The following is a 71,128-nucleotide window of genomic DNA, read 5'->3' on the forward strand; positions in this document are numbered from 1 at the left end:
ACTGTTATGCCACTGAGAGCGCTTCTTACACTGCCCCCTCCCCTAGCTCTGGATATTTCTGCTTTTCTTTTTTCTTTCCTTCTTTTTGATATTTCTGGTTTTCTTGAGTGTGATCGCATATGGGGTTAGAGGGAGAAGTTGTGGACCCAGGAACCCTTGATGCTTCACCTGTGGGCCAGTCTAAGTGAAAGGGAAACCAAGGCAGTGTCAGGGGCCAGAGGGACATGTGCATGGCTATTTTGGTGGACACTGTCAGCTGCCCTCTACAGTGTCTGGGCTGAGTCTTGCTCCTTTGAGGAAGGCAGTGAAAATGGAGACCCGTGTCGTCACAGATGTTCCTCTGTGAAAATAGCATCTGCGTGATGTGTCATGATTTGGGTTTCCTGTGGGAGGACCTGTTCCTCTCTCCTATGCTGTGAAAAGCAGGCCTCATTGTACAGGAAGAAAACAAGTAACAGAAAGAGTCATGGATGTCCCATAAGCCCCTGGGCTGGGGCTGGTCCTGGTCAGTACATGATGTAGCTGTGGTCAAGGGTTTTTTTTTTGTGTGCGTGTGTGTGCATGTGTGTGCGTGTGTGTGTGTGTGTGTGTTTCATGTTCCAACTCTACTACTTACTTTGAAGTCTTGGATTTCTTGTTTGTTTTAAAAAATTAATAAAAGTCACTAACAAGAGTTCTGGTGAGGATGAATTTAGTGTTCCATGTTAAATGGCGCCTCGCTTCTTGCTCCAGTGGTATGTTCAGTAAATCTTTATTGAATGAATAAAGAGACTATGTAACGAGCAGACCATTGTAGGCACACTGGTGTATCCAAAGCCTTTCTCACATATTACCGTGTTGGAACCTCACACTGACACCATGGACTCCTGGTGTCTACACTTCGGTGGACACTTGGTGTCTGTCCCCTTTCACAGATGAGACCGAGGGACAAGGAGCATGGGCTCTTGCCTGTGGCCCATAGCTGGGCAGGGTGGAGGCAGCATTTGTGACTTTGTCCTCAGTTTGCCCCAGGAGACAGCTGTGAACTCCTGTGAAACAACTCTTCCCCCAACCCAGAGCAGAAAACAGTGTTTAATCATGCTCATTCAGAGGGTCAGGAGCCCGGGCAGGGCAGGAGGGCAGCCTCCACTGGGAAGACTCCAAGCTGGGGGCAGGAGGAGCTGCTACCCATAGGGCTTCTCCCACTGCAGGCCGGGTTGTGTGTCTGTTCCTCCTCAAGGAGGAAGGCTGGTGGAAGCCCAGCACTGTGGGGTGGGCTGAGTGACGGAGACCCCAGACAGGAGCCGCAGCCTCAGAGTCGGGCCTGTGGTCCAGGATCCAGCAGCTTCTGAGGCTGGAAGTTGGGATGGGAACTGATCCTTGGGCCCTTTGTACAAACAATGACCTCCCTTCTAGTCTCAGCGGGCTCTCTGGGCCTGAAGAGATATTTTAACCAGTGGGCTGTGGATGGGTGTTTTGACCTTGCTCCCAGAATCTCCATTGCAAAAGACCTTTCCCACCATTGAAGGTATATAGGAGGGGGTCAGGTGAGTTGCTGTGGTCTCTATTGAATTAAAAGGACCAGAACACAGTGAAAAGGCTCTAGGCACCTAGAGCACTAAGTTAATACAGGGCACCATCGGTACCACCACTATTGTTTTTATTGTTAGGACGCACATTTCCAAGTCAGAAGGGTCCCACAGCATGGGTGGATTTGTCTTAAAACGACCTGGGATGTCCCCTGTCGTCGGGGGCTGGTGTCTGCAGGCGGGTCCTGGTGGCTCTCCTGGAATGTTGGACTGTCTTTTAAGTCAGCTTTCTGTTCTGGGCTTGGAATGGCTTGGGGCCTGGCTCTGGAGTCTTGACACTGTGTGCTGTGGTGAAGGCCACACTGAAGTCACTGTTCAGTTGAGGTGGGAGGCAGCCTCTCCCTGGTCCCCAGGACAACAATATGCCCCCAAGTTCAAGGGAGTGGGCAATGACCAGGCTGGCAGTTCCTGATTGAGTGACACCCTCTAGTGGCTGTGTGTGGGAATAACAGGCAGCCCAAGCTGAAGGGTCTGGTGGAGATGGGAAGAGAGTAGGACCAATCAGAAGACCTGGTCCAGGCCAGTAGGAATGGGGTAGGAGGAGCAAAGTGTCACTCTCTGCCACTAGAACATCACTGAGGGGCCACACAGCCTCACTGGCCATCTCCATGTGTCCATCCAGCTGTAGAGCAGTTTTCCAGCTCTGCTTGCAAGAGGCGTCCAGGTGATGCAGCTGATGGCAAGGAGCTTCCCTTACCAGGAAGGTGGGAGAGATGGACCACAAAAGCATAGTCAATAGGAGGAGGGTACATGCAGCTCCAGGTTATAGTGGAGGCTCCAGGGGAAATCTATAAACTATTTAAAAATATCCAGAGCCTTCAGTTAGCAAGTGTCAGGTCCTCCACCTCAGAGGGGAAGAACATAGGGAGATAATTGCAGGCCTGAGACCTTCCAGTCTCGTCCTGCATGGAATTTATGAGCCTCTATGGAATTTAGAGCCTCCACCGTCCAAGGGCTTGAATCTTAGCAGAAAACTCCAGACAGAACATGTCTGTATTCTCCATCTGTCCACAGACTCAGACCTTTGAGCTGTGTGGTCAGAGCTGGAGCCATGACCACCAATCCAGATCCTGGGCTTCTAGGCACCCTTCCCCTAGACTCATCCTAAATACCTTCTCCTGTCTCACTTGTTTCTCAGCTTGTTCATGATGTATAGGTCTGGTGTAGCAGCCTGAAGTCTGAAGCTTTGAAAAAAACAAAACCCTTAAAGCCCAGGACGTGGCTGGACGGTCAGATGTGGACAATGAACTGAGCCCAGCCTTGCCTCCTCTTCATTCATCAAAAGGAGTAATGGAAACCCAGAAAGGGCACGTGGCTTGGCCCAGACTCACAGCTGACAGCTCACAGGCTGGGCTTACACCAGGTTACCAGGAGCCCAGGCTACTCCCAGGAGTCAGTGAGCCTGTGCTCTTTCCAGTGGCTCCTGGGTTCCAAGAGGCCACAAGTACAACTGGAGGCTCAGGCTCTATCTAGTCCAGGAGCTTGAGGGGGTCTGGGACACAGCATCTTTTGCATCTGGCTGAAGCTCAGACAAGTGCTACCACACACACTCTCTCTCTGTGTATAGTAGCCAGAGGATAACCTCAGGTGTTGTTGCTCAGGTGCCAATACCTTTTTTTTTTCTTTCTTTTTTTAGACAAACTTCCTTAATGGCCTGGAGCTTGCCTCTTGGGCCAGGCTGACTGGCCAACAAGCCCAGGGTTGTTGCATTTGTGCGTCTCTGTCTTCCCAGTGCTGTGACACAGGGGCATGTCACCATGCCTGGCTTTTTCCATGTGGGTGCTGGGGATCAAATTCAGGTCCTACGCTTGCAAGGCAAGCATTTTAATGATGGTGTGCATGAGAGACCCCTTCTTACAAGGAACTGGGAAGCACTCTGGTGGAAATTCTGTCCCAGTCAGGCCCCATGAACCATGGCCCCTGTCAGCCGGATCACTCCAGGGGAAGCTGCCCCAGGAAGTTTACATTCTGCTACTATGAAACTCTGGGCACAGTGGTTCCTAACACCCTCTGATGCCCAAGAAATCCTCACGAGTTTCTTTCTTTTTATCTTTATCTTTAAAAAGTAGCCAGGAGTCTCAACACAAGAAAACAGTCCAGGGGAAGCTGGGCCCCTGGCCAGGCAAGCAGGGGATCCGGCTGTTCTTAGCGGGAGACCAGGGAGACCACTGCTACAGGTCAGGAGCAGTGCTGTGGATCCCCACCTGCTAAGTGTAGGGTGAATGTGAAGGTCATTGCCTGACAGGATGAGGTTACATCACATGGAGCTTCTCTCTTGCCTGTATCCTTTCCCAGTTACCCTTGGGCCCTAATGCAAAGACTTCTCCCAGCAACAATGGCAGTTTCTAGGCCAATGCCAAGGGTAAGGACAGACTTGCCAATTGGTTTGTGTACCTGACAGCTTTTCCCAGTGTCCTTCCTGTCTGGAGTTGGGGGTATCATAGAGTGTCCATGCAGGAGGTGGATAAGTGGGAGGCCAGCTGAACTGCTGACCCATCAATTTTCTCTACTGCTTCCCCAGACACCCTCAAGCTTCTTCACAGATGTGCTGTGCTGACTGAAGGCAGAGAATGCCTGCCCATTACTCCCTTAGACGTCAGTTTCTCTATGGGTATGATGGGCAGTGGGTAGCAGGGGGTGAATGGAGTGGGTGGGACCATCTCTAAGCTCCCCTTGACTTCAATAGCCTTTGGGACCATTGAGTAACAGGACTAACAGTCGCACCTGATCCTGTGCATAGGTCCCCGAAGGCTTTGGGAGGGTGGTCAGCTGGGGAAAAGTCATGGCACTCCAAAAGGGAGATGGATCAGGGATGGGGAGTGGGGTTGGGACTCAGGCTGTGTTGCAGGCACTTGTAAGGGGATTTGCTGGTGGGCTTGGGGCCACTTCTAGCTAAAGAGCCCCTAGTGGATCCTATACCACCATTCTGGACAAGGGGTGCAGGCTGGGCCTTGGGAGGTCCTGGAACCATTCCCGGTGGCCTCCTGGCAGAGGCACTGGCTGAGTGCTGCAGAATCGACCTTGAAGGAGTGGTCCTGGTGAGGGGTTCACAACGCAGATTGCAGGGCCTTTCTGGATAGAAGCAGGGCTCCCAGGGCCTGCCAAGTTGTACCTCAACCTATTCCTCCTAAATTGTAACTCTGCAAAGGTGGAGTCAGGACAGGGTCATAGAAAGATCTAGAAAAAAAAAGTTTGCTTTGAAGTCTAGAGAACCACATGGAGGACAGAGGCGCAGTTTCTCTCTCTCTCTCTCTCTCTCTCTCTCTCTCTCTCTCTGTCTCTCTCTCTCTCTCTCTCTCTCATGTCTGTTGGTGTATGGGGGTTGGACAGTGAAGAACAGAAAGTAAAACAGGAAAAAATGAAGAAAAAGGGACACGGAGAGAAGGAAAGGTCCAAAGAAGAAGAAACAAGGAAGTGAACTGAGGGGGGAGAGGAAAACAGAAAAGGATAAAATATAATGTCCAGACAGGAAGGGTAGCAAATGGAAAGAGTGAAGGGTGTGGGGAAAGAGCAGGGCAGGGGAGAAGGGAGGAGGCCGTAGTGGAAGCGCAGCAAGCCAAAGGCGTGAGCCAGAACTGGAGATGGTCATTGTGAGCCAGGCTGAGGTGGTCTGTGCTCCAACTTCCTGTCCTTGCGCTGGCGCCGATCCTTCCGGCTCTTCCGCCTGGGATTTCTCTCTGGAAGAGAACACAGGTTCCGGGGAGGTCCTGAGAGATGAAGGAACCCCAAGTAGCCCCAGCAGGTCCCATAGCTGGACTGCTGGACTCAAAGTCAGCCTGTTGTAAATTTGGGGCTGCAGGTGAAACTGTTGCAGACAGAATCCTCCTTGGTGATTCCTAGGGGGTCAGGAGGACTCTGACTCGAGGAGGGAGTGCCGGAAGTAAAGGTGGAGCTGGGCAACAGCCTGTAAAGATGGAAGGACCAGCACCTGTCAGGACTTAGGACGGCCTCATGGGGTCCCCATGTCCTCCTAACCATGTACTACCTAACTGTTAATAAGGTTTCTCTGCCGCCCAAGTCCCTGGCTACTCAGCCAGGCTCAGCCCTTACGAGCATCCCCGAAAGCCCAAGTCCCTTAAGTTTAGCTGCTGCTTGGCATGAGCCGGATGACCCGGAGAGTACGGAGAGCAAAAGCTACCATTTCTATCCCACTTGACAGGCAGGCGAAGCGGTTGGCCACAGCGGCTCCTGCAGTGCAGAGGGCTGGCTGCACATCCCGAACCCAGGTCTCATCTTGACCCTGGTGTGTCCCACCAACCCTGGAGGGACAGGCACATGCCCAGTGTGAACGGTGGCCAAAGACTGGCCAGCGGATTAACCTGCTCAGTGGCCTGGAGCTCCTGGAACCAGTTCTGACTTCCATTCAGAGAAGCTCATCTGGGCTGAGGCCGTCTGGTGACCAGTGGCCAGATGGCAGACGGTGTGGACAGAGTCCCAGCATGCTGTCTCTAGGAGACCTCAGTGTCCCCAGCAGGGTCCTCAGCTGGCTTCCCTCAGCAGCCCTGCTTGGCTCACTGTCATTAGCCCTGCCTGTGCCTCCCTGTAGTGGTCCTCGCTGCTGCTGCTTTGTGGGGACCTGCCTGCTCCCTGGGGCACTCCTCTTCCCAGCTGCTAGCTGCTATCATTGATTGACAGGAGGAAAGACTGAGGTGTGTCTGGAAGCCAGGCCAATCCTAAATTTTGAGTTTATAAGGTGAGGAGTCACCTGGGCCGTTTTCATACGCTCTTTCAAGGCAGTCTCCTGGGGAGTTGTGTGCTCTTGGAACTGATGACATCATCCAGCACTGCTTTCCAAGGACACAGAGCAGATAGGGGGAGACGTCAGAACCCTGTCACAGACAGGGCAAGAACTGTCTCTCCATGGCTAACTGTGCTCTCACAAGGAGCCAGGACGTCAGCATCTCCCTTTGCAGGGCAGATTCAGAATCACCCGTAGATCAGGCCGTCCACTTTTGGGGCTCCCCACCAAATCTAAATTCTTGGAGGCACCGTGCAGGCCACAAGGGAGGATGGAATCTGGGGACGTAGGAGAGCACTCCCTGAGAGGTCCTTGTCAGCTCTGAGGGCGGGGACTGGGAGAGATGAGTGATCTGTGTCCCCCACCTTCCCCTGTGCCAGCCCATCCACACCACCATGATCCTGCTCACCCAAGCAATCTCCCACCCACCCATACACCCTCCAACTCATCGAGTCATGGACTCACAGAACTACCTACCTTTCCATCGACCTGCCCACTCATCCCTGCACCCTCCAACCCACGTACCCACCAACCACTCACCCCTCTACTTACCCACCCACTCAACCTCTCACCTACCCGCCTGTCTGCCCACTCACTTACACAACCACCTACCCAGCCACTCACCCACCCACCCGTCCATCCTCCCTCCACCCACACGTGTACCCCTCCCACAAAGTTAACATCTGGGTCCTGTTCCAGAGCCAGAGATGGCGTGGCCCTCCTCGGAGACCACAGACTCCCCGCACACAAGTGCAGAAGGCACAGGGCTTTTCCCCTGGGATGTCAGTGCCATGATGTGATGTAACATGCCTGAAGATGGCTCTGTGAGGGGGAGCTCAGAGAAGCTCTCCGTGGAAGAGGAGCCTGAGCCAAGGCACATACGAGGAAGCTCTGCAGGCTTGTGGGAACTCATACTACGCACATGCCACTCCCAGAAGTCACCTCAGTGCCTGTACCACAGCTCCTGGTACCACCATCTGTGAAAGCACTTTCCTTGAGTCGTGGATGTCTAGTCTCATCTTCTAGGTCCCCCCACTCTTTGTCCCAACTGCCCATTGTATGTGTGGGTGGTGGTGGTTGTGGTGGGAAAACCCTAGATCAAATTCTGCCTCCTCTATGTCCCGGCTGTGTGTCTGTGTGCTCCGGCCCCAGGTCTTTCACTGTTGACTACAGTTTAGATTCTTCTTTGCCTACTGGTTAACATTTGGCTACCAAGATCACCTGATGGCTCTGTGACCCCGGGGCATGCCTCTCAAGCTCTGTGGGCCTCCATCTCCTGAAATGGGGTAATAACCACACCCACATCCTGGCCACTGGACGGATCAAAGGAGCCAGCAACTCTAGAAAACTCAGCACACCATGCTCATGCCAGTGCCATCTCCCTCACACTTCATGACCCATGCACTTTTCTCTCTTTTGCAGCTCTTCGTGGTCCCCATTGGAAATCTGTGGCCTGACGTGATCCAGTGGAGGGGTCTCTGTGGCATTAGTGGGGTGGTAGAGGCATAGCTGCCCACTCTACTGTTGTGTAGCGGACAGCATCGATTCCTCAGAGCTGAGATCTTTTTGCATCTGTGTGCCTAGGGTTGTACAGTGTTTCACTCCAATCTCTATGGCAACCGTGGCTCTCTGCATTCCTGGGATCTGTCTCTAACTGAGTCTGTATGTTGGGAAAGCAGCTCTCTTTTGTGTTGTAGATACCACACCCATACTCCCCATGCACTCCACTAGAAACAGCAGACCGTTCTGAAATCCTTACGGCATAGGGGTCTGGGTACCGCAGACCAGCCTTCCTACTATGTCTGGAACCCTTCCCTGGAAATACCCCGCAGGGTGATGCCTAACTCCCAGGAAGGGCTGGCAGGCAGAGGCCCTTGCAGACGCAACCTGTAGGGCTCTGTCCCTAGACGCTAGAAACCACCCCTGGCTCTTTCCCAGCATGGCCCCGTAGGCCTGGTGCTCACCTCCTGGGCAGGGCCTCTTTATAGGACACCTCCTGGACTCAGATAGCACTCGGCAACTCGCCAGCTCCTCCTGCGTGGCTGGGCCAGCCTCCCGCAGCCGAGTCTCCAGGCCCCAGCCCGAGCCACAGGTCTTCCCATTGTGTATGCAGGGACTCCAGCTGCCCCACGGGCTCGGCTCACACTCCTCTGCGGGTGAAGGGAGAGGCAGACAGGTGAGCCAGCTGGCAGTGTGTGCCCCTTGGATTCAAGGACCAGGGGCTTGAGGATACCATCTCCACCTGCAAGGGACTCAGTCCGTTGCTAGCAGCAGAGAACACACATAGAGACTGCTATCCACAGGGGCCTGAGAAGGGGCCAGTGAAGGCTGAGCCAGAAGCCACTGATGAGGAAGGCTTCCCAGAGGAGGTGACAGAGCTGAGTTGGGCCTCCCTGGCCAGCAGCATTTGAGAGCCATGTGGCTGGAATTCAGAAGGGTGTAGGAACTAGGGGCAGACATGAAGTAGCTGGCTGTTAAAAGGTCCTCAGGAGCAGAGTTCTAGCTTTGAATTTGACCATATGCCTTTGACCAACTATAGAAGGCCAAAGCCACCTAGTGCTGTTGTGAGGGAAAACAAGGACATGGACAGGAAGTCCTCAGAAAAGGGAATTTTAGACACATTCCTTTCATCTCGGAGTGGGAGGCAGCACCAAGCTCAGGGGACAGTGAATGTCCTGTCTTAGGTGCTGAGGCCTGGAGCAGGAACAGGTGTGTCTCCAAATCTCAGGAAGCTATGCTGCCACCACACAGTGGATCCACCAGGTAAGTCAAGACTGAGTACCTTCTGTGAGACCCAGGGCTGCAGGTACAGAAGGGCAGCTGCATATAAGAGACAGCCACCTGCCCCAAGAATGCAACACGTTGAGGTATTACACAGGAAGGCAGGGTGCTTTGTACGACTCTGGAGGGCACAGAAGCTAAAGTGTGAAGACAAAGACCTCAGCCATCTCCTGGGATCCCCGTCTCTCACATTCCTGGGGTCACAGTGAGTGCCCACTGTGCCTGGCTTTTACGTGGGTGCGGGGATCCAAACTTGCACAGCAAGCCCTTTTCTCATACAGTCACTTGCCTGGCCCCATGTAGTTACTTTGTGAAAGTCTTCAGAAAAGCCCTGGGACACACTTGGAGTGACTTTCTTGAGATGGCTGCAGGTAACACTGTTTCTTGTTGCTTTGTTGGTGAGAACACCCTTGGTAACAAAAGCAATGCCAGAGTTGGTGGCACAGTATCCATGATCCTGATGGTTACCCTGGTACTAGAGCCCTGAAGATTCTCTGTGTACCAACAGGCCGCTAAGGGTGCCCATTAACAGCTTTCAGGTCTCCTGCCCTTTCCCCAAGGCCGGGACAGGTGGCCAGGGCATCACTTACCCTGGCACTCCTGGGTACTCTGGTGGATCAATGTGCCTGGTGGACAGGTGGGCAGGCACTTCCCTTTGTAGAGGTGAAACCGCCGTTTGCACCGGATACAGAAGTCCTGGCTGAAACAGCTCTCGCAGGTGGCCCCACATTCTGTAACAGAGCCAGGGACACCACACGTAAGCTGCCTGTGATGGGGCCTCACGGGTCTTCCTGAGGTGGGAAGATCTCTGTGCAGCCCCAAGCGCTAGATCACTGGATCAGAATATGGCATCTTGTCAGCAGCCCAGACTTGGCCACTGTTGTTGAGTACCGGAAGCAATACACTGAAAGTCGCATAGTAAATCTGGGTTGGGAGTGAGGTTCCTTCACCCTTTACCCCTAAGACTCAGAGATTAGTGATTTTTCCTAGGTCACAGTGAACACAGAGAACAGGTCAGGGCTACCTTTCATACTGGAGCTAGATGCAGGTGAGGCGAATAACGTGCTGGAGGCCGTACGGAACCCAGACAGAGGTGAAGGCTCCATGTCTTGTTTGTGCTGAGACCTGCTGGTGTTCCCTTACAGCTGACAGTATCAGGGAGGAGAGAGGCGACCTGGCTGAGGGCTGCAGGGCCGGCTGGAACCAGCAAGCTTGGGGTTGGGCATGGTCCTGCTTTCCCCCGGGGCATGTTCTGGGAAATGGTGGGATACTGGGCAGCCCGACCCAAACTTGCCTACAATGTGGGAGGAGACACGTACTCTTGCACCTGTTGGCCTCCTGGCCACGAATCCCAAAGAAGCCGAGGGGACAGTCGTGTACACACTTGCCGTACTGACGGATACCTTCCCGGCGGATGAACAGGAAGAGCCTCTGCTGGCAGGTGGAACAGCCGTTCTCTTCCGAGCATATGACACAGCCGGTGCAGTTGCCTCCCAGACCAATGCCTGCTGCAGCCAGACCAGGTGGGAGAGAGAGAGCCAAGTCACATATGTGAGCTACTTGAGTGGACTCATCAGGCTATTTATTAGCTGGATGCAGTAGAAGGCCACGTTTCCAAGCACTCTTGACTACTAGATATCATGTGATCAAAATTTGGCCAATGGAACATAAAAGTAGGCATTTAGAGTCTGCTGATATGAGAGAAATTAATGTCTGCTTTTCTCGGCTACTGTTACACAGCTTTTCATAAGAGCACATTTGCTCTTCAATAAAGCAGTATTTGTGTGTGTGTATGTGTGTGCGCATGTGCATACGCTCATGTCTTTGGGCGAGACCATCACCTTCCTTCTCGGTTTCTGAATCCCAGTCCCCACTGTCACCATCACAAAAGCTCCTGCCACTGTCAGGTTCAGACAGTCAAGGGGAGGAAGTAGGAAGCAGGCTGCAAGACTGGGGAGAAGGTGAGCAAGCCTCTGGAGTGGGGTCAGATGCTCTCTGCCAAGGCTCGCAGGCAGATCTTTGCCAAATCAGGTGGGGCTAGCCTTCATGCCCCAGCCCTGCCACCAGGCTTTTCTTGTATCTCTCTGAGTGGAGAAGGGGGCCTGGAAGACTGGAGCAGAAAGGGGCAGCAGACTTCATGGCAGGCATGAGGAGCTTGCAGCCAGGGATCCCACGGAAGAGCCAGGTCCTAGGGTCTGGTTGTATCTTGCAGAGGCATGTGCCAGGAGAGAGGGAAGAACTGTGTAGACCACTGGGGACAGGATGCTGGAAGAGTCGGAATCACTAAGCAGAATTCACTTTTGCAGGGTCACCAAGAAAGGGCATGGAAGCTGCCCAGAGGACATTAAATTGCTCTGTTTTTTAAAAATATTTTTAATTTTTATTAATTACAGTTCATTCACATTGTATTTCCCCTGTAGCTCCCTCCTCCCCTCCCAACCCCACCCTCCTTCCCCCTTCTCCACCCGTGTGCCTCCCCAAATCCACTGATAGGAGAGGTCTTCCTCCCCTTCCTTCTGATCCTACTCTATCAGCTCTCATCAGGAGTGGCAGCATTGTCTTCCTCTGTGGCCTAGTAAGGCTGCTCTCCTCTCATGGGGAGGTGATCAAAGAACAGGCCAATCGGTTCATGTCAGAGATAGTCCCTGTTCCCGTTACTATGGAATCCACTTGGACACTGAACTGCCATGGGCTACATCTGTGCAGGGGTTCTAGGTTATCTCTATGAATGGTCCTTGGTTGGATTATCAGTCTCAGAAAAGACCCTTGTGCCCATATTTTTTTTTTTTTTTTGTTCTGTTGCTCTCCTTGTGGAGCTCCTGTCCCCTCCATGTCTTACTATCTCTCCCTTATGCTGGAGAGGATGTGGAGAAAGGGGAACCCTACTCCACTGCTGGTGGAAATGTAAACTTGTACAACCATTTTAGAAACCAATCTGGCACTTTCTTCGACAATTAGGAATAGTGCTTCTTCAAGATCCAACTATAGCACTCCTAGGTGGATATCCAAAAGATGCCCAGGTATACGACAAAGACATTTGCTTAGCCATGTTCATAGCACCTTTATTCGTAATAGCCAGAAGCTGTAAACAGCACAGATGCCCCTCAGTTGAGGAATGGATACAGAAATTGTGGTACTTTTACACAATGGAATACTACTCAGCAATAAAAAACAAGGAAATCATTAAATTTGCAGGCAGATAATTGGAACTGGAAAAGATCATCCTAAGTGAGGTATCCCAGAAGCAGAAAGACACACAAGATATATATTCACTTATAAGTGGAGATTAGGTATATAATATAGGATAAACATACTAAAACCTGTACATCTAAAGAAACTAATCAAGAAGGAGGACTCTGGCTAATATGCTCAATCCCCATTCAGAAAGGCAAAGAGGATGGACATCAGAAGAGAGAGAAAACAGGGAACAGGACAGGAGCCTACCACAGAGGGCCTCTGAAAGGCTCTACCCTGCAGGGTATCAGAGCAGATGCTGAGACTTATAGCCAAACTTTGGGTGGAGTGCAGGGAATCTTATGAAAAAATATTTATATGCCTCATCAAGCTGGGCAGTGAATGAGCTGGTTACTCACCCTAGCCCACCTGGATACAGGGCTCCAGGAGGAGGACATTCTTGGTTCTCCAGCTCCCAGCCCTTCTGCTCCCATTAGAGTGTATCTTCCCCACGGAGGCACATCTGGTGAGGTTCAAGGACCTCCTAGAGTAGAGACCAGGGGCCACCTTTCCTCCTGTCAGCAGACAGCAGTCCTCTCAAAACCTGGATGGCATCCCATGCCTGGCACACAGTGAGGGACCGTGGGAACGCCTGTGGTCTCTGCCCCTCTCTCCTAGCTCCCTAACCAGAAACCTGAGGGCCTTCCACCTTGCCACCCATTTCTGTGGCTGACGCCCAGGAGCTGACTGATGTGGGTGGCCCTCATAGGGTCACACCGTAGCAGATGTGCACCTTGTGACACAGCCCCGTGTCACAGGCGCAGGCAAGGGGGCCAGGGCCCTCGATGCTCTTGCTTAGGAAGAGAATATGCAGTGGGACAGGAGAGTAAAAACTTGGCACCTCCGAAAGTGTGAAGCCATGAGAGAGCCCCAGGCAAGAGAGAGAGAGAGAGAGAGAGAGAGAGCGCCAGAGCCACTCACCCAGCAAAACCTGCTCAATTTGAACGACGCCAAGAACAGACAGGAATGAGAGGAGAGGAAACTCCTCCTGCTAGGTGTGTAAATCCTGGATGATGTTAGCATCCAGTCAATTTGAAGATGTGCCTTCTCACCCCCAGCATCTGAGCCTCACTCCAGAACGGCTGTGTGATTGGTTATGATGTTGACGCAGGACAGACAAACAAAACAAAACAAAACAAAACAAAACCAAAAAACAGGGAAGGGAAAAGGGACCCCCTCTGTGGTCTGGCTGAGGACTCATCCGTGGAGGAGCATTAGTCTCAGTGTAATCAACAGCATCCACTTGAGGCCTTCTCTTCTTCCAAATGGAAACGTGAAATTTTCTAGAGCCTCCTTGTGAAGCTCCAGTGGCTCATGGTTTTGCTTTATCAGATTATAATTCTACCCAAGAGACACTCCAGAATCTTAGTGATCAAAAAAAGGGCTAAACATAGGGACGAGTTGGGTACCTTACGAGCAGGGACTAGGGAGATGGTTTAATGGACAAAAGCATTTGCTGTCAAGGCACGGGAACCTAATTCAAATCCTCAGCACCCACAGAAAAACCATGGCTGGCCATTCAGCTCCAGCATTGAGGGGTAGAGACAGGCAGATCCCAGGAGCTGTCCAGCCAACCTAGCCAACAGTGAGCTCCAGGTGCAATGAGAGGTCCTGCCTTGAAAAGACAAAATGGAAGGTAATCGAAAGGTAATAGAGGAAGATACTCTGATGTTCTCTTCTGCCCTCTGAATGGATGTGCATTACACACACACACACACACACGGGCCACAGAGGGACAGAGTGGCAAAGCAGTGGATTTTCAGTAGCTCTCAAAGTCCTTTCTTTATATTGTCACCATCAGGACACTTCAGTGTGACTCTTTTTTGAGAAACCCTACTCCTCCAATGCTCTTGGGTATGTCATATTGTTTCCCCGAGTGACCTTGAATTTTTAATAAACTCCACTTCATCCCAGATTACCCTGAAACACTTTTCTGCGTTGAAGCCAGGGGTCCCTTTTTATCTGAGTTGAGACTAAGGGAACTTCTTAGCCACCAGTGGTGATTGTTCCTCTATCCCACAATAGCTGACAGGAACAACTCTAGGGGAGGCGAGCTTTACCTGAGCCCAAAGTTTCAAAGCAGTTCCGTCCATGATGGCAGAGAAAGAATGGTGGAGCAGAGCAGCTCGTGGCTGTGAGAGCATGTGGTAAAGGTGTTGGCATCCCAGTGGCCCAGGAAGCACGGAGGGAGACAGGAAGTTGGGCTAAGGACAATCTTCAGAGACTACCTTTAGTAGTCTCCACTAGTCCTCCCAGGCAGGCCCCTCTTTCTAACAAACAGGTCTGCAGCTCTCAGGACAGTTTCTCCAGCTATGGAACAGCTTTCAAAGTACCAAGCTATGAGAGACATTTCAGATTCAAATCATTACAGGAGGTCTAGGACAGGGCCTGAGAATCTCCTTCTCTATCTGCTGGCAGGTGACCTGTCAGCAGACCTCTCTTGGGAAACCACAAGGCCAAGAAAGTGTTGCATATCTGTGCCAAGAGACCTCGACAGAGATGTTTACTGCAGCGGGGCTTAATGGCACACAGTCACAAAGGAGAACCCGCTGCGGGAGGGAGAGATGAACACGTGGTGGTGGCGTCATACGCACAGCCACACCACACACGCAGCTTGGCCATGATAAACGACCCAGGCGGAGTCAGTTATCATTGCGGATGCAGCTCAGAGCCAACGAGGAGAAGAAAGAGCCAGTGGTGCGATGAGTCATGTAGAAGGCACCGTGTGGGTCAGGTTCAGCAGCAGAAGCAGCATTTGCAGCATTGACTGCGCACGAGGCATCTGAGGAACGAGGGGCATATGAGGGGTGCGTGCACGCTTAAGTCAGGATGGGGGCGCATCTTGGGCAGAGGCGGGGGAGGGGTTTGGGAAAGAAAACCAGACCACAATCATATTTACCATATTTAACTTCCTACAATTTGAAGCAAATGTGGACGTGGAAAGGTTTGGTCAAAATGGTTGACGAGGGTGGGCAGGTGGGAAGATGGCTCAGCCAGTAAAGAGATTGCCCTGGAAGCATGAGGACCCAAGCTCTGACCTTTACACCCGGGCAGTGTAGAGTGCAGCTGGACCCCATTGCCCTGGAGGTAGAGACAGGGGGATTCCCTGGGTTCAGCAAGAGACTGAGTCAAACAAACAAAGAAACAACAAGGTGGAGCGTAACTGAGGAAGACATTCAGTGTTGACCTCTGCCTTCCATATGCTCACTCATGCCCACTGGTGCTCATAGCACAAACATACATACACACACCAGGATGATCATTATATTAGCTTTTAATATTTAGTATAGACTTGAAACAGTTTGCAATAAAAATCCATTAAAAAAAAAAAAAGAATTTAGCTTCTCTGGTGCACCGGAGTAGGGGAAGGCTGCATTTTCTTAAAAAAAAAATTTTTTTTTTATTCTGTGTGTATTAGTGTTTTGCCTGCGTGTATGTTCATGTGCCATGTGCATGCCTGGTGCCCACTGAGGTCAGAAGAGGGCAGAGTTGCCTGGGACGGGAGTCAATAGATAGTTGAGAGCCTACAGAGTGGATGATACAAAATGAACCAGGGTCCCCTAAAGGAGTGGCCAATGATCTTAACCACTGAGCCATCTCTCTAGTCCCACAGAGATATATTCTTTATTCCCTCTTTCCTCCAGATCCCCTCTCCAAGCCCCATCCTATCCTCAAGTTTAGGTAATAGGTAGGGAAGGAAACAAATTCCAGAGGTAGAGAGTCTGGCAGCAGGGGGGACCCACTGTCAGGCTCTGTGCCAGTCTCCATATTCCCTTCCTGCCCTTAGGAAGGGACCCCTGCTTTTAGCAGGATTTGTCCCAGAAAAGTCATTGCCCAGGTCCCCTTGTGCTGTTAATTAAGGGGTCACACTTCTAACCCTCGCTGGTGAGATGCCCTCACCATGGGCATGTCGTGGGTCAAGCCCAAAGAGGGCCCTCACCGCTTTTTCTCCTCTGTCTCCTTTGTTGGGGCTGCAGTTTCGATGGCAGGAGCCTTGGCTGATCCCTATGGCAGAGGGTCCCAAGGAAGGCATCCCGAGGAAGGCAGTTTATTGACTACAGAAATCTAGGGCTTTAATGGGAGGACAAGAAGACCTCACACACCTTGTTCAGGTCATTGGCCTTGCCAATGCACCAAGGCTTATGGTGCTGGGCAGGTCAGCATAATGGTGTTGGTGACAATGGGGGTGCTCCCTCTGTGCTATGCACAAGGAGCCGAGATGTCACCCCAGTGTTGAAGGCCAAGGGACTCTCAAATGATTCAAAGTGATCCCAGGGAAACTTAGACAGACTCCGAGTGACATTCTGTCATCGGAGCGCAAGGTGGGCTTTTCCCTGTAGGGTGAAATTGTGGACTGAGGTGCCCTGATGTGGAGGAGGTGTTGCCACTTTGCAGCCAAGGAAACCTAGGCTTAGGAGGAAGAACGGCATGCCCAGGGCAATACAGAATTAGAAGGCAGAGACTTCCTGCTGTCCCCTGGGGCACCAGTGCAGGGCTTGTCTGTGACTGGCACATAGTCTGGACCCTTGGCTCGGCACAGCAGGAGCTGTGGACACCGCAAAAATAACGTCTGCGCAGAAGACAAAAGTACCCTGAGACCCGCACAGAGCAAAATTGTTCCCTGTGTCAGAAGATCTTTCAAAGCTCTCAGCTTGACCCTTGCAGTTTCACTGGGGACCCTGGAACTGGAAGGGGTAGGGCCTTCCTCAAGAGAAAAAAAAATCTCAAATCATAGAAGATCCTTTCAAGAGCCTTAACTCCCGTTGAAGAATGTTGACTGAACAATCTGAAGGCAAAAGAACCTTATAGGAACCTTCCCCTGGCTAGATTTTTGGCACAGGCACATGTGCGTGCCTGTGTGTGTGTGTGTGTGTGTGTGTGTGTGTGTGTGTGTGTGTGTCTAGTTTCTGGCTGCATCCCTCATCCAGCAATTGGCTAGAGTGCCCTCTAGTGCTTCTACATTGTAATTTTGAATTTTTATCGTCAGCCTTTATCACATCTTTCTTTATACTCATAAGACAAAACAATGGTGTCCCCTCAAGGTCATGGGTGCAGGAACCTGAATGCTCACTTTATGAATGAATGTCCAAACTCGAGTTTGGACAGTGCTTCTCCAGAAAGATCCAAACATGTTAGTTCTTAAACGTGATTGTATCAAAGTCCGAGTGAGGCTCAGGAAGTGATTAATTTGGGTCGGAATCTGAAACGAACACACTGGGCATTTCACATTTCACAGCATCTCCCTTGCTCCGACCGTCTCCTTTCCCTGAGCAGAGGAGCTGGCCACCAGGCATGAGCCGGCCACGGGCACGAGCTGTGTGGTCCCAGCTTCGATCTGCTCACCTGGACATCCCTTTGGATAGTGACTTTGGATCAGAGCTGGTGGTCGAGGCTGTGCTCTGTAGCCAAGGGCAGTGGTAGGTAGGGTGGTGCCCAGGTCTTCCCCAAGGTAAAGTGGCCACTGGTGGTCACTGGCATCATTTGTAGCAAAGGCTAGCCTACAACTCAGCTTGACATTTGAGTCAAAATTGGAGCCATGTGCACGCTGGTACCCAATATCTAGCTTGAGCAAGTAGATCCCCGTGTGTCCATGACCTTAGAGACTGCTGGTTCACATACAGGCAAGTGTCCCCCAGAAGCTCGTCTCGGGGCTTTTCTTTTTCTTAAGTCAACAGGGGTGTGTGTTGTTTCTGTGTGTGGTATGTGGTGTGTGTGTGGTTGGGGTGTGTGTGTGGGGATATGGTATGCTTGTGCGGTGCAGTGTGGTGTGGTGTGGTGTGTGTGATATTCCATGCATGTTTTCCTTTTGCTCTTTGGACCCGGGAAGCTGAGGCTGGCGGAGGCTGGCGAATGCTGCATAAACCAAGAATGAAGCCCACACAGCAGCAGAGCCAGGTGCTACATCTGAGTTTCAAAGGAAGCCTCCACCCGACCTGGTCTGCCCCAGAGCCCTGTATACTCTCCCCATTTCCCGAGCCGCTTTGAGTTAGCTTTTCTGTCACTTGCAACCAAATGATTTCTGACTAATACAGAAGCAGAGGGAGAAAAAGAAATAAACAGATGAGGCTCAGAGAGGGAACAGCAGCCAGGAACCTCGCTAGCTCCAAAAGGCAGCAAAGCTTCTGAGGGCCTTCCAGCCCTCCTGGGGCTTGGCTTCCCCATGGCTCCGCAGAAAGGCACTTTTTCACTAATGCTCCGCTGTCAGCCTGCAATCAGAAAAGACCTAGCTCACCAGATAGGAAACAGACCCTGGTAGGCAGTTATCCCTCTGTAGGACAAAGGGGCCTGTAGCACCTTCCGCTCCAGCGCCCTCCACAGCACTCTGAGGAAGCCTTAGGTCTTTTTTTCCATGTCAGGTGGATCCTGGCTGGAACCCCTACCCTATCCCAGATCAGATGCAAGCCTATAAATGAGCACATTTGGGCTCTAATTGCAACCTCATGAGCTTTCTTGAAGCATCAGGCCCGAGGCCCATGTGTTTCCCCTGAGCAACTGTCTCTCACAATTGAGACCAGCTTCCCCCAATGGAAATGCCAGTTGGCCCCACAGGTACGGCTCCGCCTTGTGCCGGCAACAGAGGGCTGAATGACTTTCTCCCAGTGCCTGGGGAATTGCTCAGGACATGGAAGTCCATTTTCCAGAGCATGATAACCATGTTAGGCTTGACAGTTTACAAGGTGACTCTCGTTTCTGACTGTGAATGCACACAGCAACCCAGAACTGAGCCATCTAGCCACGCATCCAGTGAACAGCTGCTGAACCTCTTGAGATTTTGTTGTTACTGTTGGAATGCTAGACATTCAATGGCCACATGCTTGGGGAGGCACTGTGTGAGCCTGGGCAAGATCCGTTACCACCCCGAGCCCCAGATTTTCTATGTATAAAATGGAGGAATGGTGCTTATCTTGCAGGGCTGCCTGCATGGAGGGAGACGGTGTGTGCTACGAGCACAGAGCCCAGCGCACAGCCAGCATCTGAGAAACTGCAACCATGGTTACCAGGTTGAAGAGGATGGTGTCATTTCTGTCTCCCCAAATTTAAAATCTCTAAAGCCATGTGCAGGTGACCAGGTAGAAACCCCTGGCTCTTTGGCTCGGTTAACAACCTTAGACAAGTGGTCTCTGCTGCCTTGGTTTCCCCACTTGAGGTCTTGAGGGAGCAACTCCCAGCCATGAAACCTTGAAGGGTCGTGTCAGCGCACCAGCAGACCACCCCACACATCAAAGTGCCTATCCTGTCCTATACTGTCACGACCCCCAGTGAAACAGCACCACTGTGTAGCGCTTGTCCCATGTAGAGCAGAGACATGGGAAGGACTGAAAGGTAGACAGCAAGGGCTGGGGACCTGACTGTCTGCCACCAATGTGTGAAGATCTCAGCAGGTGGCTTTGGTCTTGGCTGACAGGCAGGTTTGTTCTTTCCTCTGGGGACAAGGAATGACAAAGATTCCAGGGTCAGAGTCATTGGCTTCCTGAGACTGGGCCCCAAAGCCTCATCTAACAGGAGCCAATGGCCACCCAAATAGGGGACCACTGTTTTTCTATTTGAAAACCGAATAGATTTAAGATCACCTCTGTATCAACATACACCACAGCTACCTTTGCCCCAGGGGCTCATGGGACTCATGTAGATACCCGAGACCCCCGACAACTGCGAGACCCCTGACAACTGCTGTCCCCGAAGGGTTCATCTAAGCAGCACACAATGTGCTTGGCAGTAAAATGCCCTTGGTACCGAGGCCAAGTCTACAGTCCCCCACTTGCTTTTTTTTTTTTTTAAAGAGTAATTTGGACAGATGGCCAGTATTTATAAAATCAAGAGATTTCACATAAAAAGCTGGAATTTGGACTTCTGGAATTAACCAAGTATCTGCCAGTTTTGGTTGCATTCTCATGGTGGCTGTAGCTGGGGTTGCCCACAGTGACACTCTCTGGTGCCATATGCAGTCCTTAAATTCCTATGCCCATCCTGGTGCCAAGGATGAGGGAAGCTCCAGGTCTCACTGTGCTTAGGGGACGGTCACACCTATTGGTTCCTTCAATGGGAAGGAGAGAGTTTTTCATTAATTTTGATTTTTAAGACAGGGGGTTTTGCTCTGCTGCTCAGGCTGACCTTGAATTCTTGGGAACCCTCCTTTGGAACAACAGGTGTGGGCCATCACACTGGGCCAAGCAGGACTGACAGATAAGAGGGTCTCAGTGTCTGAGCAGGGGTTCTAGGTACTCTCCATGCATGATCCTTGTTTGGTGCATCAGTCTCTGTAGGCCCCATGGGCCCAGATTTGTTGGGTCTTTTGGTCTTCTTATAGAGCTCCTGTCCACTCTGGATCCTTCTGTTTCCTCCACTCTTTCCTAGGCTGGGGTCAGATGGTAGGGGAAGGAGGGATCCCCCTTTCTGAGAAACAGGAAAGGAGAATGGGGTAGGGGGAGAGAGAAAGGGATTGAGAGGAGATGAGGGAGGGGACTACAATTGGGATGTAAAGTGAATAAATTATAAGAATAAATTAAATCCCCAGGGCACGAGTGTGGTAGAGCTGGCCCTGCTTCTTGCCTTTAGACACAATCTATGGCAGGCAGGAGGCTGGCTCAGGAGTCATGAGAGTGGGAGGCCTGGCCATGTCCTTCACCAGCTGCAACACTCACGGGGCAGCCCTGCGCCTCACCTGGGAAGCAGGATAGTGCTGGCCATGGTTGGATGGGGGCGGGGGCGTGTGTTGTTGGTGAGTCAGTGCCTCGGGAATGAGAGCCTATGGCCTGACCGGCTCAGACACCTCTCATACCCAGATCCAGTGCCTCGGGAATGAGAGCCTATGGCCTGACCGGCTCAGACACCTCTCATACCCAGATCCAGGGCCTTGAATTGGCCCACCCCAACATCTACCTCATCTATGAACTGCTGGGGTGAATGAAGGGGCTGGTCTTATGGATCTAAAACTATAGGATTTCCATGACACAGGGCAACAACGAACACCCAAGAGGAGTCCCAGTGAGGATCCTGTATTGATAGTGTAGAAGCCAGAGGTCTATACCAGAGCAGAGTCATTGCAATGAACACTTGCAAGGAAAGAAGTGTGGACAAATGGGTTTACTATGGGACACGCTACAACTTCCACAATGGTATTATTATTTTTTTCTGTTTTGGGGGGAAGGTTGCAAGGGTGGAGGGTGGGTACAAGGGGAGGAGGAGATGAATAGGTACATGATGTGAGATTCACAAAGAACCAATAAAAAGTTAAAAACAAAGTCTCAGTGACATTGCTGTACAACTGTGACCTTTACCACCTGCCCTGCCACCACCAATCTGTGGCTGTGATTCTGACAATCACTGCAGAGCTGTTTGTTTCAATGCCAACATTTTTGGGGGCAGAGTTTCTTCATAATTGGGGTGTGTCCAGTGAAGTATGCCTTGCATGAGAACATGGTTTGTCATGGTGGACTACAGATTTAACACAGCCGTCCTCAGGACTCCCTGGGTGAGGAGGTTGGGGAGGGAGGGAGGCAGGCAGAGAAGGATCATGGTCGTTGCTGCAAGATAAGTTAAGTCTAAGGAGGACCAGGGCAGGACCTGGTCCCTGGTCTGCCCTTGGGAAGGATCCAGAACCCCAAAAGAGGAGCTGCACAGAGAGGGCTAGTCAGCCCATCTCAGATATCCTCCTGGCAATGAGGGACGCATGTCACTGATGCCCAAGGGAAATGAGCAACATCTGGGTGCCCGCCTTACTGCTTTGACTGCCACATATGGGAGGCAGTTGCCACTGCTGGAGGCTGCTTCTGAGGGCCAGCACATTCCTGCCTGGGGGGCAGATTGCACCATCCAGACTCTGGAGATAGCTCCCGGCTTGGAGGATCCCAGAGAGTGCAGGCTTGGAGGCTTCTAGACCAGCGCCTCAGCACCAGCATGGGTCATCTAGAGGTCAAACCCAACAGAACCCAAAGGCTTAAACTTGGTGTCATGCTATCACCTGCTCCTTCAAGCCTCCACTTAGTGAGGGCCACAGACACTCACCAAGGTCTTGAGAAGCCTTCCTAGTGGCACACTACAGCCACTGTCTTTTCCGGTGTGTACCTGACCTTAACAGAGGTAGAGGTCAGGGGCCTCCACCTTTCTATTCTCCTTTCATCCTTCCCAGTAGCCATGAGTCAGGTCAGTAAGGGCTTTTGAATCAGGGGACAGTGGTTTGGGATCACTCCTTCTATCTTCCATGTCTCATATGACAGGGAAGAAAAGGGCTGGTTGGGTCCCTGTGTGTCCCTAGGACTTGGCTGGTGTATACTGGACTACTCCTAACAGACTGAGATGCTCCTGGAGGCAGCATAGAGATGCAGCCCTTGGTCTTTGCTCAGTGGTATCCCTGCCTGGCCTGCTGGTGGGGTGCAGGACACAGACCAGAACAGGCTGCTCGTACACACCTCTGCAGGACCCAGCAGGTGAACTCTGCTCCGTTAGTCACTCAATACGAGAAATCTGACCGGTGTCCCTGGCAATCTTCAGAACCTTCAAGGCAGAAACAAGGTTCCTCTTCTCAGGGCCTTGCTGGTGTGTACATGCTGAGACAAGAAGCTGAGTAACATGGGGGCCAACAGCTGGCTTCTCCCGGATTGTCTCCACACAGCTCAGCCTTCTCATAGCTGCCAGTGTAGAATCACCACAGAGCCACCCCGAGGGGAAACTGCTGAAGAGTCAACTGGCCTATCCCTAGTGTCAAATATGTAAAACCGTATATGAAGAAATTGAAAAAAAAAGGGGGGGGGGAAGCATAGAGACAGCTTGGTTGGTGTCTGGAGCACAAGCGTGGAGACTGGTGAACCCTAGAACCCACTTAAAAAGCAGGACACAGTGCAAGCTTGTAATCCTAGTGTTGACAGGTGGCCTCCAGAGGATCCCTGGAGAGGGCTGGTCAACCAGCCTAGCCTAACTGGAAAGCTCCAGGTTCTGTGAGAGATCGTGTCTCAAAAAACAAAAACAAAAACAAACAAACAAACAAAAAACCCACACACACATACACACAAAAACAAAAAAACAAAAACAAAAAAACCCCAAGATGGATGACTCTTGAGGAATGACAGGAGGTTGACCTATGCCCTCCACATATAGAGGCACATGTGTGCACCTGCACACACACTTAGGAACCCATGAGTGTGCACAGACCTAATTCATCACAGAGTTCAGCAACTTGTGTATGGAGCTCAGCAATGCAGGGCCAGAGCCCTCAAGCTCCTTGCCCACTCTGGGGTGTTTGATTCCCCCGGCCTTTTACAGCTCTGAAATGCAGAAGCAAGGATGGGTTAAGGGAGGACCACAGGCCAGGCACTTCCGCTCCCTTAGTCGACCTCCAGAGCATCACCTGAAATCTGACTGGGGTGATGGCAGGAACTGAGGAGGGCAGTGCTCAGGGTACAGGAGCACAGGCTGCAGAGGCAGATGACCTGAGTTCTAACCTAGGTGAGCCTCCCCAAGCCTCAGTTTCCCTTCCTGTAAAATAGGGACCACTGTCCTCAGATGTAAGGTCCAGTGTGATGGCCTGTGTGGTAGTCTCAGAACATCTGGCAGGTGGCTGGCAGTGAGGCAGCTGTGAACACATCACCCTTGAAAGTGGGTTTATTAATTCAGGAAAGGGAGCTAAGGCACACAGGACAGTAAGTTGCCTGGGGCGCCACAGATTCTCACTGAGAGCAGGTGCAGAGCCAGGCAGTCTTAGTAACTGGAGGTCACTGTATTATAAGTGCTGGAAATGCAGACCTCACATAGCTTCAACTTGAACACCCCTCCCCCCATGAAGCAGAAGGCAGCTTTGGAGCCTCCACTTCTAGTACTGTGGGAATCTGGCCCTGCTGCCAGTGAGTGGCAGGGAAAGGGCCTGGGTCAGGCCCAGGCAGATCCAAAAGTGGACCCTGTCCACAAGGGCTTAGGGAATTGCAAAGGCTGGCAGAGTTGGGAGTCCAGTTTGATCTCCATCTTTCTGGCTCCAGGGAGCATCTTTAGAATCTGATTTTATCTGACCACTCTCAATGGGCTCCCTCCTCCTCTCCAATCCTAGGATATGAAGAACCCCTGATGTGGCTTCCAGTCGAGAACTGTGTGTCCTTGGGCAAGTTCCTGCCTCATGGGTATACTGTGCTTCTAAGGATTTGAGGTCCATCCGTCCATCCGTCCATCCACCCACCCACCCATCTGCCCATCCATCCACTCATCCACACATGTATTCATCCAGCTGTTTGTCTATCCAGTATGTCTTGAATACCTACTTCATGGCAGGCTCTTTCTAGAGTATAGGGTAAAAACAAGAAACAAAGCCCTCCCCCCACCAATACTGGATTTATTAAGCAAAGATAGACAAACTACAACTGTAGGGGATTTTGAGAGAGGTACAGGAGGCAGTGCTTGACTAGAACCATGAGCTTCAGCCAGACTCCACCTTGTTCATTGGTGGCTCTCAGGCACCCCACACAGTGCTTGCGCACTCTTTAGGTATTTGCTGATAATCTTGCTCCTCTAAAACATGAAAAAAATACACCCTGTGCTCTCCTCTTACCCTGAACCTGGAGTCTAGAATTGGGGTCCAGCTATGCCTGGACATTCTGGGAGGGAACCAGCTCTCTTTGCCACCTTCCGTCCCCTCCCTTGTACCTCTGCAGCCTGTCCACAGAGCACTGGAGGATGGCCCAGTAGTGCCTGGGCCAGGAGGCGCATCCCCTGCTCTCAAATGCAGGCGGGCTTCTGGTTTGAGCAGGCACAAAGGATGGAGAGACTGGAACGCCACATCCCAGCTACATTCACATTTATCTATCTTCATCCACCGAGGATGAGCAAACTAGACAGAGATGGAGGGGATGGGCAGGTGGAAAGGCCATGTTGTCCCCATTGGTCAATTTATCATCCCTGGTGTAGGGATGCCGACGGAGATGACAGAGACTGAGTTAATCTGAAGATCCCTAGCTGGAGGGGTGCAAGGCTTCAGGCTCCCACAGTGAGGAACCTGCCATCCTGCCATCCATGCAGCACAGGTTTGCCCGGCACAGCTCCCCCTCTCTACTCACTGGAGTAGGCACTTCCCCAGGAAGTTTGGAGGTGACAGCAGCATCCAGCACAGCCACTACTCTTTCTACCCACAACACACGAGCAACGCCATAGTTGGGACATCACTTCCAAAGGCCTTTATGTGAAAGACCCAGTCCCCTAAAGAGAGGTGCGGGAGCCTTTTGGAGGCAAGATTTAGTGAAGGCTCTCAGGTTAATGGGCACATGTGTGGCCTCTCTCTTTCTCTTCAGCTCCTCCCTTATGAGGCAAACACTTTCGCCACCTTGCCACCATAGCTGTAACATACCCCACCAGGGCCCCAAAGCAACAGGGCTGCCCAACAGGGATTGGAACCCACAGAAATGTGAACTGTCAGAACTGTGAACTAGACAGCAAAACTGTCTAGTTGTAAGCCATTTATCTCAGGTATTTCCCTGTGGTTACAGGAAAAAAAGGTGGGTAGGGGGTGGAGAAGCATTTGGAGCAGCAAAGCCTGGCACAGCTATGTGCCCATCAGGAAGAAGTCTGGCTGTGACAAGGGCATGTCCGGAGGAGAACTGGAGGTTGACATCTGGCCTCCACCCAGGAGAGAACTGTGAAGCAGACCCATGCTTTAACATTTCAGCACTGGCTGGGTTTTGTATTGTTGTTGTTTTCAGTTAGTTAGTTTGTCTTTGTTAGCCTTAAATTTACCAGAAAGGTTTGAGAACTGCTCAGTTACTAAGGATTGGATTTTAGAGTTAAATTGAATTAGAGAGAAAAACAACGTAACTTTCTATTACACTCCAGCCTGATCATTAACTCAGCTACAAAGCAGGCCAAGGATAGCCATCTTTAACATACAAACAACTTAAAAAAAAAAAAAAACTTTTGTTCTTGTTTTTCAAGACAAGGTTTCTCTGTGTAGCCCTGGCTGTCCTGGAATTTTCTCTGTAGACCAGGCTGTTCTCCAACTCAGAGATCCACCTGCCTCTGCCTCCTGAGTGTTTGGATTAAAGGTGTGCATCGCCGCCACCACCCAGCTACAAACAACTTTTATAAGTCAATAAGGAACAGAAAACAACCCAAGGGGAGCAAAGAGAGACAGAAAGACAGAAAGAAAGACAACCAGGTCAGTTCCCACATGAAAAGTGGCTCTTTGTCACTTTTCAATTGATGATTAAAACCAGAACAAAGGCTGGAGAGATGGCTCAGTTGGTGAAGCTCCTGCCTTACATACAAGGACCAGCATTTGTGCTCCAGGATGTACATTTTAAAGAAAGTCACATGTGAAGGTGTGTGCTTTTACGCCTAGTGCTGCAGAGGCACAGCCAAGTGTGTCCCTGAGTCCTTCTTGGTGTGTCCAAGTGTCCTTCTTGGTGCCATCTAGGCCAGTGAGGAAGCCGGTCTCAGGAAACAAGGTGGGTGAGCATGCGAGGAAGAATGCTGGAGGTATATGTGTTAAAGACTCAGTCCCCTAACGAGAGGTAGAGCCTTTTGTGGGAAGGGTCTAACGAGAGGCCCTCAGGTTGCCAGATGCTTGGCATCTCTATCTTTTTCTTCAGCTTCTCTATTATGAGCAGTTTTTCTCTCATCATGGGCTTCTCCACCATTGCTGCCCTGAACCGTACTAGGAGACTCCACACTCCCATTCACACACAAGTTTAAAAAAAAAAAAAAGCCCAGATAAGATATGACTGTGACCTATTGGATAGGCAAGCTGAAATCAACTGGCATCACCCGCCACTCTGCGTGGGGATGTGGGCCCTGCTGTCTGCAGCATGGCAGGTAACAGCATTTTACTGAGGGCACTCCATCAGTAAAGGGTCCTCAGCGAAGGACAGGAACTTCTTTAGAGGCACACAGTGAGTCCTTGGAGTCCAGGGCCAAGACCCTTGGATCTGAATGTGTTCCTCTGGCTCTTCATCTCTCCAGCTACCCCTTTTCTCTCCACCTGGACAAAGGCACATCCCCTGACTCAGAGGCCAGCTATGCTATACCCATTGCCACAGCCTGTTGGGGCTGACAAAGGATGGGGCTCTGCCACTCCAGGTAACATATCCTTAACTGTCCTGAAGCTGAGGATTGTAGTCAGGCTGGCTCAGTGGTAAGATGCAGAAGGCAGAAGTGGGAATAAAGGGTCCTGGTTCAACCAAGCGACTCTCAGATCCCAGCTCCCCACTACACAGCTACCTGACCTCAGTGCGTGCATGTCCAGCCACGTTCAGATGTCTACAGAGGACTTACTGTAGTTGACTTGACCATGTTCTGCATTGAAAATACTAAGAAAAAAATATCCATAGAAAGAACACATAGGAACTTTTTCTTATAATTTTATAAACAATACAACAGAACTGTTTATAGAGAGTTACATTGTACGTGGCTTTGTTTGGACCTCAAGGTTATATGGTGTCTTAGTACTTTTCAATTGCTGTGACAAAACATCATGACCAAGGCAACCTAAAAACAAAAACCAAAGCATTTAATTTGTGGCTTATGGTTCCAGAAAGTTGAATCCATGACCACGATGGCAAGAAGCATAGCAGGAGGCAGGCGGGCATGGTGCAGGAGCAGCAGCTGAGAACTTAGAACTGGTTGGCAATTGCATGGGCTTCCAGAAACCTCCAAGCCTGCCCCCAGGGCACATCTCCACCACCAAGGCCACACCTCCTAATCCTTCCCAAATAGTTCCACCAACTAGGGAACAAGCATTCAAATATATGAGCCTATGGGGGCCACTGTCATTCAAACCACCATGCATGTCCATATGCTGTGTGATACTAGAGGCTTAACACCTGCAGACTGGGGGGCTCGAGGTGGTGGAATATCAGGGGGAGATTGTTTTGTGTCAAATGCTGTTCAAAGCACAGGGAGACCTCAGTGGACAAGATCACCATTACTCAGTGGAAGTTTCCATCCTGAAGGGAGTGGGATTCTAAAGCCTCTCTGGAATATACATTCTTGCTAAAGGACTAGCAAGTCCCATGCTGGAAAGATCAGAGGGCAGTGATCAAGTGAGAAGGAGTGGGTGCTGAGGTCAGAGGGTGGAGACCCAGACTACTAGGGTGGGTTTACTGTAATTGACTTGTTCAGGTTCTGCATTAAGAATATTAACAACAGCAAAACAAAACAGGCAGAGCCCTTTTCTTGTTGTTCCCTAAACAATCCAACAGAACTATTTACAAACACTTACATAGGCTTGGGTGGTGCTCATTTTTCTGGATTAAGGATGGGAAATGACTGGAGGAGCATGCTCAATTGGGTTTGCCTCCCCAGCCCTCCAGCTGCTAGTCCCAGGTGTTGAGGGACTTTTTCTCTTGTTGTTCCCTAAACAACACAGCAGAGCTATTCACAAACAGTTACATTGTAAGTGGACTTGTATATAACCTCAAGGTTATAAAACAGGATCCTTTAAATTTTCCTGGGCTGGGAGGTCACTGAACAAACCTGCTCAAGCCTGTCTGTCATCCTAAGAACCTCTCCAGGTGTTGAGGAGACGGGACAGGAGAGGCAGTGCTGGGAGAGAGGCTGACAGCCCAGACAGAGACATGGTGGTCATCCAGAATGAGGCTGGTAGCTGGGAGGAACAGGAGATTCAGGGAAGAGGAACCCAAGTTTGCTTATGTGTCAAAAGAATTAAAGGATAGATGGCTCTGACAACAGAGTCATACCCAGCAGATGACAGGTCCTTTACCTCCTGTCCTGAGCTTTCAAGGGATGTTGTCACAGAAATTCATTGTACTGGTGAGTTTTATGTCACCTGGACACAAGCTAAAGTCATCTGACAGCTGGAGAGATGGCTCAGAGGTTAAGGGCACTGGCTGTTCTTCCAAAGGTTCTGAAGTGCAATTCCCAGCAACTGCACTGTGGCTCACAACCATCTATAATGAAATCTGGGGCCCTCTTCTGGCCTGCAAGTATGTATACAGGCAGAATACTGTATAAATAATAAATAAATCTTAAAGTCGTCTGAGAGGAGGGCACCTCAATTAAGAAAATGCCTCCGTAAGAGCCTGTGGGCAGGTCTGTAGGGTATTTTCGTAATTAGTGATTGATGGGACAGCTGATTGTGGGTGGTGCCATCCTCGGCCTGGGGTTTCCCGGTTCTTTAAAAAAGCAGGCTGAGCAAACCATGGAGAGCAAGCCAGTAAGCAGCACCCGTCCATGGCCTCTGCATTAGCTTCTGCCTCCAAGTCCCTGACCTTCCTGTTCTGACTTCCTTGATGATCAACTGACATGGAATTGTAAGCCAAATAAATCCCTTCCTCCACAACTTGCTGTTCGGTCACAGTGTTTCATCTCAACAGTAGATACCCTCACCAAGACGCTCATGGCGGTTCCTCTCGAAACTTCCTCCACCCCTGGCCCAGTCTCGTCCACTCCAACCAGTCACGGTTCATGGTTTCCAGCAGCAGCAGCAGCAGCAGCAGCAGCAGTCTCCACTTTGAGAGGACCATAAGGCAGAAAGGGACAGGGAGAGGCTGGAGTTTCTACTCCCATCTGCATTACACCTGGCTCTTTGCAGTGCGTGCTTTGGCAAGCCCCTCTAAGTCCCTCACATCTGTGCAAAAGGGCCAGGCATATACCACACCTGGTAGAGTTATGTCGAGCCCTGCACCTAGTGTGTATCACCATGCTTACTATCACCCTCTAGGTCGCTACACAGGGCTGTGCAGGGCTCAGAGAGGGTGGCTCACTAGGCCACATCCCACAGCACTGACCACCAAACTTCAGCCTCAGAACCTGCCTAAGATCTTCAGCTAGGGCCGTGTGTGACATTGGTTTTGAGCATTCCACTAGAGAAGCCAGCCTCCTGGGATACGTGGCTATCATCAGCACTAGCTGAGTGCTCTGTGTCTTCCAGATGGGACGCGTGCAGTGAGAGACCTTCAGGACACCGTACTGTCAGGCACTAGCATCGGGCCCTGTTGTCCTGACAGACAGCAGTGACATTCAGGAGTGAAGTATTTGCACCGAAGCTTGGTTGTAGCAAAGCAGAGATTGGAGGCAAGGCCTGTCTCAGCCCTAGTCACAGGTCCTTGCCTGGGGCCTGGCCTGCCAGTCTGTTGAGCACTCCTGTGTGTAAGTGTGCTATCTTCATTTCCGGGCTGTTTTGTGAATCAGCCCACAGAGGCAAAGAAGGTGGCATGACCTGAGCAGGGCATGGAGAAGAGCAGCACCCATGCCCCCATTGCCACTGGCTCCAGGGTGTACCTGAACTCACCAGACAGCTGCACCATCACCAACGCCAGAGCCCTTTCCAGTGTGTCCCCTTCCTGTCATCAGCTGTAGGGAAGGTGGAGGCTCTGGAGACAGGGGGTAATCCCCCCATGTGCTCTGGGGGTCCCCCACTTAGCTTGATTTCCTCTTGCATTGCTGGGGTACAGCCACTTCTGAAACAGGCATCAGAACCTCCCCATGAGCCATGGAGTGGGATCTGGCTACAAAAAATCAATCCAGTGTATGAAGGTGGCCTAGCCTGGGCAGTGGCACGCAAGGGAGCAGGTCTCTCCAGCCAGAGGCCATGTAGGATCTGGGGAAGGGCATGTGACTCAGATTAAGAAAGAAAGCTTGGGTCCTCAGGGACCTTCCTGGGGACATCCCATCTGTCTCTGTCTGTGTGTGGCCTTGGCTAGCTGATGCCTGCCCCCGCTCTTTCTAGCACAGAGGTCTGCTGGACCAAGCCACACCAGGAGCCATACTGTGGATGGGCCAGGAGAGGACTGGCATGTTGGCATTGGACCTGAGCTCAGCCATCAATTATGTGGATTTAAACCCTGGTTTGGCAAACCTTCCTCTGTCAAGCTACTGTCTTGGAATGTGAGATTGCTTGTATTGGCTGTTTTCAACCTACAAAAATGACAAGTGCATATGTTGCAGTTAGCGCCTCTGGCTTTAAATCTGCTTGCAGCTCTGTGGAGCGCAGGGAATTCAGTCTCTATGATGGTGGCTGCGAGGCTGCTGCGCCTCGTAGTTAGAGCTCACGTCCAAGGCCACGAAGAATCTGAACCTTGGCTGTGTGGCCTTGGACAACTTACTTAACCTCTTTGGGCCACATGTCTTCTCATTTATATAATAATATTCACCTAACATCCAAAAGATGGTGTCTGGGTCCCTTAGCAGCTGGTTGGCCCCCTCAGTGTGGGTCACTGAACAGCCTCCCAACTGTGTCAGCTCCTCGCAGGGAACGGCTCTTACTCACATCTCCAGAGGCAGAATGCAGTGGGGAGGATTCACTGGTTGAAGGATTAGCAGTTGCCATTCCCGTAGGTCAGAGAATTAGGCAGTCCCCCAAAGACACCCAGGACATTACGGTTGTGTGGTGCGTGCTCTAGGAGTTACCATGCCAGACCATGTCACATCTCGACAGCATCCACAGCCATGGCTCTGGATGAAGGACTGGTCCTGAAACGATGACAACTTTAACACAGGCTTTAACCAAGTCCCCAGGCCCTATGTAATAGCGGTACAACCCCAGGTCACTGAGAGCTGTGAAGGCACCTGACCCTGGCTAATGGCTGCCCCCCTCCCCCTGTGCAGGATCTCTTGATGCCTTTGGACACTGATGCTGCCTGGGGAAGGGCAAGGCAGACTGGCAGCCCTCAGCTACACAGCGGAAATGGAGGCTCTTCGGGGCCATCTCCGACTCCCCAGGCTTTGGAGCAGCTGTCCTTGGTTACTGGCCTTCTATACCTCCATGACCACCAAAAGCTGATGACCTGGGGCTGGCCTTTTCCCGCTGCCACCTCCATTTTTACAAGTGTTGATCTCAAAGTTTCCTCTGGACATTTTTTGTGCCTATTCACCCTCCAACACTCTACAGTCCCACTCAGGAACCCCAGAGAGAAAGCAAGCATGGACTCCTCTGCCAACTGTAGAGTTTCTGTGCAAGAAAGAGGCTGGTTAATGTCAGCACTCAGCGCTTAGCAATAAGTGGGATTTGCTTCTGTGGGTTTTGGAACCAGAAAGACCCAGGTTTCTGTCTCTTTCTGTCTGTCTGTCTCTCTCTTTGTCTCACACACACACTATGTGACTCAGTCTCCTCTGAATTAGTTTTCTTCCTGTGTACAGGGTGGGGGAGGGGAGTAACTGTATCACCAGACAGAGCTGGGCTGAAGGCCAGTGTGAGGAGAACTTGATGGTGTCTGTCACAGTCAGTCAATGCTCTGTGGTGTCTAACGAAGGAATACCCTCAGGGCCCAGACAACCTTCCAGGGCCAACATCCAAGTGTGCTGGGAAGGGTACGGCACCAGGCTTAGGGTGACTAGATGCAAAAGACCTCAGGAGCTGATCGTGAGTGCGTGCGCATGTGCGTGTGCATGTGTGTGTTGTGGAGAGAGTAGAGGTGGGAATTGGTAAGCCCTCCTGGGCTTACTGCCCAGTTCCCAGATGATGCCATGTGGCCCACTGGGCCTTGGGCTCCTCTTGGGAAAACAGGGACCTGCTACCTTCGCACGGTCCTATACCTTACATCTCTCCTGCTTTGGCCGGCTTGTAGGGCTGAGTGTTTCAGACATGCACAGCTGGGGGAATGGCCTCCACGTTCTGGTAACAGGAAGAATGCATTTTCAGAGGCTGGTGACATGGCCCAATAGCTAGAGCAGTTGCTGTGCAAGCCTGGTGGCCTGGATTCGGGTCTTCAGGACCCATGGAAAACCCAGACAAGTGTGGAAGCTCACTTGTAATCCCAGAACGCAGGAGGTAGAGCAGGGGACCCACCAGGCAGGGTAGCTAGCTAGATCAGCCAGAATCAGCAAGTCTCATGTTTGTTGAGAGACTCTGCTCCCATAAGGGAAGTGAGAGCCATTGAGTAAGACTCCTGATATCCGCCTCAGGCCTTCACACTCATGCACATACTCATGAGTATGCACACATACCAGGTTTGCACACCACAAGGACATGCTCACCACACACGTGTGCACACACACATATAAATATATTTTATATTAGCACACACACTGTACACATATGCACACTCATGAGCACACATACTAAGGTGTTCATGTACATACACATACTCGCATGCACGCTCACATACCTGTGCTCACAGCCCTACACACAGGCAAGTGGCAGTACACTTAACCTTCAAAAGCACTCTGCTAGTTTCTGCAGAGTATCGAACGCCACGGCCTCTGGCATGATCCCGTGTGTCCACAAAACCTAGAATGTTTACTCTGGTTCTCTACAGAAACACCCCAAACTCCACTCTGCTTTCTTCCATCCTTTTCTTTTCCCTCTGTTCTATTCTGTTTCATGCCATTTAATTAAAAAAACAAAAAAGCAAAAAAACAAAACAAAACAAAACTGACTGTAACTTGCTTAATTGGCTGCTGGCTGCCAAGGGCTTCAGATCTCTGTGTGAATTCCCTTCATAAGGAACAGCAAACCTTTTACACAGGACAACCCCACTCAGCAATGTCTCCTCTTGGAGCTCCAGAGTCCCCAATCAGCTAAGAGCCCTCAGCTAAGACAGGACCAACATCCAGCCTGCCTATCAAAGGCGGAGAACAGAAGAACACTGAGGGTCCTGTTATGGCATTGTCCCTGATGGCCTTTAGGGACATGTTGGGATATTGTGACATTAGGGATGGCGCAGTGCCCACCCATGCCATCCTCTGGACCCATCAGAACCTGGCCAGGGGAGCTCAGCAAATGTGGCATCCAACTCCCACCCAAGACCCAACACTGGTGCTGTCCACAGTGGGACTTCAATCTTCTTCCCACCATGTGGCCCCTAGAATGGCAGGCTCTCCCTCCTCCTGCAGCTCAGTACGTTGATGTACCTGCTTGATGACCCACTGAGCTCCTCCTAGGCAGTCAGTCCCAACAGTCCCCTGCTAGCTCTATGCACAGGCCATGGTGCCTCCAAAGCTGTGGTTCTGTGCCCCAACCCAGACACTGGGAGTTCTCCACAGGCAGCTGGCCCTCGGCTCCCTGAGAAATGGGTATGCCACAGGAATGGCAGGAGTCTATCCACTCCACAGTGCCCTGGCACATGCCCAGCCCTCTCCCTGTGGTCTCTGCATCTCTGGTGGCTAGGAATGGGGAGGGTGTCTGGATGGCTTCCCAGCTCTATGGCAGGATACGTGGAAATCACCTCCCTTTGTTCCCAGGCTGGCTTCAGACTGGCTGAGGAGGGACAGGCCAGGTGTGGGGGTCAGGATCAGCTGCCTGTCTTGTGTACAGGCTTCTGCTTTCTAGATTCAACTGGCTCCTGTTTCAGCAAGAAACCCAGGTTTTAGGGCAGGACTCAACCATACCATCCCTCAGTACCTGTCAGGCATCCCCTCTCTCTGCCCCAAGGGAAACGGCTTCCCTTTCAGAGCCACACCAGTGCTCATCTGAGCCTGGCTCCATCTCCACACCAGCTCTCAAGAGACACACCTTGTCCTGCACCCAGCCTTGGCTCCAGCCTGCAGGCAAGAGGCCCAGGTGAACCCCTGCTGTCTGTCCAAGTGTTGGCCTTTCCTCTGGATCTGCATCCAGGACCAGAGCTGCCATCCAGACTTCACACACGGCATTCCTTTCACCCACTGTCAGGCCTCTGGAGTGGATGCCACCCCTTGCCATTTCATGGTAAGTCGAATGGGCTCAGGGGAACGAATGTGAGTTCTCGGGGAAGCCAGTGCTCAAGAGGTGCCCTCTACTGAGCCCCCTCTGCCCTAAGAGGCCTCTGTGCACTCTCCCTCTGGGATGTTGGTGAATTTTGCCTGCCTCCCATCAGTGGCTCCCACTTTCAGATGAGGGAACCACATATCAGAGAGGGTGCGTGCTCTGTCCAAGTTCTTATGCTCAGGGTAGGAGGGGACAGAGGATTTGGACCCCAGCCTCACCTACAGGAAGCTTTAGATCTGTGAACCAGGGATGCAACTTAGAGTTCCCTCATTTTGCTCCACTGCCCCACTGCCAGGCGCACCAGCTCATTTCAAGAGAAATGTCCCCATCTGGTTCTAATTCATTTATACTTAATTAATCAAAGTGTTTTGTAAGAGACACTTGAGGTCCAAGAACCCCTTTCAAGCCTTTCCTTTCATTCTATTTTGTAGAAACAGAAAAATTAGGTTTCATCAAAACCAAGCAATGATGCTGGAGCCATAGGAGCCCAGGTCCATGAGAAGTGGACACCACGGGGGACAGCGTAGCTCAGGCATGACTGGGGCAGGCAGATCCTTCCCCATGGCTGGACATTGGGTCAGAGGCTAAGGTCAAAGGCAGGGTGTAGAGGGGAAAGCCCAGAAATGCAGGGAAAGGTGAGCCTTCCTGCTGGCTAGGACATCTCACCTTAGCATCCCCCAGGCTTCAACACAACCTGTAACACCACATGAATAGATGAATGAATGAGTGAGCAAGCAAGTGAATGAGGCACTGCCAGGCGTCTACAGGACACCTTCTCTCGACAAAATCAGATCAAAAGGCCAATGTCAATAAGACCTGGGGATCACATGCAGACCCCCCCCCCCAAGCCAAGTGTGAAAAACAATCCTCCTGGGCATGTCTTGGTTTGAGAAAGGTCAGCTCCTCCCCATTGTCTCTTCCTGGGCCCTGATACACCCACAGTTAAGAAGTCAGCCAAACCCAACATTTTCCAAACCTACTTGGCCACGATAACTGTGACTGCTTTGAAGAACGGACTCTAGGCAGGTGTAGCCTCCATCTCATTGCCAATGGGGAAACTGAGACTATGGGCCGAAGCAAAGGAGAAACCCTCTCATCCAAGGTCAAATAGCACAAATGGGTCAGGAGAGAAACTGAAGGCCGAGGCTGTTTCCTTGACATCACAGTTACAGCCTTGCTGAAGATACTGGGCAGGTGTGTGCATTTTAAGCTCAAAGGCAGCCTCTTCGTCCAAGTGGACCAATGCAATGCAAGGAGCAGCACTCTGCTCCCAGCTTCCTTATGAGGTGCTGGTGAGCTAACAGGAAGGACAAATGATTTTCCTGTCCCCTCCCCTCTGTCCTTGGTTCTTTCCTCAGAAGCATTTTAGAAATCTAACTCCGCTCCACTCCAGGTAGGTACACTAAGGTTCTGAGAAAGGAAGACTAACCCAGGTCCTAGGAACCCACAATACCTATCAGACAGAGCTGAGCCTTACCCGCTGTGTAGCCTTAGGCAAGTCAATTCTCCTCTCTGAACTTTTTTCCTCTCTAAAATGTAAGTGCCTCTCCCTGCATTCACTGGGCTTTTTAAGTAGCGAATGATACAAAAGACAAGAAATGGTTAATAGTGACCAGCACCATGGGTTGCCTGCATAGGCAGCTAATGTTCTACCTCACTTTACCTCGGCTACGGTTCTCCTGATGAGATCGAGACTGAAGTTTATCACTCGTATTTTAAAGACAAGTCAGTGAAAGGAAAGGATTTTAAAAATCGTTTCAGAATGGAGAAGTGTCTTGGAGGTCTAATGTAAAGGATCTCACATAGGTAAACTCGAAGTCCCCGGTGCCTTCCCTGAGGTCACTCAGGGGGAACCCTCAAAGGAGTGCTGAGCAGCCACGTAGTGCTGACACACACCTTTAATCCCAGCACTTGGGAGGCAGAGGCAGGCAGATCTCTGAGTTCAAGAGTGAGTTCCAGGACATCCACAGCTACACAGAGAGACCCTGCCTCAAACAGAACGAAAACAAAGGAGTGGCATGCATCCTCACTCTGGCAGGCTCCAGAGCTGGTGCTCTGGACAGCAGAGTGGAGGCCACGCATAGGCCCCCAAGTCCCTGCAGCCCACCTGAAGTCAACCTGCATCTCTATTATCCCTGCCCTTTGTCCAGCTCTTAGGGGATTTCCCCCCTAGGTCATGGCCTGCAGTCCCACCCCATGCCCACCCTCCCACTGCCCCTCTGTGGGCTCTGATCCCTTACAAGAACTACAGTGTCTGTGTAAGGCTTTCCACACGGATGGACTAGAAGCCCCCATAGGCAAGGCCATTCTCAACTCTCCCATTCTCCGTATTCTAGGAACCGGGCTCTCAGGGCAGAGAGACCAAACCAGACCTTCCAAACCTGCCTGTTGGACCGTTCAGCAAAGCAACATGCATGAACTTTGGGTTCCTGCTCTATAGAGTGAGCCAGTCGCAGTCATTAGGGCATCCTAGGGATGGGAGGACACAGTGTGAGGCAGACGCTTGGGACAGTGGCCAATCTTTGGCTGTTGATTCACAGACAGGCATCTGGAGTCCCAGGACCTGTCCTGCTTAGGCAAAGGGCCTGCTGGTATTCTTGTCCTCCCTGCCAGCACAGGGTCTGCAAACCTTGGTCTGCAGAAGCAGTTCCAAACTCACCTCCGAAAGACATCTCTGGCTGCGTCATCAAGGAACCGTGGCACAGGACCCCAAGAACAATGTTTCTAGAGCCCAGGGACAGTAAAGAGCCTCAGGTTCAGGTCTCCTGTTGGCTCCAGGAGACCCAAAGGGAAAATCCCAAGGTTCCTAGAGTGGACACACTTCTAGGTCATCCCCAGAAGACTTCAACTTGAACACAGTTCACCACACAGTTCACACACAGCCACCAGAGAGGCTCACCCAGCTCACTTCTTGGGAGGGGGTAGGTAGGTGACAGCAGGAGTCAGGATCAGTGATAAGCCCCATGTGGGCACTGGAACCACTGCTCTTGATATGACTCCCCCTGGCTGACTGTGGAAACTTGGGCTGGCTTCTAAGCTATTACTAGCCCTGTCTTCTAGTGTGCTGGTCCCAAGGTTGGTTCTTTGGGTTTTTGCTGTCTGTGGAGTTACTTTGGGACACACCTGGGAGGCTGGCTTGGGCCAGCGAGCCCAACCACTAGCCCCTTCCAAGTAGTGCTTTCTAGGTCCAGGTTGCTCGACAGCTCTCCGTGCTAACCCTGAGTCAAGAGTCCTGGCGTCAGACACCAGCCAGATGCCCGCCGGGCTACCCTGAGTCTGCCTCGCAGCGCCTACCCCACCGCCAGCCCGGCCACATCTGTACCTTGCTTCTTCCTCCGGTACAGGGCGAGCATGTCCATTGCGTGGGCGACGAGCAGCAGCAGGCAGAGTGGCGCCCGCATCTGGGCAGCCTGGTGATCCTGGTGCCCCGACGGCCCGGCAGCCGCTGTGCGGGGGCGGCTTGTGGCACGCGTTGAGCATCCGCGGGTCGCTGGTCGCTGCGGCCACCGGGGACCCGCCGTGCGCCCAGGGCGCGGTGGGTCGAGTGAGGGCGTCAGCTTGGCCGCGCGACCAGGGAGGGGCGGAGCCGGCTCCTGGGCGGTGCTTAACCCTGGGTGGGTGGGGGGGCACTTGCTGGTGCTGGCGGACCTGCTTGCTGCACGCAGCCCAAAGCTCCACGCACGCGCATAGGCCAGCCGTAGGTACACGCGCGCACAAGCAGTACTGCACAACCACCTGGACAGACCCTCCCTCAGCCACTTCTGGACTTCCTCCTTCTCCCGCCCCCAAGACCCTCTGGCTTGTTTTTCCGCTTGTCCCTCGACTGCCTTGCCTTCCGACACTCTACTCTAGCCAAGAGCTTGGCCTCTCTCTGGCGCACTGTCCCCACCTGGCTGGGCTTGGGTTTTCTGGTGTCTGGCCCTCCCCATCTCTCAGCCCTCAGAGTGGGAATGTGAGCCTGCTGCTGCACCACACAGCCCCCTCCCCTTTTTTCTCTTTCTTTCCAGCTCTCCCAAACACTTTCTGTGGACGTGGGAGCGTTTCCTGCTGCAGCCTTGGGGAGCCCTTACTCTTTGACCCAGTGTCCAACATCTCATAAATTTGCTTACTAAGGGGCCTGAGTTTGTTTCTCCTTTCAGCCTTATCTCCAGGAATGGGGTTGGTTTTAACCTTTTCAGTGCCAAATTGCTCCTCCAATAAAACAGTATCCTCCTGTTACCCTGTGAACCAAGCCTAACCGTAGTGAACCTGCCACAGACGTCAGAGACACATGAACTTGGCCTTTGGCTCAACACTTTACATGCACTAAAGCTTCAGAAGAACTTTCTGTTTTGACTAATTGTCCACTCCAAAAGGGAAGGGACACGGGGACCAAATGATTCGCCCAAAGCTGGACAGCAGGTTAGTCACCTTTCAGCCGCTTCTCAGCATGCCGTCTCATCACAGAGATGGAGGGAGCCTTGGAGGCTCAGAGGACAATCAGGCTTCCTGTTTTCTCTAAGTGTCGCTCCATAGACAGAGGTCCTGAAGCTCTGTCCTGTCCACCCCTAAACCCCAGCCCACATACACATATTTAACTCCTGCCAGCTGCAGGTAAATGTCTCACATACCGAGCCTCGTTGTGGTTCTCTGCTGGGTTCTGATGTCTCCCTTCTCCCTTCCATCCTAAGTCTCCAACTTCTCACGGTGTTTTGCAAGATTTTCAAGCCCCTTGTATGTGGTGTTTTTTTTTTTTTGTTTGTTTGTTTGTTTGTTTTTGTGAGGCAGTGTCTTATGTATCCCAGGCTAGCCAGAACTGATTAAGTAGCTAGGAATGGATGACCTTGACCTCCTGATCATCTTCCCTCCTCTTCCCAAACGCTGACGTTACAGGTGTGTAATGTCACATCTAGCTTCCTCTTACACCCAGAGGTGGCCTAATCCCACCACTTCACTGGGTCTTCCAGGACCCAGTCATTGTTAAGCCCTCCTCCAGTGAGTTCTCCCTAATTCTCAGCCCAGCACCTCTTCTGGGCATCCACAATTCCCCATTATAGCCATCTTAACACACTGGTAAACACAGCCCTTTCTGTCTCTCCCTCTGCCCCAGCTGCCCACGCCTCCCCTTGGTTCCTGCTCTTAAGGTATAGATCTTTCACAGGGCTTTTGCTGTGGTTCTGTCTGGAAAATTCTTCTTCAGAACTTGGCACCAGCATGGCCTCTCCAGAAACCCTCTCCCATCACTACAGAAGTACAGGATAGTCACTGCCCTTGCCATCTCGTCTGCTCTCTCCAGTGCCAGGCACCGCTGGCCTGCTTCTGGCTGTAGCTTACTTGCTTGTGAGTTACACAGGGCAGCAACCATCTGTGTATTCTCCATGTGCTCAGTGCATAAAGTGATTACTCAATATTTTTGAAATGAATAAAAGTCCGAATGAGTGAGATGAATGAATGAATGAATGAATGAATGGTTGAGCATTCACTAACCCCCAGATTTATTGTGGGACCTTGTGGTAGTTTGAATGAAAATGTTTCCCCATGGGATCAGATGTTTGAGTCCCTAGTTGGTGGTGTTGGCTGGGTAGGGTTAGGAGGTGTGGCCTTGTTGGCTGGGAGCAGGCCTTGTCGTTCAAAGCCTCACATGAGTCCCAGTTCTCTGTGTCTCCTGTTTGCAACTTGTGATGTGAGCTCTCAGCTTCCGGCTGCATCCACCATGTCTGCTGTGTGGTCTCCACCACTACGGAGCCTAAGATCTGGATCCCTGAGACCAAATAAACCTTCCTTCTATAAGTTACTTTGGCCATGGTGTTTTATCACAGATAGAAAAGTAATACCTCAAGAATTTTCTGATCTTGTGAGCCCAATAGACTGTCTGGGCCCTCCAGAATCTGATTTTGAGGAATTTAAGGCCCCAAACTCTGATCCTTTCCCTCCCTTAGATGTTCAGGGGAGTTCATTGTGTCTCTAGGGGTTGTCTGGGCACCTCAGCCTGCCATCCAGATCCTCCCCCAGGACATCTGCCCAAGGAGGACATAAAGGCTGGGGAAGCTGATGGCCTGTATGGGAGTTGTGGTCCCAACAGTGTTAGTTAGGGGCTAATGTACTGGACACTGTCAAGAATAGTGGCTTATAGCATGTGCTCCCAGGCCGAACCCTCTCGGACCCGTAGGCTCAGGCCTCCCCCATCTTCCACACAGTGGTCCCTCCTCAGTCATGGTTTTCTTTTCTGCAGTTTCAAGTGATGTCAGTTGACCAAGTCTGCAAATTTATGAAATGAAATATTACAGAAACAAGTACTGCTAAGTTTTAAATTGTGGCCTGTTTTGAGTAGCACACACTTCCTGTTTAATCTGGCCCTGGGTTAGAATAATACCATTTTCTAGCATATCCATTCTGTAAGCATCACCTTCCTGTCAATCACTTAGTTGGCTGGGCAGCTCTGTGTTCAAGTCAACATTATGGTATTTATTAACAGTCCCAAGGAATGACATCAGTGATTCACGTATGCTGGACAGAAGCCGGGAAATGCTTCCTCTAGGTAGAAAGGTGAACATAAAATAGGACATCTTGAGAGGGGAGGATATTATATTTGTTTGACATTTATTAAAGTGTATTGTTTCATTTTTTCCCTCTTTTTATTAGCTGGTGCTGTTAAGCTTGTACTGTGCCTAACTTACAAATGGAACTTTATCAGAGGTTGGATGTATAGGAAAAATAGCATACATAGGTGCGGTATACCTTGTTTTGGGCACGCACTTGGCATCTTGGGATTTGTCTTGGAAAAGGAGGATTATTCCACATGGTTTCAAGTTTCCTGAGAAAGGCAAGGGCTTATGGAGAGGACGGAGCTGTTATTTATGTCTGTCCTGTTAACCTGAACTCTGCTTTGCTGCAAGGGTGTCTAGGAAATGTAGTCTAGTCCAATAGCTGGAGTCCACACAGTTTGAACGGGGAGAGTGGGTGGACATCTGCAACCAGAACACTTGGGCTTTCCATCAGGCCAAGTCCAGGCTCCCCAGAGCCACATGACGGCTCCTGCCCGGATAACCACCAGGTTTGCCAGCAAAATGCTGTGTTATCTCACTGCATGGAGCTTGGTTTCAGCATCGCCACAATCAAGATTCCTAACAGAGCCACAGGACTCCCACATGGTACCTCACAGCTCTGCCCTTCCTCTCCCTCCTCAGTGCTAATGCCTAGCAACCACTCATCTGTTCTCCATCTCTGTAATTATGCTGTTATACAAATATTATGTAATGGGATTGTGAAGTGTGTACAGTTTGAGACAGGCTTTCTGCACTCAGCATAACTTCCTTGAGAGTCACCCCGTTTTCCCCATGTGCTACCATCAGCTGCTTTTTCTGCTGAGTGGTCTTCCGTGGTGGTGGACTGAAGTGGGGCCATCTAAGCCTTCCACTCAGTTAAAGACATTTGCATCATTTTCAAATTTTGCTAATTAAGAATAAAGCTGCTGTCTTTTTTTTTTAGTGTCTAGTGATAAAAAGTGCTGCGTTGGATATTGTGATATTCAAACATTTTCTCCTGCTCTGTAATTTGTCTTTTCATCTCCTTACCAGACTCTCTCACAGAGCAAAGATATTTAGCTTCAGTGGGGTCTACTGTATCAGCTTTTCCTTGTCAGAAATTAGACTTTGTGTGGTTTGTTTTCCTGTCGCTGTGACCAACACCCTGACCAAGTGCTAAGCTGGGGAGGAACAGGTTTATTTCAGCTTACAGGCTACAGTCAACCATTGAAGGAAGTCAGGGCAGGCTCTGCTGGCTTCTAATACAGCATAGGGATGGTGCTGCCTGCAGTGGACTAGGCCCTCTCACATCAATTAGCAATCAAGAAAATGCCCCACAGACATGCCCACAGGCCAGTGTGATGGAGGCAATTCCTCAGCTGGGTTTCCCTCTTCCCAGGTGTGTCCAGTTGACAACCAAGCCATCACACTTTAAGTTTCAAGTCCAAGAACGTTTTCTAGTGTCAAAGGCTTTCTCATATGATATCCAAAAAATGCTATGACAGTGGGGGTGTGGGTGTGGGTGTGGGTGGTGACACATGCTTTTAATCCCAACACTCGGGAGTCCAGCCTGATTTATAAAGCTAGTTCCAGGACAGCCAGGGATACACTGTCTCAAAACAACAACAAAACCAAAAACCAATCAACCAATCAACTGACCAACCAATCAATAGGTTATGTCTGTGTTTAAGTCCATGATTCATTTTGAATTTGTTTTGGTGAAAAGTGTGGGATGTAGGTCAAGACTCACCTTCTGCTTGGGAATATCCACTTGCTTCCATGTAGTATGGTATTACTTAGTATTGTGCCTCCACGGAACTACTTTAACTCTTTCAACACAAAGTAATTGAACGTGTTTATGTGCATCTATTTTGGGATTTTCTATCCTGTTCTGTGGACTGTATGTCTTTTTGCCTATCAGGACTATATTGGCTATCAGGGGCTCGAGAGATGACTAAACCAGTAACGTACCTGCCACATAAGCATGTGGCCCCGAGGTCCCCAGCACCCCGTGCATAAAGCTGGACTCAATTGTCTATCAATTTGGGAGAAATTGGGAGACATGTCTTCAGTCTGCTGAGCTGCCTCCCCCACATGAGACATGGCGCGAGTCCCTGTTTAGTTGGACCGCCTTTGGTTTCTTAAGCCAGAGTTTCATCATTTTAGCACAGCACTCACATCCATGTTTTGTCGGGTTCAAATCTGTTTCGTCTCTTTTTCTACTAACAAGTTCAGATGCTACTGGATTTTTCATTTTGCTGTATTCATCATCATTACTAACATATAAATTTAGACAGTTTTGTGTACTGGTCTTGTATCTTGTCACTTTGCTAAACTAGCTTGTTAGTTCTGGGAGTGCATATATATGCTCATAGAATTAACATATACATATATATTACTCTGTGTATATATAAGTTTTTCATAGACGGTTGTGTTACCTGTAAATAGGGACTGTTTTCCTTTCTTTCTGAACCTGGTGCCTTTTTTTTCTTTGTTTCTGCCTTATTGAACAGTGAGAACTTCCGGCACTCTGCTGAATGGGACTGATGAGGGGACTGACGAGAACAGACGTCCTTGTCTCATTCCCAGTCTGAGTGGGAAGACATCCAGTCCTCACCAGTGAACCACCAGTCGGCTTTTGTGGATGTTTTTCATCAAGTCCTGGAAACTCTTCGGTTGCTGTTCTCTGGTTGATAAAATTATGAGCCGATTTTGGAGTTGTCATTTTTTTTGTGTATATTGATATACTCATTTAACTCTTATTTTACCTATGGATATTATACCTTACCTCCTATAGTGGTACAAGCCCCACTTGGGCATGGTTTTCCTAGCTCTTTTTCTGAATGCTTTTAAGGACTTCTGTGACTATATTTATGAAGACTAGTGACCTGTAGCTTTCCTTTGTGTTGTCTCTTGGTCTGACTCAAGTATCAGTGCTTAACAGTAGTCTTGGAAACCCCAGAAGAACAAAGCAGACAGAATGGATTTGCACAGGCTCTGAGGACTACCCCGTCAGTGTGATTTAACTGATTAATTAATTAATTAGTTAATTATGTTTTTTGAGACAGGATGTTACCATATGGCCCCGGGTATCACATAACTCGCTATGTAGAGAGGCTGGCTTTGAACTCACAGAGATTTAGCTGTCTCTGCCTCCCAAGTGCTGGGATTAAAGGTGTTCATGACTACACTGGCTTTACCCTGTTCCTGCAGCTCAGCACTTGAAGGTCACATCCATGGAGAAACCCTTGTGCTCCACTTCAGCAGTGAAGACTGTTAAATCAAGAGGTATAAAGGCAGAAGTTGTAAGCATTTGCTTAGTGTGTCCTAAGGTCCTGGGTTTGGTTCCAGCACATAAGAGCAAACAAATACATGAATACGTAAACAGATGTAATAAGACTTGAAGCTTCCTGACATAAAAGCCCAAAATGTCCAGGATTTAATAGAGAATTATTTGTCATAATGAGAATCAGTATAACCACACTTTTAATGAGAAAGTACACGCAACTGATGCTAATATCAAGATAATTAAGATGTTGAAATCGTCTGACGAGGATTTTCAAGGAGCCGTCATAATATTGTTCTTGTAGGAAATTACAAATTCTCTTGAAACAAATAAAAGCATAGAAAACCATGGCAAAAAAGAAACCAAATAGAAATTACGAAGCTGAAAAAATAATTGGAAAAAACAACTTGCTAATAGACTCAATAATAGAGTAGAAATGAGCAGTGATGGACAAACCCCAGATTCCTCCCCTACAGGCATGGTAACCCAAGGCATTTCCCAGGCACTCTCTCTTCCTGCAGGACCTGGGGGTTGCAGTCTTGGCTGCAGGTGGTGTTGACAATGCAGCTGACCTTCCAGGGCCAACTTCCTTTCTGTTTCTTGACTGTTTCCTGTTCTGTGCAGGATAGGGGATCAGTTTCCAGTTGAACTTGACCCCAACTGTTGAAGTCAGGATCTGCCAAGTCAGTTCTTAGACCAAGGCAGAATGACAGTACTTCTCAGGATAAGTCATAGGTAGTGCAGGTGGGCTGGGAGAACTCCTATCCCAAGGAATGTTCTCACGGCATGTGGTCCTCATGTGCTCAAAATCTGTAAGCAGAGACATCAAACCTCTCACCTCCTTCTCCGGACTTCACATCAGTCCCCTCTTCAATCAAAACCCTGAAACCTCCATCTTCTTCCATTGTATGTCTGGCTTTCTAGGGACAGGGGTCAGCAAACAGCCCAGGCCTTCCTTGTGGGGCATTTAGGCATACAGCTTCAAACGAACCTGCCCTCCTGTGCTAAACCCTGAGGAATCCCAGACTCCATCCCCTACAGATTGGCTTGATGTTATTTTAATACCAGTGAAATAAATTAAGAAATTACCCACAAAATACAGGTTTCGAGCATCTTGCTTGAAATTTCTTTCCATAAACAAACAGACTCTGATGAGATGCCTCAGTACCAGTCTGGGACTCTCTTAACCTTTTGTGTCCTATGTGGGTATGGAATCTGCTGGGGCATGGCAAAGGCAGACTGCTGGGAGCCACAGTCACCTCTAGGGCTCTGTGTTGACTTATGTGTATACCCCTCTGCTCCATGAAGAACCCCTTAGACACACTTCCTTCCTTCTCAGCTCCCACAGTTGGCGTCGACTGGGGAGCCACACTCCCTGAGTGAAACAGATTTCCCAACTGAAGTATGGCTTCAAACTGGTGTCTTTATTGAAACCTGCCCCTCTTTCTCCACGGAAAGCAGGGATATCATCAGTCCACAGGAGTCAGACCCTCTCTTACCTCCTGTGTTTGCAATTCCTAGGTATACCCAAGGAAAAAGAGCTCCACAGATCCAAGTCTTCTGATGCCAGAGTGGTGACGTGTGCTATTGTCTGGGTGGTTTTCAGTTTTGATTATTGAATAAGTCATTTCTGGTTTTATGTCCAGCCTTGGTCAGCCTGGGGTAGCATTTTTCTTTTCTCTGCTGTTAGAAGTTGTGACACTCTTTCAAACAAAGGGCAAAATAGAAAAACAACAGTGAAAATATTTCCAAAGTATGTTTACAGTCAAGTTGATCCCTTGGCAATTGACTGAGGAGAGAAGAGAAGGATTGAAAAGTTTTCCATCAGGAGGGGAGAGTAGGTCTGTGGTGGATGGGGCACAGGAATGTGGGTGTGTGTGGCTGCCAGTCTTTGCACTGGAGAAGTGAAGGATGGAGAGAGACAGGGGTAGAGAGCTGAGCCAGCAAAGGTGGGGAGGAAACCACGTTCAAGCTTTTATGTACGGACTCTAGAAGAAGCTGACGAGAGCAAGCTCATGAGCTTCTGTGTGTCCTGTAAGCCTGGAGTCACCAACACCTTCCCAGGAACAAGGTGGCTGTGAGATGCTGAGCAGATGCAAGAAACAGCAACTTCTTCCTTTGTCGTTATTTTTGACGAGGCACAGAAGCCAGGCCCAAGTCAGGGCTGGCCACTTACCTATGTGACTTTAGGCAAACTGCTGAGCCACTTGAAACCTCAGTATTCTCATCTTTAAAATGAAGATAGATTAGATTTTGAAGATTAAATTTGTTAACATAAGTGGTTCCTGGTAAGTGACAGGTGTATTAGTCACTTTTCCTGTTATCGAAAAATGCCTGACAAAAAGAAATTAAAGCAGCCGGGCATGGTGGCTCACTCCTATAACCCCAGAACTCAGGAGTCAGAGGCAGAGGCAGAGGCAGGCAGATCTCTGTGAGTTCAAGGCCAGCCTGGTCTCCAAAGTGAGTCCAGGAGAGTCAAGGCTACACAGAGAAACCCTGTCTCCAAAAACAAAACAAAACAAAACAAAACAAAACAAAACAAAACAGCGACTTAAGACAAGGATGGATTTATTTTTGACTCACAGTTCCAAAGTGCAGTCATTTCAAAGTGCAGCCAGGGCCACAGGAGCCTGAGGCAGCTGGTCACACTTCATCTGCAGTCAGGATTGGAACTGTGGCATCTAGTTTGCTTTCTTCTTTTATTCAGTGGGGGACCAAGCCCATGGAATGACGTCCCTCACTCTTAGGGTAGGTCTCACTCCCTGCCCCCAACTAACCTAGAGATTTTTCCACAGATATGCCCAAAGGTTGTTTCCAAGGTGATCCCAAATCCATCAAGTCAGGGTTAATGGCCACAACAGGCGTCTAAGGGTTGTTGGTTTGTTACAGGTTCACAGAATATTTCATGTGAACATACAATGGTCAGGATGCAAGGAAAACAGGGTTAGGCATTGTGAGCTGTAGCATGGACACTGGCTCCAAGGTCCTGTGTCCCACATTCATTAATGTTGGCTGACAGCATCGTTCACTCATTACCCATCAGGAACCGTACTAGGGATTGGCTAAACTTGAAGGTGATGTCCAGGAAGAGGCTGGTGGAGAGATAGACTAGGAAAGAAGGGAGTTTTGTAAAGTCACTCAAGTTTCAGAATCCAGGGTTGTGGAGGATCATGGGCATCCGGGGGAGGTACCAGGAGAAGTCTATAGACGTAGTGCCTGGATTGAGTTGGGTAGGGCTTACAGTATTTCATTCTTTTACCCCTTCATTCATTGAATAAGATTTTCTAAGGACTGGTCCACCTGTAGTGAGAATTTAAACAACCACACCACTGCAGACACATTGCTGGTTTCACACACTTAGCTGGTTAGCTCCACTGAAGCCCTGGGATGTCTTGGGCCCAGGAGGTCTGAAATCAGACTTGGCCTTTCCCACCTGGCTCTGTTTCCCAGAAGGGCCTGTCTACCTGCTCACTGCATATGTGGACCAGCGCTTTCCTCCTGTGCCATGCCCGGGGCTCCAGTCTGTCTCCCATGGCACACACCGTAACTATTTTGATCCCCTCAATATATAACTTCCCACATCTAAGTTGCCTGCTGTAAACACCAGTGATTCTCCCTGCAAGCTTGCCAAGGCCTTGGCTTTGGACTGAAGAATTAGAATCCATCTCTAATGAGGTATGGGAGATAGATGGATGGTAGCCCCAGTACCCAGCCTTGGCTGGGCTTCCTTGGGAGTATGCCCTTTGTTGTCTTCAGGCACCCTTTGGGGCTGGGCCCTTTCACCCACTTCAGCAATTTGCTTATGTGTTGGAAGGGCCTTTTGTGACTCTTCGTTATCACTGAGCTCCAGAATTTTATGAAAGTCACAGACTGCGTCCCCAGATACCATCCATGAAGTCTCTTTAACTCAGTCTGAGAAGCGTGGGTCACCAGGATGGTGTCCAATCTTCTTGCTGCATAGTGTATTCAAAGACCCTGTCCTGGGTCTACCCTTGTTTGGTTCATGCTGTGCTCTCTGGCATAAGGAAAGCTTTCTTTTCATTGTTGCTTCTCTGAGTCGCACCTACTCTTCCAGATTCAGGTCAAGTTCATCTTGAGAAAATTCTCCAGATGGCATTCATCCTGAGTGTTCCTAGGGACTGAGCCTGCTCCTGGCTTGTGGTGCAAATGGTACTGGGCCTTCCTTAGTGTCCCTCTAGTGGTTGGCCTGGTTAGCATTCCTTTTAGGCATGGCCTTGAGAGCTGGAAACATAGAGTGGTCAGGGTCAGAGCTAGGACAAAGCCTCCGCTTCCCCTATTCTTGAAGCCCCGCTTTCCACACAGGTATCCAGACCTGGGCTCATCTGGGTCCTAGTCAGACCTCCCCTGACTGGGAAGTGATCCCACTCTCCTCTGCCCCTCCTGTGGCCCCCACCTTCTCTTAGACCACTGTCATATGAACCACTAGACTGCCAGCCTCCTTCCCTCTATCTGAGCTCCACTGCCTCAGTCTCTCTGTAGCCATCTGGTTGGAGACAGAATCTGAGGCATGTGCTCTGTCATGATCCTTGGTTGCATGCCCTACACTCTTTGGTTTTCCTTTGCCATTCTGAGATTAATGAAAATATCAAACCTGGCCCTGGAGCCAGAGGAAGGACTGAGCCACCCCAGGGAGGATTGTAAGTACACTCATGGGAAAGCCACACTGCTGCTGCCATGGTGGCTTCCACAGTAGTGATTTCCTCTGCTGGTTCCCGGTGTCCACGGAGGCCACTGCTTTGAGAAACTACTCAAGCTGCTGACATGTCAACAGCTGGGTTGCCGTCTCCTCTTTGGCATCAGCTTCCTCATCTCAAGAAAGCTGGACACAGTTCAAGAACATTGTATCACCAGCTTCTTGGTGTTAGCATTGTTCCACACAAGCCGCTGGTTCCTCACAAGTTGCTCTAATGGGAGCCAAGATGGTGAGAGTCACAGAGTGTGGGACCATCGTGAGCAAAGCTCTTATAACACCTCAGGGAACAACCAGTGAGCAAGCAATAGAAAGGTTCATGTTATCACTTGTGAGTTAGAGAAGCCCTATGAGGTAGAATGTGTTGTGTGTTGAGCAGATGTGCAGAGAGTGAGTCAGAGAACACAAGTAGCTCCGCCAAGGTCATGAGTGGGAAGACTGGAACAAAGGCCAGGGATCATGGGACTGCAAACCCAGTGCTTTTCATTCCACTCATTAATCTGTCCCCTGCCACTAACCTATGATCGACGACTCCCACCCGTGAGCACCCACACCCACCTGGGATCACTCACCCTCCGGTCTGTGGACACTGTTGTAGAGCCTGATCCTCCACTAAAAACAGCCACCATCTTCATGTCAGTAGTGCCCAATTCAAGGGACCATCAGGATTGGGTGTGTTGACTACTGACGTTCCCACAGAGAAGGAGAGACTGGGTAGGGACCCTCACCAGAGTCTAGCCACCTCTGCTAATCATTTATATGCCATTCTGCCCTAACTGCACATGCACTGGGGCTTGGGAGGGGGGTTAGAGTATATATGGGCTGGGGAAAGCTAACTGAAGGGAATACTGACTATATGGCTATTAGGAAGCCATCATCCACGCTGGGTGAGGACTTTCCACTGGGGCTGCCTAGGGGTCACTCTTGCTCCAGTGGCTAACCCCTTATTCATGTTCTGTAAGCTCAATAAGCTCATGTGAACTTTGGTAGAATCACACTTTGGTCTGTCACTGGGATCTTATAGGAGAGGGTGGACATTCTTTTATACTTCTCCAGGGAAAAGTTTCTTGAAACAGACACCATCATACCCCATCTATAGACACCCATCTGATTTGGGACCACCTATCTTCCTGTCTTGTAGAAAACTGCTCAAGCCTGAATGTCCACCAGTCACTGTGGCAGGGACTCAGGTCTCACCTTGAATGAGACAAAGCCCTGATCCACAGAGCTCACATACTGATTGTAGAAGGCAAACAACTGTCAAATGATTACACACTGTACCGAAGGCATAAGACTGCAGCAAAGAAAAGGAAACCACGTGTGTGTGGAGCCAAGAGTAACCGAGACAGGCTGGTGTTTTATGAAGCCCTACCTGACTTTGCTCAAAGGTAAACTTTGAGCAAATGCCTAAAGAAAATGAGGGGGTGAGTCCTATGACAACTTGGGAGAAAAGCAGAGGGAACAGCCATGCAAAGGCCCTGGGCTGGAAATGAGTTAGGACGGCTGGTGTGAGGGAAGGGAGAAGATATGGAAGGGGAAACAAGGGCTGACCCACAGGGTCACTAAAAACAGCCACCATCTTCATGTCAGTAGTGCCCAATTCAAGGGACCATGATTGACCCACAGGGTCTTCACAGTGCTGGAATGAATTCTTATCTGCCAGAAAAAAGGGCCACAGCCACCCTGACATGGGTGCGTCCCAGTCTCCCCTTCTTCGGTGGCACCTGGGGCCAGAATGGAAGCGGGAAGGCTGAAGTCTGCAACAGCTTATGCAGGAGTTGTCTGTCTTTTAGGGGGTTCAGGTCACAGCCCTTGACCTGGTACACCTCCTCTTTCAGCTCCGCTTATAGAGGAGAAAGCTGAGCCGCAGAGAGGTTTGTGTAGCTTGTTGGAGGTCTTAGGCCAAATTCACCTGGCTCATACATCCTTGCTCAAGTTTGCAAATTACCCTTGTGTGAAAAAATCCAGGTCCTTAGAGTGGTGTTGTTGGCAGGTTAGGGAACCTTTCTGTTAGTCCCTTAGGACTTTGGGGGTGTTTTCTTGGGCTGTGGGACCCCATCTTTTCCTTTCCCTCAAGACCAGGTAAACAGTTTTCTCTGCTTTGTGCTCCTGGCCATTGCCATTTTGTGCCCTTCTGGAGGACTGAAGGAAGTGGTCCAACCAGTAATGACGTGGAAACAAAAAATCATGAAGCACAGCTAGCCTTCTCTCTCTCAAAGCTGATTACCCAGGTGTGTTGCCATAGTGATGGAAAGCTAGCAGTCCCCTAACAGGTCTTTTACCTTATTTTCTAGCGTGTCTATGAGCTGGCAGAACATGGAGGAGAGGCCCTGGATTCCCTCACAGCCAGATTTGGGAGGAGATGCTGCCCGCCCAGGCTAGCCACCATCCCATGGCTGATCAGCAGATATGGCCTCCAGAACAGTCAGAGAACACAAAGCTGGGTTTCTCAACTGACTTCCTTCAGACCGTCTCTTCTTGTCAGGAGAGGGAAACAGCCATGGTTCCCTCTGCTTCATGGTTTAACCTGAAGCTATGGAACAGATGTGTTCTCTGACCTTCGGCTGAAAAGCTAAGCACTTTTCCTGGAGTTGTCATTGCATTTGGGGGCTGGAGCCTAGGGCTTCCCTGTGTCCTCTATGGGTCAGTAACTGCCCAGTAGTCGTGGCTTGGGGACCTGGGGATTGATTAAATTGATTGGATTCTTTGTTGATAGCTCTTGGTTGATAGTGGTTTCTCTGTCCCTGTTGTACAAAGGGTCTGAGGCAGTCTGGGGGTGGGGAGGGGAAGGCAGAAGCTGGGCCATCTGCTCATTGGGAAAGCTAGGAATGCAAAAAGAGAAACCCAGCCGCTCCCTGCCTGGGGAAGGAAGCTTGGTATGGAAGTAATTCTGCCACGCCGGTCGGCCTCCTCCGAGCACTGCCCAAATGCTTTTCCGATTTCCAAACTTAATTAGGAGCCATTGCTTCAGTGTGACTCACCACTTAATAATGAGGCTGTTTATTAAGAAATGGATGGAAAGAGCACAAGACAGTTGGCAATTCAAGTCCCAGTCATTTGTGTCGCTGGCTGTGTGATCTTGAGTGAGCTACTTGCCTTCTCTGAGCCATTTTCTTGTCTGTAAGTTAGAATTTACCTGGTAAGAACTGGGGGACGCTAACTGATCAGGACGTAAAGTCTATAATTGTGGCTGGCAAGATGGCTCAGTCAACACAGTTCTTGCCATGCAAGCCTGAGGACCCGAGTTTGGTTTCCTAGCACCAACATCAAAAGCCAGGTATGCAGCACACATCTGTAAACCCAACTTTGAGGAGGCAGAAACAAGACCCCTAGGCCGTGCTGGCCAGGCAGGCTGGCCAAATCTGGAAGCTCTAGGTTCTGTGAGAGATCTTGCCTCAAAAACTAACATAGAGCGTGAGTGAGGAAGGCATTTGAGGTCAACCTGGCCTCGAATTTGAAAACAACAAGGTGTTTCCACTTTCTCCACCACGAACATTCTCCTCTCAGAAGGCCCCAGCCATGCCAGTTACTCCTGCCTGGAAGGGGAGGGCTGTCCACGTGGGACTGTTGGGGAGAGTCTCCCTCTTCCAGCTGCCAGGAGGTTGCTGCTGGTGCCATATTTATGCATCCTTGAATGAATCTGCCGAAGCAGGGGTGGAAGACGTCCAAGGCCAAGCTCTGGCTCACACACACACACACACACACACACACACACACACACACACAAACACACACACACACACACACATGCACACTCCACAGATAGACACACACAAACTTGATTTAAGAATAATATGTATTTAAAATATGTGCAGACAAGTAAGCAAGCTGAAAAGCCTCCCAGACTGTCAGCCTCCTGTGAGAAGCACTTAGATGAGGAAAAACAAACATTGGTCACATCCAGGTCCCCATCCTACTGGTCACCTTCGAGGGCAGTTGTTCTCAAACTGTGTGTTGTTACCCTTTGGGTGTTGAATGACCCTTTCACAGGGTTCACGAATCAGATAGCCTACACATCAGATAGTTTCATTACTATTTGTAACAGTAGCACATTTACAGTTATGAAGGTAACAACAAAATAATCTTATTCGTTGGGGGGGGGCGGAGTCACCACAACATGAGGAACTGGATTAAAGGGTTGCAGCATCAGGAAGGTCGAGACCCACCACTCCAGGGAGTGGTTATCTCTGTCCTCTGTCATCTTAGACTAATTTCACCAATCTTTAAACATGATAAACGAGCAAAACAGCCTTCAGTGTGTTTCTTCTTTCTTTCACACCATATTTTACCACACCTTCTACAAAGGTGTGAGCAACTTGGTTGTTAATAATTTTACACAGTAATATATTTCTATGCATTTCAAATATTCAAAAGGAATTCATCACTTATGGATGACTATAAGTTATTCTATAAGATTAATATGGATTTATCCTATATTATATGTCTATGTGAGTGAGTATATACCATGTGCATCTTTCTGCTTCTGGGATAGCTCACTCAGGATGATCTTTTCCAGATCCCACCATTTACCTGCAAATTTCATGACTTCCTTGTACTCACTCATATAGACATATAATATAGGATAAACCTACTAAAAACTGTACACCTAAAGAAACTAATCAAGAGGGAGGACTCTTGCTAAAATGCTCAATTCCTATCTAGAAAGGCAAAGAGATGGACATCAGAAGAAGGAGAAAAGAAGGAACAAGTCAGGAGCCTGACACAGAGGACCTCTGAAAGGCTCTGTCCTACAGACTACCAATGCAGATGCTGAGAATTATGGGCAACCTTTGGGCAGAGTGCAGGGAATCTTAGGAAAGAAGTGGGAAACAGTAAGATCTGGAAAGGACAGGAGCTCCACAAGGAGAGCAACAGAACCAAAAAATCTGAGCACAGGGGTCTTTCCTGAGACTGATACTCCAACCAAGGAGTATGCATGGAGATAACCTAAGACCCCTGCACATAGGTAGCCCATTGCAATTCAGTATCCAAGTGGGTTCCATTGAAATAGGAACAGGGACTGTCTCTGACATGAACTGATTGGCCTGCTCTTTAATTACCTCCCCTTGAGGGGGAAGCAGCATTATCAGGCCACAGAAGAAGACAATGCAGCCACTCCTGATGAGACCTAATTGACTAGGATCAGAAGGAAGGAAAAGAAGACCTCCCTTATCAGTGGACTTGGGGAGGGGCATGCATGCAGAGGGTGGAGAAAGGGAGGGATTGGGATGGGAGGAGGGAGGGAACCAAAGGGGGGATACAAAGTGAATAAAGTGTAATTAATAAAGAATTAGAAAATAATAAAATAAAAACACCAAGAAAAAAAAAGATTAATACTGGCTCTGTGTGTGACACTGGGTGCAGTCATGACTCTTGTCCTTCCTGGGGGTTGTTGCTCAGGTCTGAGGCTGCTCTTTTCTGACCCCCAGAGCAGGTGCTGTTTCCTGAGGGTTCTTTGGTCTGAGGCTTAGCTCATGGTGCTCATTTTTCATTCTAACAACAGTTTCCAGGGTCTGTCCTGCTGCTGAGAGCCAGTCACCTGGCCCCACCTTAAAACTAAATTCCTTATTGCATTTATTTATTTGCATTCATTTATTAATGTGAGCACCTCCACAGGCATATGTGGAGGTCAGAGGACACCCTTCAGGAGTAGGTTCTCTTCCTGAACCCTGTGGATCCTGGGGAAATGGCCTCAGCCCTCCCAGGCTTGGCAGCAATGGCTTTTACTGCTTGGCCATCTTGCTGGCTCTGCTCTCTTCATAGTCGAAGGTATCAGCAGTTTGCCCTATGCTGTGAGCTCCTTGGAGACCACGGGCTTTAGTTTCAGCTCTGTCTATCTCTTGATCCTGAACCTTTAACCTGTGCTTTAGCATTCCATGGGAAATACTCAAAGGACAGTCAAGACAAAGATGAGTGTGCTAAAGTCACGTGACTTGAGAGGCTGCAGAAAGCCCACCCCTAAGAGGTGTGGCTGGGGTGGAATGGGAGAGCATGGCTAGATCGGAGGTCTAGACATCAAGGAACATTTTTAAAATGAAGAGAAAGAAACTAGGTGTAGTGGTGCATGCCTGTAATTCTAGCCCTGGGGCAGGAGGATTACCAGGAGTTCAAGTCCAGCCTGGGCTACATAGGGAGTTCCAAATCATCTTGGTCTACAGAGTGAGACCCCGTCTGACAAGACAACACAAGATAAAGACAAAAGCCTGCTCACTGCAGCTGGAGGAACCGCTCTCCTTTTGTCCATCGCTGTCTTCTTCTCTCCTGCTCTTTCCTGTTCTTCAAACAAGTAACACGCACATATTGCACAAAAGTGGACTTCACAGGTGTGGACCACCCACACCCCAATCAGCAGCAGTGACAGCCGTCAGCGCCTTTCTTCTCAGCTGTGGCTTAGCCACCTGCGAGTGCAGGAGCGTATGGCCTTCTCTGCTTTTCCTCATATCGGATGGCAGCACGATGGGGGTGTGCTGAACTCTATTTGGAGGGGACACATCTTGGAGACCACTCTTATTACATTTAGAGACTTACTCTTCATTTTTTCTGCAACTCTATGAACGCCACAGCTAAGATGGTTTACCCCTAGATCTACTGGATTAATTGATCCCCCTTTGATGGGCAGTTAGGTCGCTTCCTGCCTTGACCTGTCATTGGGATACTGCAAGAGTGTTCAGAACTGACTTTGAGAGCTGAGATCATGGGCAGAAGGGACATGGGCTGTCACTAGGCAGATAGGTCCAAGTGGCCCCATCCTCCAACTGTGGGACAGATGCTTGCCCCTTACACCCGGATTCCCAGTGCCTTTCTCATCCCCACCTGCATTCTGGTGCTATTCAAGTTCCAAGTCATGTCCATTGGGGGATTTATTTTTCTGCTGCAGGGGTGCTATCCAGGACCACATATCACCTTCAGTTGCTGTGTTTCTTTGGTCTCCTCTCATCCAGAAACAGTTCACAGCCTTTCTCTGGCCTTATGTCACTGGCAATTCTTGAAAAAAAATGTAGGAGGCTTTGTTTTTTGGTTTATCGCGTGTGTGTATCCCTGAATTTGGAGTTTGTGTGGTATTCCCACTGTACAGCATGGAGACCCCAGTTCAGATCCCCAGAGAAGGCTGGGCACGTTATACACAAGTCTGTGAAAGTGCGAGGAGTGGGCAAAGGGGGAAGATTGACTGGAGTGTGTGAGCCACGAGCCTCGATCTAGATTCAGTGAGAGTCTGTCTCAAAGGAATCAGAGAGTCATAGAGCAGGGCACCTCATGTCTTTCTATGGCTTCTGGGCATGCACAGGTGTGCGTGGGTGCACACACATACGCATGCCCCATACATACACTCATACAAAAAGAAAGGTTAGACTCAAGCTGTGCATGGGGGACGAAGAGGAGCTTACTTGAAAACCTGGCTGAACAACGCTCGCTTTCTCCCCTGCCACGTTTCCTCTGCTTCTTTTCCCTTTGTTGTTAACCAGTAAGTGACTTTCAAGGAAATGCCTTCAAGTATTTATTGATTGCTCATTAGGGCCTTAGGTGACAGTTTCGTGGTACAGCTGAAAGGAGCTACAGACTCTGAGAAAGATCACTATGCCACAAAGCTCCCCCTATCATGAGCTACCTCAACAAAGGCCAGAACTGTGAGCCAATTGACCAGTGACAGGGACAGTCCACATCTGGGGGCCAGAGCAAGCCCTTTCTTTTAGTAAGCTGATTGGTTTTCCTGGCTGCTTTGTTGATGCCACCTGGCAAAGCTACAGGTTACTCCAGTAATCCCATAAGACTCTGGGCAGCTTCTGCTGTAGTCTGCGGTTTCATCTCCAAGTTCATCTTCAAAGGTTCAGATATGAAGGTTTAACACTGGAAGTCAAGTCTTACAGGGAAGGTCTTGGGAGACCCTGTGAACACTGGTCCTCTTTGCTTCTAAGGTTCTAGGGGGCCCACAGGGCTAGGGTATCCAGCTTCAAGAGACCTGATCTCCCATCCTCTAGAGTGTCTTTGCTCTGGCAGGAGAAGGGAAGCATGGGGGGAAAAAAAGATGGTTTTAGGGGAAACATGGCAGCCAAGTGACCTTGGCCACTGGTACCTTCTCGCTGGACCCAGTTCTTTCTTCAAGAGCTTGATAATCACCTGGGTTATCATGTAAGCAACAATCAGATGGCATGAGGTGTGAGTGGCAGAGACCCTTGCACAAGGATGGAGGTCACTCCCATAAAGCAGAACAGGAATCCCACTGAAGGATGAACAAAATTCTCACAAACAACTTGCCTTTTGGTGTGGAAAGACTAGAGGGCACAACGCCCATGGCATGGCCTTTCTGCTCTTCTCTCTGCAGCTTCCTCCCATCCTAAGGTTCAATGCCTCCCCCGGGTTCCCCAACAGGCCACCCTTTGTCAGGGATGGGGTCTTTTCATCGCTGAGCTCCATGTTGCTTCTGGACTTTCTGCCAACATGAGTTGGGTCTGCTCCTCCCGGAACCTTCAGCACGCTGCACAGAACATTTGTGGGAGGCTCTCAGAAATGCTTGGCTGGCTGGAGCAGAGCAATAGCCACAGCAGCAGGGCATGGATCAAGCTAAGAAAGGAGGAAGCAGGCAGACTCCCTCTTTTTCCTCGGCCTTATTTAGAAGACTCTCCATCTGGGCATGACGGCATGTAGCCAACCCTTGACTTCAGGCTGGGCAAAAGTTGCAAGAGCCAGGTGGCCGGCTACTTTGACCTACTTGAAACTGAATCACTTATGACTTCTGAAGTCCATCTCTCAGGTGAGCTGAGGCAATGTCCATGCTACCATAGACACCAGTCTCCATGGCAGCCATCATAGTTGCTCACCTATTAGACAGCACCCTCTCTTTCCTAAGGTATAATGATGAGATAAGGTAATTAGCCTATCCACTGGCTTAAACGCATAACAATGCAATGTTAATGCAAGATAGCTGCACTTGTTAATGGACTATGTGTGCTACTTCAAATCACATACACAGTGTGGACAAACAAAACCAGGGGAAGTAGCATTTCCATCTTCTAATTCCCTAGGATGTCATGAAGGCTGATGGCTAAGGTTGTTGAACGGTTCCCACATTTATTGGCCGTTTGGGGTTCTTCTGGTTTTCTGACTTGTAACTTTTTTGAGTTCTCTATATGGTCTGTCCACTAATTTCTCCCATCCGATGTATAGCTACAACGAGTTCCTACCAAGCTGTAGACCATCTCCTCACCGTGCTGTTTCCTCTGCTGCACAGAAGCTTTTTAATTTCACACAAGCCCCAATTAGTTCTTGCTGTTATTTCCTGGGTCCTTTTTCAAAAGTCCTCACCCAACCCATGATTTTAAGGTGTTTCCTAGCAGCTCCAGAGACTCAGGATTTACACTGAGGCGGTTAACACAGTTTGAATTGATTTTTTTTTTTTTTTACAGAGTGAGATATATGGATCTAGTCTCATCCTTTCATGTGTGGGAAATAGAATTTTCCATACAGCATTTGTTAAAGAGGTGGTCTCCTCTGTTGAAAAGCAGGTGCTAAAGCTATGCAAGTTTTCGCATGGTTCCATCAGTCCCCTTGTCTGATCTTTCCTCTTTGGGGTACTGTGTTCTTTGTTACCCCTACACTTCTACTTTATAGAGTCACATAAGCCTCTGCTCCTCACTCACCCCAGTGTTCATCTGGAGATGTCCTTGCTTCAGCTGCCCTATGCAGGTTTCCTCTTGTAATTAGGAAGGGGTTTTAGCTTAGTTATAGCCACTTTCTCTCCCTGTCTTCCTCATGTAATAGATGGCTATTGTTTGTCCTACTGGTGATTTGTGTTAACTTTGTTTTCAGTATCTTTGCTGTCAGAACTGTGGATGACATGTTGGCATGATTATAGCAATGATCCCTCTCAGACTCCCAGCCCTTTCCCTCTCCATTACAAAGGCCATTTAAAAATGGTTGTTTTCTTTGAACAATTGACTCCAGTCTCTGTTCACCCTGAAACAGTTTTCTGATATGCTTGTGTGTGATTGCCTCAGACACAAACATGTCTGATAGTTTAATGAAGCTGTTTTTCTCCCACAGCTCTGGGCAGTGTCAAGAAACCCCTGTCTTGCTATGGTACACATACAGATTCCTGCGCTTCAGGTTGCCCTAGAAAAGTCACAAAACAAAGACCTTGAGATTCTTGCCTTCTGCTCATGCCCCAGACTTCTCCTCAAGGCATGCAGACTTTGACCAATGTGATAACAGCAACACATCACAGGGAGAGACTGTGAAATAACTTCTACCTTTGGGTCTCTGTTTCCTTCAGCTAAGGGAAGCCTGGTGCTCATCCCAAGACTGGCAATGGATCCAGGCTGGTTTCTTGGAGGTTAATGGACTCGTGATAAGATCATCTCTGCTACCTCAGCTGACATCAGCTGACTGGGCCACTGTAGAGCACCTGGCATTTTGCAGGAGACATTTGAGAGAGGCCAGACAGGGCCACATGAGGCTAAGCTATCTGAACCAATCCATAGTGGCTGTTTGAGTCACGAAGTTTTGAGGCAACCCTCTTCCCTAGAAATGCTAAGTTCAGTCCCTGTTTTTGGAAGGCACTCTTTCTGTTCTCTCCTTCTCCATTTCCATACCCCCTTTCTTCTCTTCCCATCTACATTCTAACAGTGTGGTCATTTAAAGACAGCCCCACAGTTACTTACACATATATTGCATTAGGAAGCAGAGTTCATGACCATGAGTAACCCACTTTTCCTCCCTCAGGTTGTGTCTGTCAGGTATTGTGATCACAGAAACAGTAGACTTGATGTGGGTCTCAGTGAGTTTTTCACACAGGAGAAGAGGGAGGGAAGGCAAGTTATTCCTAACATTCTAGAATAACACAGGCAAAGGGGCCAAGGCCCTTCTCTCTCTGGGTCTGGTGTGCCTCCCTTGGGAGCCTCTTTGGTCTCTCTTTCCAGTGAGTTTCCCTTGGTGGCCTGCTCTGAGTAGAGCCTTGGGTGAGCTGGGTGGGGGCTTGGGCGTTTAGGGCTCCCAAGTCCAGCTCCCCTGACCCCAGCCTCACTAGCATCTCCTCTGGCATCTGAGGCCTCCAATCTGCGAGTCTTTCAGAGAAACCACTCCGTCGTTCTTGTAGCACCAAGGGCCGTTAGTACTTCTCCTCCACTCCCTTTGTGTATCTGATGCAGTTCAGGGCTTCAAACATCTCAGCTCCTGAGTTTGTATTTCTGCTTGTTCTTATTTGAGGAAGGCTATATTTATTTACTGTTTATTTTCAGGCAGGGTCTTGCTGTGTAGCCCTGACTGTCCTGGAACTCACTATGTAAACCAGGCTGGCCTCAAACTCACAGAGATCATCTGCCTCTGCTTCCTGAGTGCTGAACTTGAAGGTATGCATTGAGGAGGTTATTTATTTTTTTTAAACAAGAACAGCATTGTCTTTAGTCGGCTACCGTCCCAGGTCCTTCCATCAGAGATCCAAGTGGAAAAGTACCCTGGTACTGGGCAGAGCCTCAGCAAACCAGTTCATTAGTGTTTTAAATGGAAAAACACTGCTTTGAGGGGCATAAGTGTGCCAATAATATGGGTTCTGAGACGGTCCCTGGACAGTGCATGTCTCCCACGGAAGGCTTGGCATTCTGGTTTTGCAGATGCACTAGGCACAGTTTAAAAAGCAACAGTGATGTACTGTAGGGAGTACACATAAGCCACTGCAGGATGGGCAGGCGGCAGGGACGGGCAGCATGAGACCTTGGCCAGGAAACCTAGAAGTAAAAAAGCAGGTGAGGACTGGAGGGTTGGGGGTCCAGCCTGCCCCCTCCAAGGTAGAAGTCACACTGCCAAACACTCGGCGCCCCTGCTCAGAGTCACTTTCTCAGAGGGTCCTCTGCCCTCCTGTGATGACCAGCTATGACCTGCCTTATCTGTGCTTGTCTGTCAGCCTGTCAAGGAATGACAAACACACTGGTTAACACATCTTTGGAGTGCCTGCTGACCACCCCCCCCCCACTATGGTCTCCAGGATGGCGTCAGGGTGCTTTTCTTCCCAACCTCTTGCCTAGAACAGTACCAGGCACAAGGGAAAAGTTGTAATGTAAGCAAACAGGTAAATTCGCCCGTGATTGCAAAAATGAACATTTAAATGGGTGATTGCATAGCTCCACGGTTTTCCATGACAGACACAGATGGAGGCTGGGGGAGGGGAGGAGGCTGATGGGGTCTCACCACCCACAGATGCCTTCCATGGTGGCTCTTGCTCTCCAGGAACCATTTCAGTGTCTACAATAATAACCCCTTCCTGGGAGGTAAGGAGCCTATAGGATGGGAAGGATGCACAGTCCTCTTCGGGGGAGTGATTCTTCCTCAAGACAAACTGTTGCCTCCAAGGCCACCAGCTGCCTGTCTACCATATCCCCATGGTCTGTCTAAAGGCCCTAGCCAGGCCAGAAAGTGCCCTGGAGACCAGTCTCCCCTTTAATTAACAAGGAGCATAAGCAGGCCAGGCAGTGGGGTGGGGTCAGGCTCGTAAAGTCCCCAAAGGATCACATCCTCATGTTTATTTTTTCCAACAATGTTCCCCTTTCCCCAGAACAGGGTGGGGGCCCAGAAGGCCGCAGGCAGGGAAAAAGCCTTAACCTCCACTGCCTGCTTCACTCAGGACGTTGCAAATGACTTGCACTTTTCAATAATTACAAACTTAATGAAAAAATAATCTAACCCCCCCACCCCCAAATAGGCCAGGGACTCCTGGCTGGCATTGGTGGAAGCGCCAGGCAGCTGCCATGATGAGACCCAAGGGATAGGAGAGGTCCTGGGAGACAATGGGCACATTTTGCCTAGAGATGCCCCCCCACACTAGCTTTCACTCCCCACCGCCTTTTGGACTGGGCTCAAACGTCTCAGCCCGTTACTTAGAGTAGATTTTGCTCTGCCTTCCATGGAGCCCCTCCCCCACAAAAGGGAAAGGGAATAGTTCTGGTTGTGTGGGGCAGCAAGCTAGGTGAAGGCGGGACTCAGAGGCACAGCTGGGGACGACACCATGCGTCCTCTTCACAGAGGATACGACCCACCCTGCAACTCAGGGAAGTGGGTACGCGGGCATCCGTCCTCCTGCCAGAGAACTGGACCCCAGCCCTGCCTGTCTCTAACTCCACATGAAGGGCTGGATAGGGGTCTGACGGTAGGAAAGGAAAAGAAGCCCTGCCTTCCCGACAGCACCAATGTACAGCTGCAGCATGCAGGCTGTGGCGAGTTGGTTCCCACTTCTCTCTCTTTTCACCTTCACCATAGCCCTGTGTGGTAGGTGGTGGTACTGACCCACTTTACAAATGAGACGTAGAGTCCAAAGTTCTGGAGATGGTAAACTCCTGCCCTGGGACTAATGCTGGGCAGTGAGAGAGGTCTGAAATGAGTTTTGTGAGCACCCAAGGGACCCTGTCTTTCATATTTACTTTCATGTCCAGGCAGCTTCCTAGGGGTCATCCTGACTCCTCTTCCCCAGTTCATAAGTTCAAAAGTGGATGAGAGCTAAAAAGGCTTCAGAAGCCAGGCTGAGAAATGGGACTTGTTTGAAAGACAAGTAAGGAGCTATAACAGGTCCTGAATAAAAGGAGTTCCAAGCTATGAAAGGGATGGCCTTCTTTTGTCATCATGGAATATAAGAGTTAGCAAAGGTCAGTGAACCATTGGCCAGCAGGTCAAGCTGTCTCTAGATGTTTCTCAAGCTTGCCGTGCTTGTTTGGTGGGTGGCTAAGAGTGCCAGACTCAGGCTAGCCAGCCAGGCTCCTGGCTTGCATGAGGCAAATCCACAGAGTTATGGATCAAGGATCCCAGAACATGGTGTTTCCACCAGCAGCTTACAGAGTTGGAATGCCAGGGAAACCTTGAACAATAGATTCTTTGAAACTAGCAACTCTAGAGTCTTGGAAATGCCCATCTTAAAGTGAAAATGTAGGAACATTCTATCTTAGACTAGAGGTGGATGTGGAGTGTTTATTGAGTGGTTACTATGCTGCACATACTATATACAAATGCCAGCTCATTTAACACCCCAGACTTAGCAGCTTCTAGAGTCCCAAAGGATGGGAAACTGAGGCACCAGAGGGGGTGCAACTTCCAAGGTCACCTAGCCAATAGGGTAGGGCTCACAGTGGGCAAAGTGTGTCTTTTTGATTACTTATTTTTTTGGTCATCTTTGTCTTTGAGACAATATCTCATGTATCTCAGGTGGGCTTCCAACTAGCTATGTAATCAATGGTGACCCCCACCTCCTCATTTCTGGGACTGCAGGTGTGTAATACCATACCTCTTCTTATGTTATGTCGTGGATGAAACCCAGGGCCACACGCATCCTGGGTTCTCTGCTTTGCTTCCATTGCAGACTAAAAGCAGCGTGATTTATCTTTCCAGGTCACAGTCCGTCACTGAGGGAAAGCGAGGCAGGAAGCTGAAGGCAGGACTCATGGAGGAAAGCTGGTTACTGGCTTGTTTTCTGGCTTGCTCTTCTGGCTCGCTTACTGGCTTGAATAACCTTCTTATAGGGCTCAGACCTACCTGCCTAAAGAGGGTGACACCCACGATGGGCTGGGCGCTCCTACATCAATCATTCAGTAATCAAGAACATCTCTCTTAGACACTGCCGCTGGCCAATCTGATAGAGACAATACTTCTGCTGAAGTTCCCTCTTCCTAAGCAGGCATCTTGCCAACTATGCTACCTCTCCAGCTCACCTCACCAGGCTATCTGGACCCTTGGACCTCCCCCTGACCTGCCACCATAGGCTACAGTCCCAAGCCCAGCATTCTGCGTGATGGATGTGGGAACTGGAGTCTGTGGAGGTGAAAGGAGATTCCCCCCAGAGACAGTGTCAGTGTTCCGAGAGAGAAATTAGAGTGAACAAAGAAAGGGCCCAAGATGGGCAGGATTACTTTTTTTTTTAATTACACCACCAGCTGTCACTTCTTCCCTCCCCATCTTGTACCCTCTCTGCAAGCTGTCCTCCCCAGGCTGGAGGTCCTGTTTATAGTACCCACACAGTTTTAGAATTCTGCCCTCGAAACCAGCTTCACGCGCAGCGCAGCCAGGAGGCTTTCCTGGTAGACGTGGGTTTCCTCTCTGGGGTACATGCCCCGCAGGGCCTCGGAGCAGCCACTCTGCTCTGCTCGCTGGGATCTTAGGCCAAGAAAGATGAAGGATGAGGACTGTGAAAGAGGCTGGTGGGGCATGGTTAGGCCAGAGCAGGAAGTGATCTGTTCACGAGCCTGGAGACAGGCATCAGATAATGGGTTCTCAGTCCTTCAGCACCATCCACCACATGGGGCTTGTTTTATGGGGGTGCTGGCTTGAGCCTGGGGCCTGTGCATGATCTGTGCACTTTGGCCTCTCAGTTCTGAGCCCCACATGGGTGGTCAGAGCTACCCTCAGACTGGAGGCAGAAGCATATGATAAAGACATCAATTCTGTACAAAGGGGTGGTTCTCAGAAGAGCCCAGAGCTCTGCCTTCCAGAGCAGTCTAGAGTGCTCACAAAGTCTAACTCCATTTCAAATGCCCAAACCTCACCTGTTCTGTTCACCCCAGGGTTTCCCCCAGCCCTGCACAGCAGGTGGCGTGCCACTGCACAGAGAGCAGCTGGGAATACTAATGCCCAAAACTCAGCTTACAAGGAAACACACCCAAACTTCAGTTAATTCAGTCCCCATTACTCACTTTCTTTCCCATTTGTCTTAGGCCTCAGTGTGAGTTATATTTTTAAGTATTGAAATAGTTATCTTAATGACTGGAGATCTTCAAAGATTTATTTATTATTATCATTTTTTTTGCTTTCAATTATGTCTCTACCTCTCCCTGTGTGTGTGTCTGTTTTATTAGTGTGTGCTGTGAGTGTGAGAATGTATGTGTGAGTGTGTGTGGGGGTATATGTGTGAGTATGCATGCGAGTATGTACGTGTGTTTGAGTGGCGTGAGTATGTATGTATGTGTGTGGTGAGTGTGAGTGGTGTGTGTGTGTGTGTGTGTGTGTGTGTGTGAATGACTGCCATGTCCAAGAAGGCTGAGGTGTTGATCCCCTAGAGTTAGGGTACAGGTGGTTGTGAGCCGTTTGCCATGGCGCTGATAACTGAGCTCCTGTACTCTGCAGGACCAGCCCATGCTCTCAACCACTGAGCTCATGACTGGGCGTTCTGATGCTCTTATACTCCGGGACCAGTACATAAGCAGATGTGCTCCAGGAGCTCTAAATAACCACAGCCCGTAAGAGATGGTCCCAGGTCAAAATGACTGAAATTAACAAGGAAGTGGAAGGGCCGGATCCCAAGGCTACCTGTCCTGTCTCAAGGCAGGTTTAAGGACTGGCTTGGGGGCGGGGCCAAGTACCCAGACAGGCTGTCCCTGGTATCTAAGGTATTGTGATTCAATGGGAAAATTTCCATCAGCTTTTGGTCACATTACGAGTAAAATCCAAGCCTCCTTCATGGCCTCCAGGCCTTCGAGCCCTGTCCCCAGTACCCTCGCCTCTGGCTGGCATCTCTCTTGTCACAGTAGCCTCTTTCCAGTTCCTCAATGTGCTCAGTTCTTTCCCACCTCAGGGCTCTTATACATGCTGCTCCCTCTGTCTGGGACTTCCTCTTCCCTCTTGTTGGCTATTACCTTCCTCCAACTTTCTTTCTTTTTATATTTTAAAGCATTTTAAATGTAATTTTTAAAAAACAGGAAAATTGTACCTACAAGGTAGTGTGTGACATTTTAATATATGTATAAATTGTATCATATTCAAATAAGCTCAAACACATCTACCCGCTCAACACTTTCTTTTTTTCAAGACAGGAACTCACTATGTAGCCCGGGATGGCCTGGATATGTAGATAGACCAGGCTGGCCTAGAACTTACAGAGATGTGCCTGCCTCTTCCTCTCGAGCACTGGGGTTAAAGGTATGTGCCACGATACCAGGCTTACCGCTTTCTCATGGTGAACACATTCAAAGCCCTTTCTTCGGTGTTTTGAGCATGTCGTACATTAGGGACCTCCCCATGCAATAGCACACCAGGGCTTCTTATTCCTGCCTAGGTGTAACTTGGCGCCCATTGCTCCGAAGGCCCTCAGCCCCCTCGCCTCCCTCCCCAGCCGCTGCTTGCCATTGTTCTGCACTGCACACCCAAGAGATCAACTCTTTCATAGATGGTCTTTGAGAGGGAGGGAGGAAACCCTGCTCATGCGGCTAGATCAGCCAGCCGACCTCAGCCACCTGCAGGGTAGCGGGTGTCACAGCCAGACTGTTCTCACAGTCTTCGGTTCCTTCATGTAGACAGCCCCACCAAGCCTAAGAGGCAAAGGGACTGGCTGAGGCCTACAGTGGGTCAGAGAATGAACCAAGGCCAGCAATTGCCAGCACTGTGACAGTTCATGAGGACAAGTACAGAGAAAGAATGGAACTAGAACCCAGTGGGCAGCTCTGGCCCTGCTGGCAGTCTATCATTCCTCTTCTGTTACCTCACCTCCTACTCCTCAAAGCCTCCCCCTCATCTTCTTTCTGTGTGTGTCTCTGCTTGCTGTAGGAAGAAGAATCTGAGGTAAAGACTGGTTTGCAGAAGCTTGATGAGCCAAGTGCCTTGGGATGACTCTGCTGAGGAGCAAGGATGTCGTGTTGGGAAAGAGGGTTTCGGGGGCATGACAACAAGAAATTCACAGCAGGCCCTATGGAAGCTGAGTTGTGGCTTGGATGTGAAATGACCTCCACGGGCCATGTGTAGAGGGTTTGGTCCCCAACTGGTGCTGGTGGGAAGAGGCAGAAGCTTTAGGAAGAGGACTAGGGAGAGGACATTAGTCTTCAGCAGCCTGCATTTGAAGGTTTAGTCGCTGTTTCTTCCCCTGGTCACTCTCCTCTATGGTGCCAAAGGTGAGCAGTTCTGCTTTGTGTGCCTTCTCTGCTGTGACAGTCTGCCTTGCCACTGGCACAGAACAGGGCCATGTGACCGTGGACTGGAGCCTCAGGAATTATGACCAACACAAATCATCCCTTCTTTTAAGTTGTTTCTCTCAGGTATTTTGTAACAGTGACACAATGAGGGGACCTATATATAAGCTAGTCACCAGCCATGGACCACCTGGGAGGTAATGTGTCTGTTCGCAGGGCCAGGGCAATTCCCAGCCAGGAGCCACTTGCAACCATAGTTTCATCAGCTGGAGAGGATTTCAGGGTAGGAGATCCTGAAGAGCCCCAGCACCCCCTCCAACTCTACTGTCACTGCACAGCATCCATTCACACAGTAGCAGCTGGTGGTGGACAGTGCCTACTTCTTGGACACCTAACTGTGTAGATGCCCAGGTTACCTCCTGCCATCTCAACAGCAACCCCAAGAGGAGGTTATCCCCACATTACAGATGAGAAAACTGAGGCTCAGTGCATGGATTCTAGAGCTGGGTCGGAACCTACACATGGAATCTCAGGCTCCTACTTAGAACTTTCCAAAGAGCACCTTCCTTTGGCTCACCTTAGCTCAGGGTCCCCGAAGCCACAGCTCCTGCTTTTATGGAGCCTGTAGACCAGTGAGGAAGTCAAGACACCTAGAGAGAGGACAAGGTGCAGTGAGTGTGGCTCTGAGAAGTGACTTGAAGTAGGGGCAGGCCATCTGGCACGACACAGGTGATGAGTTCAGTCTCTGTGAATGACGGATGATGAGAATGTTCCAGAAGGACTAGATCCGGGGTGATTCTAAGTGGTGAAAACACAGATGTAAAGATAGGATAAAAGAGCAAGGCCCTTTAGAAACGGAAAGAGCACTGCTATGACAGGACCAGGTGGGGAGGATGGAAAGGGCCCAGCTCCATTGCCCTGTCCCCATTACTATTTTCTAAATGAATGAATGAATGAATGGTTTTCTACAAATGAGGGTGGGTAGGGAGACAAGAGGAAGGCCAGGGTGATTGTTCAGGGGAGAAAGGATGGCCTAACCAAACAGGAACCATGGAGATAAAGGTGGAAGAAAGGGAAAGAGGGAGAGGAGAGGGGGAAAGGAGAGAGAGGGAGGGAGGGAGAAAAAGAGGGAGAGAGAGAAAGGAAGAAGAGGATGAGGAAAAGGAAGAGGAGGAGGAAGAGGAAAAGGAGGAAGAGAGGAGGAGGAGGACAGACCCTCCTCTTTGAAAACTCTTTCAAGACCCAGAGTTTTCCTGGCACATCTTCAAATCTAAGTTGTACCCTGCATGGTACCACATCCCCTGACCAGCAGCTCTTCTCCCTTGGCTTTTCCAAGTCTTGCTTAAACTCTGTGTCATTGGAAAGTTTGCCTGACCACTGCCCTTTCCCTTCCCTTGATGGGCCTTTTCCCTCCTGTCTCAGTTGAACCCGAGATTTCCATCCACAGCACACTGTGACTCTTGAGTGTGTGTCTGGGGAAGCCAGCCCCCAGGGGATGCACTGGAAGCTGGCTATGACAGGGCCACATCCTCAACAAGGTGGGCACTCTCCCCAGCCCACCCACTGCCCACTTCCTTGAGCTCTCAAGGCAGCATCTGTTTGGAACTGGGGCTTAAAATCTGGATAATTGGAAACAGAATGACATCTCTGAGGACAGTCCTAAATTCTCACAGAGCAGACAGCACATTTCTTCACAGAGGGGCTTGAAAGCCCTTAATTAAGGTTGCCATCAGAACAAAGGCTCTGATGTAAGAGTTTGAGCCCCACTGGAGATCTGGAGTCAGGGAGCCAGGCTGCCCCTGTGTCCTGCACAAAAGCCCACAAGCCCTTAGGGAGGAAGGGGCTTGGGCCCTCATGTGGGGCTTGCAGTGCCCTGCAGCCGGCATTCATCAGCCTGGTATCTGATGACTTGTCTGCTTGCAGAGAGAACTGGCCTTCATACAGGCAGCTTACTGGATGGGCAGGCTCCTGCTGGAGCTCCAGGGGAGCCAGGCTCCAGGAGGCTACTGTGTGTTGTTGAGGTTGTTTTTACCTCCAATTCTCTGCTCAGCATCCTTCAGAGTAGGCTTCATTCTGAGTCTCTAAGGAAGCTAGTTTAGCTGCGTCAGGAAGCAGCCAGCACAGCTGAGCAGTATTACACCCTGAACAGCAGCCCTTAGGTTACACTGTCCCAGAGCAAGAAGGGGTTCCACAAACAGAAGAGTTGAGACGGAGCTGGATTCAAGGGCATGATGCCGTCAAGTTTCCCGTGAAGGCACATCTGCTTGGCAGCCCTTGTTGTAGCCATTACAGATGAGGCATGAGCCCCAGAAATACAAAGCCACTCTCACCATAAGGAAGAGGCAAAGGCAAGTGTCCAGCCCAAGCCTGCCTGGCATCGCAGCCCATAGTCCAAGTACTTTGCCATCCTGCCTGCCAGGCCACATCTGTTTGAACTTGGGGCATGGCACTGGGTAATTAGAAGGATGACATTGCCAAAGGGCCTTCCCTGACACCCTCTCTGACAGCCTGACACCCAGTGACATTGGCTTGAATTAGAGCCACACTCAGAGCAGACACATTTGGGGCTATCTGAGGAGACAAAGGAGCTGGGGGTGGGGGGCAGCCACAGCGGGTGTAGAAGACCTCCAAGCAAACGGGGCCTGAAGGAGGAAGATGGTCTGTTTTCCCTGAGCTTTCTGTGGCTATTCTGAAGTCATGATAAGTAACTTTTCTTCATTATGTGCAATGGCGGGGGCTGTTCTCGTCTGTGTCTTTTGTGTTCTTTAACCTTAATCTTTTCAACAGCTCCAAGAAGCTGCTGTTGTTATTGATCCCCATGGTTGGGTTCTAGAAACTGAGGCACCACACCACCTCGGCTCAGTTCAATAAACTCTGTGTTAGTCAACTTTCCAATGCTGTGACAAAAATGCCAGAGACAATCAAGCTAAAATGCAGAAATGCTTATTTTGGCTTACAGTTTTAGCCCATAGTTGCTCAGTCTTGTTAGTGCGGGCTTATGATAGAGTGTAGTGGATAGACACATAGATAGAAGGGCACATCGAGAAGTAGAAAGATGGATGGGTAGGTGGAAGGACTGGTGAACAGGTAGAATGCTGGCTAGACATCTTTGGCCTGCCTGGTTTACTGGCTGGTGGATGGTTAAGAGGAAGGACGGACATGTGGATAGGTGGTCGATAGGTCTGGGAGGCAGTAAGTGAACAGCCAAGTGGGAGGATAGGCAGAAGGTGTGAGTTGGTGTCAGGCTGGAGGATGGATGAAATTTTGCTGAGAGAAACACAGATGATTGTCCCTGGCCTCTTGGCCACCTCTTCCCAGCTGCCTTCTTCAGTGGAAAAATTGAAAATCATGGGCCCTGGGAAGACATTCCCCTGTGTGGTCTGTTAATAGAGGCCCAGAAAGGCCAGCCGAGGTTGTCAGCTCACCCCATACCAGGACCCTGTCATTATCATATTCCCCCTACCCTGCCCTAGCGTGGAAGTATGATCTGGTGGCCACTGAGGGGCTGGGCCCAGCCAGGCCCCTCATTAAGCCTTATTAAGACCACAGAGGGAGAGACAATCAGGAGGGGAGCTTTCTCCAAAGGTCAACAGTTGGAAAAAGAAGGTACAGTCATACTCTGGGGAGGTCATATGCCCTGGCACTCTGTAGGGTATGTGGAGTGTTGTCTGGCCAGCTCTGAGCCACCCTCATCTCGCAGGCTGGGAAACCAAGGCTTGAAGAAGAGAGAAGAGAGGTCCACACAGAAGCCAGGACAGAACCAATCCTGTCCCTAGACTTCTTGGCTCAGATGTTAGCCTTATCTTCCTGAGATTTACAGCCTCTTGATTA

The 71,128-nt window shown here is 50.0% G+C and overlaps 1 protein-coding gene across 1 annotated transcript; it reads right to left on the minus strand.

Annotated features, from left to right (window-relative positions):
• Positions 1-874: 874 nt before the first annotated feature.
• On the minus strand, positions 875-38,494 carry Rspo4 (R-spondin 4). Its single transcript, XM_021649274.2, has 5 exons — positions 38,256-38,494; positions 10,407-10,595; positions 9,678-9,818; positions 8,271-8,456; positions 875-5,245 (listed from the first exon to the last, which is right to left on the minus strand). Exons 1-5 carry the CDS (start codon positions 38,332-38,334, stop codon positions 5,154-5,156), a joined length of 687 nt encoding a protein of 228 aa, XP_021504949.1. The 5' UTR covers positions 38,335-38,494; the 3' UTR covers positions 875-5,153.
• Between the last annotated feature and the right edge of the window lie 32,634 nt (positions 38,495-71,128).

Source organism: Meriones unguiculatus, chromosome 4 (genome assembly GCF_030254825.1).
Source record: "Meriones unguiculatus strain TT.TT164.6M chromosome 4, Bangor_MerUng_6.1, whole genome shotgun sequence".
Lineage (NCBI taxonomy): Eukaryota > Metazoa > Chordata > Mammalia > Rodentia > Muridae > Meriones > Meriones unguiculatus.

What these genes read in the sequence shown, in the direction of transcription:
- Rspo4 (XM_021649274.2), bottom strand. Translation starts at nt 38,334, where the DNA reads ATGCGGGCGCCACTCTGCCTGCTGCTGCTCGTCGCCCACGCAATGGAC. An exon ending in GTACCGGAGGAAGAAGCAAG is followed by an intron (nt 10,596 to 38,255) that starts GTACAGATGTGG and finishes GTCTGGCTGCAG; the next exon opens with CAGGCATTGGTCTGGGAGGC. An exon ending in AAAGAGGCCCTGCCCAGGAG is followed by an intron (nt 5,246 to 8,270) that starts GTGAGCACCAGG and finishes GTTCTCTTCCAG; the next exon opens with AGAGAAATCCCAGGCGGAAG.